A 71,072-nucleotide genomic window follows, 5' to 3' on the forward strand; every position below is an offset into this window, starting at 1 on the left:
AAAGGCTATCGAAGATAAGGTGAACTCGCTCCTCTCCGAACTCCCACTCTCTACACATGAGACATGGCTACTACCTCAAGCGGAAACACCATGTGCGATCATATACTCGGAGGAAGGCCACTGATCAGCTACATCCAATGGACAAGACGGCGAGGACACCGAGTACGAAGGACAAGAAGAAGAGCTATCGAAGAAGCTCCAGCCAGCGGACGTCCGCCCAGGACCGAACGTCCGGCGCCTGACGCTCCAGCCAGCGGACGTCCGACCAGGACCGGACGTCCGGTGCCTGAAGGCCTAGCCGACCCAAGCCCCACCCGACGAGAGCTATAGGGAGCGGACGTCCGGCCCCCTCCGAACGACCGGTAACACTGCCTAGCGAGCGGACGTCCGGCCCCCACCGAACGACCGACAGTTCCACTCCCGAGCCGATTCTGTGGAAGACCGAAGCGACCGGACGACCGACGACCGGACGACCGGCCACCACCGGACGTCCGGTACCCCGTCTTTAGAACGTAATTAGCGGAAGTCCGAGCCCTACTGGACGTCCGGACCTCCGCGAGCGACCAAACGACCAGTAGAGACCAGACGTCCGCTGCCTGTGTGTGCGCAGCTTCAAACCCGAGGCCCATGCACCCTTTCATTTCGCCCCCTTTTGCACTTAGACTATAAATAGACCTCCTCCTCCTAGTTAGGGTTAGCAAAGGATTAGCTCATATTTGTGTGAGAGCTTTGCTCATCCACTTGGTTACTTCTCCTCGGAGCTCACAACCTCTTCGGAGAAGATCCCCCAAGCGGATTCAAGACCCCATCACGGGAAGACCCTTCAAGACCTCCTCGCGGAGAAGACCTTTTGTATCGTCATTTGTTGACTTTGAATCATGTACATATGTGTGACCAAATATTGTTGGTTGAGTGATTTCTCTCGTGTTTCCCCTCATGATTTCTCCTCGTGTTCTTCGTAGGATCCCCTCCAATTGTGAAAGATCAGGCATCTAGGGTTCTATCCTACATCATCTTGGTATCATGAGCCACGTTGATAACGTATTTGGATCCCCTACCCCTTGTTTTCTAGCTTGATTTTGTTGTGTTCTCCCCCAATTTCAAAAATCCCCACCAAAAATAGCCCCAATTTTTTTTGTGATTTGTTGGTGTGATGAAGTTTTGTTAGATTTGATCCATGGATTTGTTTTGCCATGAGTGGATCTAGCTTTCCGCCATCATCTCCACCATTTCCATCCACAAAATCGTTCGGATTTGACCAAATTCGCCATCTCCACCACGAACGCGAGTTATTCATCCGGTGCCACCGGACGACCACTCACAGACCGTACGTCCGTTGTACCCTCACGAAACTGAAATTTTTTTCCCCAAAAAGTTTCAGCCACAGCCACCACTCCCGCATACGCACTTCAACTCCCATTCCACCACAGCATACGCACTCCGATATCACCACCGCTTTCCGCAAGCACCACCATCGTTTACACGCTACCACCTCCGACAATTTTGACCCGTTTTGGTCTTTCGGAATTTGAGTTGTGGTTCTCGTGTCCTATTGTGTTTCGGCTATATAGGTACTGTGCGACATCAACATCACCATCGCTCATCTTCGCCAAGGACTCATCATCGCCAACAACCGTCCTTGTTTACAAACGACTACCTTGACGGTAACCTCGACGACATCTTTGTCTACTCCTTGCCATTGCATTGATAACCACCATAGCCTTACTTTTGCGTTGCTTACCCACCGAGACTAGCCTTTGAGTATTGCCGGCAACATGACTTGTGCACATTAGTGATCATACTTCCCTGAACCAGGACGGTAGCGAAAGGTCTAGTTTGGGACAGTTACACAATTGAGTATGTTCTCATCCCAAAGGCTATGTTGAATGGGGCATCGCTATCCTAAATTATTGTTCATTTTGTTTCAAATGAGGAGAGAACACAGGCTATATACATGGGGCCATTTAATGCTCCCTTGGTGAATATGAAGTTTTGGAAAGATGTGTTATAGAGACCAATACTTTTCCTATTTCATCTGGTGAACACACCGTGATCCTGTTTGACATGTTTCCAGTGTCGGGCCTTCCTTTCTTGGAGATCCATCCGAAGAAATTTTTCCCACAATAGATGGTCTAGAACTTTCCAGGCTTATGTTCCCTGATTTCTTATCTGGCCTTTTAGAAGAATTCTTTCAGCTCAATCGCGAAAATGGAATTTAACTTTTAAAGTTTGGTCTGACCATTTACATAACAAACAAGAATGCACTTTGACTTTTATCTCTCTTCGAGAAAAACACATGTACGCGGCAGCCTTTATTACCATCTATCTTTGCTCGTACATGGTTGTTCATGGGGAATGAGGGTCTGCTAGTTGGCGATCTGATCTAAGTTGAACCAGATCGTCTCAAACACACCAATAGTGAAAACGTTGAATTCTTCACTTGCTACTTTTCTGCGCTTCGTGGTGCAGTAATAATATTTTCATGTGAAGCACAGATGAGTGGCTTCTTCCGTCACTTGCTACTTTTTTAAGATGTACAACACCTTGGATCATTAGTCTCCTCATCAAAATGCGATGGTAGTGAAAAGAAATTGGTTCGCTGAATTTTGAGGATTCTTCTGGCATTTTTGGCTGAGGAAGTTCTATGAGACTTAACTTCTTTAAGTGTGTGACAAGGTCACCAATTTCTTCTACCGGAAAAGAATACTCTCTATTTTAGTGCTCGCTGAGAGTTGTCTTCCTAGCAACTTGTGTACCTTTTTCTTGGTTTCTTGTGTAGTGGAGCCCGAGCTAAAAGTGAGAATCCATCGTTGTCGATTTCATGGCTTGTGCTGTCTTGGGATTCATTGGCAATTTCTGTCATCAATCACTTTTCTCTGCAAGCTTGTTGACTGTCATTTTTGTTCGATCGAGCAATAAGTTTTATATAGCTTTCTATACCTGTAGTCTTTGAAGCTAACCCCTCAAAGGTCATGAGTGGTAATCCTTGTAGTTGCACAGCCACCTCAGACCGCAGATTATTTGTGCACATACGCACTGCTTTCAGCTCGGTGATTGGTTGTGGGCAGTGTAGACTTAAGTTTCTCCATCTACTTATGAAATTTGATGCCTTCTCATTAAGTCCTTGCTCTGCTTGGGTTAGCTCAGCGATGCCTAGAGACATGTAGGTACTACAAAACTGTGCGGGAAAAGCATTTTGCATCTGCTCTCTTTTTTTAATGGAACTTAACTTACTATATCAAGTGAAAGCAGCAATAAACAATGTTTGCTCGAACTGCCTTAGGAGAAGCTCCCCACTATGAGCGGTATCCTGACAAGCCGCGAGGAAGTAGAGAGGTATCCTCACAATGGGGAACTTCTACTGAGACAGTTCGTGCAGACATTGTCCGGGCCGACTTTCACTTGGTATAGTAAGTTAACTCCAAGCTCCATCAAAACATGGGAGCAGATGCAAAATGTTTTTGTTGAGTCGTTCTATAGTACCTAGAACTGTAGGAATCACCGAGTTGACACAAACAGAGCAAGGATTTAAATAGAAGGCAACTTATTTCATAAAAAGATCGAAAAACCTAAGGCTGCACTACCCACGGTCAATCACCGAGCCAAAAGCAGTGCGTACATGCACAGATAATCTACGCTATGAGGTAGTTGTACAGATACAAGGAGTAGGACCCATCACCTTTCAGGAGTTATCTTTAATATCTATAAATATAGAGAACTATATGCGGCTCATTGCTCATCGAACAAAAACGACGGTGAAGCCTACAGACAGAAGTGGTCAACGAAAGAAATTGCCAGCAAATCCCAAGTCAGCACAAGCCATAGAAACGACAATGGTGAATTCTCACTTTCAGTCCAAGATAGCTGCGCCAGGGAACCAAGAAAAAATAGTAAACAAGTTGCTAGAGGCCAACTTTCAGAGACGTGTAAACATTTTTTTTTTAAAGGAGGTCATCCCCGGCCTCTGCATCGAAGAGATGCATGCGACCATTTTATTAAAACGATGAAACAAACAAAGTCTGGTCTGCAGAGTACAACTCACAAAAGGAGCAAATAAATAAAGAGTACAAAACTCAAAGCCGCATCCGGCTGGACGGAGATACACTAAGGACCTATCCTATGTAGCGACCGCCATCCAAACCGGTTAAAAAAAACCCGTGCTGCCATCTTCCATCGGTTGCACCCAGTAGCCAGCTGCTCCCTGGAGGCTGTAGGAGTGAGTAATGACCACGTACGGATCCATTACGTAGCCCTGAATATAACCTACAAGAAATTAATCATAGGTCTTCTGTTAAAAATCATAGCATTCCTGCAGTTTCATATAGCCCAAAGAAGTGCGCAGATTTCCCGTCCGAATATTAGACGCGATGTGAGTATTCACCCCATTGAGCCACGTTCCAAACAACGTTTCAATGCTGTTGGGAGGAATAATATTGAAGGCTATATGAACAGATCGCCAAAGTAACTTCACGAGAGGGCAATCAATAAATAAATGTTGTATTGTTTCATCATGAACACAAACACAACAACGCGAGCTACCTACCCATCTCCGCCTTAAAAAGTTATCTTTGGTAAGGATCACTTATTTGTGAACAAACCACATAAATATCTTAATACGTAAGGGAACCTTAACTCGCCAAATATGAAGCGACCGTGGGATTGGGCCAGAATTTATGAGATATAGGTACATCGACTTAACCGTGAACATTCCATTTCTCGTTAGCTTCCAGCTGAAAGAGTCTCCCTGATCGGTAAGGTGGACCTCCATTAACCTTCTGACTAAGTATAGCCAAGAGGTCCAACGATCCCCTACTAGAGACCTCCTGAACTGGATATTCAAAGGTATCGTCTGCATCACCGTTGCTATGTAGTCTTCCTTACGTTGAGCAATATGATATAGGGAAGGATACTGGAGAGCTAGCGGTGTATCACCTAACCACGTATCCTCCCAAAATCTTGTTATTCCATCCCCAACAATAAACTTCACCCTATGGATGAAGGTTCCTTTCACTCTCATGAGTCCCTTCCAAAATGGTGAGTCATTAGGTCTTACGGTAACTTGAGCTACAGTTTTGGAGTGCAAATACTTATTGCGAAGGATTTGTGCCCACATTCCTTCAGAATGCAGCGATAATCTATAAAGCCATTCACTCAACAAGCACTTATTTTTCACCTCGAGGTTCTCAATCCCAAGACCCCCCCCCCCCCTGGTCTTTTGGTCGACAAATAATATCCCATCTTGCCAGGCGATATTTTGTCTTCACCTCGTCGGACTGCCAAAAAAATCGAGATCGATAAAAGTCTAATCTCCTGCGTACCCCTTTGGGCACCTCGAAAAAAGAAAAGAGGAACATCAGCATACTCGTTAGTACCGAATTTAACAATACGAGCCTTCCTCCATAAGACATAAGCTTACCATCCTAGCAGTTGAGTTTCTTCTCGAATCGATCCTCGATACATTCCATTCCTCATTAGTCAATTTCCTATGGTGAATTGGAATACCAAGATAACTGAACGACAAAGATCCCAGTTCACAACCGAACAGGTTCTTGTAATTGTCTTGGTCTTCTTTGGCACAGCCAAAGCAAAACAATTCACTCTTGTTAAAATTGATCTTCAACATGGAGTATCCTTTTCCTGTAGAAGAAATTTGTGACCTATTTACAGGCTTAAAGGGGTTAAGTCTCATACGGCTTCTTAGGCCCAAAAGGCCAAAAGAAGTCCGAAAGTCCAATGAACCAATTTTTTGTCATTACCATTGCATTTTGGGCCATACACTCAAAGATTGCTTTGCCATAAAGGACATCATCCATAAAATAATTGATGACGGGACTATGGATGCGGATCTCCTCAAAAGCACGACGAAGGGAAGGAAAATGGTTATAGCAATTGTCGCTACCCTACAAGATGATCCAGGGTGTTGTACATCTTGAAATACAAGAGCAACTTATGATGATGCAGTACTGATTCCAAAATATGGAGAGGCTTACATTTCCTGCAACAATGCTGCATGGCCCAACTTATCATCTTCTCGAGGAGCCCAAGCTTGGGGGTAGCGGCTGTCAAAATGCAATGTACTATCCCTTATGACGGAAGAAGCCCCTCATTTGTGCTTCACACCAAAGTTATATCAGTGCCCCACGAAGCACATGAAATAGCAAGTGGAGAATTTAACGTTCTCATTATTGGTGTGTTAAGACGATGTTGATTCTCTCTACTTTTCTAAATAAGGACCATTAGAAGTCGGTTAGGTTCAACTTAATCATGTCGCCAACGATCTACCCAAGAGATCTGGTGATCAGCTATTCGTGGGATTAGGCTGGAGGTAACGAATCTACCGGATGACACGCTACTCCAACTCTTCTTCGGCCATGAGCAATGTGCGCCTAGTGGTAATCACGTGATCTATCTGCTAAACATGCTCCAGGGTGTTGGGCGTGGTTTTTTTATGCAACAGTTGCACTCCGCCTAGCCCAACAGTAACAAATCACATACAAACAACTTCTCAAAAATATGTGTGGTAGGAATTTAAAGTTTGTGTAATTAATCATAAAACATCATCAGATGCTTAATTGTAACTTAAGGATGCACAAAGATAGCCTGGAATCCCATTATTCTTCTTCTGTAGGCTTAAAAGACAAACGGTAAAAAATGTGAGATAAAACAACCAAACTCTTACAATAGCGCCATGACAACCTCTCAGTCAAACACCACCTACACTGGCGAACGACATTGTCTAATGCGTGGAGTCGACATCAGTGACAAAAGGCAGGCAAGTCGTGGGGTTGGCACAACGCAGAGCCTGGTGGCACGTGGTAAAGTGAAGCCGTAGATGTCGGCCATGTCGAGATCTGATGGCTTCATGCCATCAGGCAATACCCAGCTGAAACCATGGGCAAGCTGCGCGACGATGAGCTCAAGGAGTATAGGCCCAACGCCATTCCGGGACACGAGCGGCGGCCAGACCCAAACGGCAGGAATGCGAAGCACCCATGTTGGGCGTAATAAGCCGCGGCGTCGCTCCTGGCGCGGCTGGTGCATGTATGGGCGCGCACCGGACGTGTCGGGCGCGTCGGGTCCGCGATGTGTGCGTGCGTACGTGTGCGTGAGCCAGCGCGTGTGTGTGCGGGGCCACGCCGGGCTGTTAGCGAGCGATCAGGAGGGGTAGACCGCGTCGGGCGCGCTGGGAGGCCGTGGCGATCGCGTTCGGGCGCGGTGCGTGGACGCGGCCAGAGCGTGGAGGACGTGGGGGTGTGGGTGAGCGAGTGGGTGCAGGGCAAGGCCGTGCAGGCCGGTGCTCGCGGGTATAAAACCCTGGTTCCTCTCTGTAGCTAGTCGACATGATCGAGTTCGTGCTCGAGGTAGAGGGAAAAGCGTACGTGCGCTGGAAAAACCCCGTGTCCACCATTCTCTGAATCTTTTCTTCCTCCTCTCCGGTGACTAAGCCACGGCAACGGTGAGCAAGCAGAGTGAGAGGGAGAGGAGAGCTGCGGTGAGGGACTGGCGGTTGCAAACATTTGGCATCAGAGCCACGTGGAGGAGGGAGCTCGCCGGCGATGTCCATCATGCCATACGCCGGCGGATCGGGTGGTGCGGTGTCGCACCCAGCGCCCGTGCTCACGGGCGACAACTACACCACCTGGGCCATCAAGGTGGAGGCGGACCTCGATGCCGTAGGGCTGTGGGAAGCAGTGGTGCCGCCGGAGGACGCGGCGTCGGCGGTGATCGCCAAGAAGGACAAGCCGGCGAGGGCCTATCTGCTCAGAGCGCTCGCCGACGACCTTCTGTTGCAGGTAGCTGCGAAGAGGACAGCGGCGGAGATATGGGAGAGCTTGAAGGCTAGGTTTGTGGACGCGGATCGCGTGCGCGCGGCGTGGCTCGGTACGCTCCGGGGAGAATTCGAGCTCCTACGCATGGCGGAGTCCGAGTCTCTGGACGCGTTCGCAGGGAGGCTCGGTGGCATGGCGGCGCGCTACGCGGCGTTGGGCTCAACCCTGGAGGATGCAGCGCTCGTCAAGAAGTTGCTTGACTTGGTGCCGAACCGTCTGTACGCGGCGGTGGCCGGCATCGAGCAGTTCTGTGACGTCGGCTCGATGTTGTTCGAGGACGCGCTGGGGCGGCTGAAGGCGTTTGACGAACGGCTGCGGCGACGTGATCAGGCAGGCGGTGAGCGAGCTGATGGCGAGCTACTATACACAACGGCGCAATGGAGGGCGCGGGAGCGGCGTCACGGCGGAGCTCGAGACGACGACGACGGGGCGCGTAGCGAGGCGTCAGGCTTCGGCAGCCCCAGGAAGGGCAGGTGCTACAAGTGCGGCGAGCGGGGTCACTTCAAACATGACTGCCCGCAGTGGAAGAAGGCGCCGGCGCCGGAGCGTGCACTGCTGGTCGACGGCGACGTCGAGGACGGTGGGCTGCTCTGAGCCGCGGCTTAGGGCGCGAGTGTTGGGCGTAATAAGCCGCGGCGTCGCTCCGGCGCGGCTGGTGCGTGTATGGGCGCGCACCGGACGTGTCGGGCGCGTCGGGTCCGCGGTGTGTGTGTGCGTAGGTGTGCGTGTGTGTGTGTGTGTGTGCGAGCCAGCGCGTGTGTCCGCGGGGCCACGCCAGGCTGTTAGCGAGCGATCAGGAGGGGTAGACCGTGTCGGGCGCGCTGGGAGGCCGTGGCGGTCGCGTTCGGGCGCGGTGCGTGGACCCGGCCAGAGCGCGGAGGACGTGTGGGAGTGGGTGAGCGAGTGGGTGCAGGGCAAGGCCGTGCAGGCCGGTGCTCGCGGGTATAAAACCCTGGTTCCTCTTTGTAGCTTGTCGACATGATCGAGTTCGTGCTCGAGGTAAAGGGAAAAGCGTACGTGCGCTGGAAAAACCCCGTGTCCACTATTCTCTGAACTTCTCTGAATCAGAATTGTGTGTGCTCTGCCATGCAAAGCCGGCCTAGACCTCTTGACAAGTGTGTACTCTCTGCCCTGAAGAGATCCAGCCGGCATTGAGGTTTCACGTAGACTCTAGCGTTGCCGTCATAAGTTAGTTTTTTTTTCTAAACAAAGTAGATGTAGACGCTCGTATATAGGCGCATATATTTTTCAGGATTTTCGGCGATGCGCTTTCAGTGAGAGGAGATATTTCCGTTGACGACGAGGCATCTACGGTGACTTCGTAAATCTCAAAATGATAGACCGGCTTAGTCTCTCGAAGGTGCTCATAGGGATAAGATGTGCGTGTGTGCGTTTATAGGGTGAGTGTATATGCGTATGTATGAGCGTTTGCGTCTGTACTTTGGAATCCTAGATCGCCTTAGGAAAAAAAACCTTTTCAACTATCACAGCCCGACTCGTAATCAGGCCGGATCAAAAGCTATCTCCTCCCCAAATAAAACGGGCGTGCCCCTGGCTCAGCCCAACAACCACGGGAGGGGCGGCCGCCTCTCTTTGCGTTCGTCTCCCGTACGACGGCGGCGACCAGGGCACGGGCGCCGTGGTCACCTACTCGTCCCCTTTCACGCGCGCACGCCCGGCGGGAGAGCTCCCAAACCCAAGCTAGCAATGGTGGTGGCGGCGGCCGGCGACCCTGGCCGGGTCCGCAACACCTGCATCATGGCGCATGTGGACCACGGGAAGACCACGCTGGCCGACCACCTGGTGGCGTACGGCGGCGGCGGGCTCCTCAACCCGAGCATGGCCGGCAAGGCCCGCTTCATGGACCACCTGCGGGAGGAGCAGGAGCGTGCCATCACGATGAAGTCGGCCTCCGTCCTGCTCCGTCACCGCGACGGCACCCGCGTCCACCTCATCGACTCCCCCGGCCACGCCGACTTCTGCTCCGAGGTCTCCGCCGCCGCGCGGGTGGCCGACTCGGCGCTCATCGTCGTCGACGCCGTCGACGGCCTCGGCGTCCAGACGCACGCCGCGCTGCGCAAGGCCTTCGCCGAGCGCCTCCGCCCCTGCCTCGTCCTCAACAAGCTCGACCGCCTCATCACCGACCTCCGCCTCGATCCCGGGGAGGCCTACGAGCGCCTCCACCGCATCGTCGCAGGGGCTAACTCCGTGTACTCCACCCTGCGCTCCGGCTCCTACTTCTCCCTCCTCGACGGGCCCGCCCCCGCCCAGCAGGCCGACGACGGCGAGGACACCTTCGTGCCTCAGAAGGGCAATGTCGTCTTCGGCTGCGCCCGCGACGGCTGGGGCTTCCGGATCCAAGATTTCGCGGCGGTGATGGCCATGGGGCGCCCCGGCCAGGCCAGCAAGCTGGTCGGATGGCTATGGGGGGCCTACTACTGGGACAAGGAGAAGAAGAAGGCTATGCCCTTGGCCAACGGCATGAAGCAGCAGCCCATGTTTGTGGAATTTGTGCTTAAGCGGCTGTGGAAGGTATATGATCATGGTATGAAGGTGGACGGCGCAAGCTGGCTGCGCGATCATCTTGTCCAGACCTTCAATCTGAAGGTATCGGAGCGGGAGCTGCAGAGCAAGGACCGCCCCAAGGCCGTGCTGGAAGCCGTGATGAGGGCATGGCTGCCGCTCGCAGAGACCGTGATGACGATGATTGTGGAGTGCACGCCAGACCCCGTCGACGCCCAGAGATTCAGAGCGCTGGCACTTATGCCCGAGAGGGAGCTGCCGACATGGGTTTCGGCAGAGCATGCCGGCATCATCGCCGAGGCGGAGAAGGTGAGGAGGTGCGTGGTGGCCTGCAGCGCCAGCTCAAGCGCCCCTGTGGTGGTCTTCGTGTCCAAGATGTTTGTGGTGAAACACAAGGATCTGCCACCCACCCTCAACCACAGCCAGGAGGCCGCCGGTGAGCCGGAGGAGTGCTTCTTGGCATTTGCGCGGGTCTTCAGCGGTGTCTTGCACGCCGGGCAGAAGGTGTTTGTGTTGTCACCGATGTATGATCCGGTGAAAGGGGACACTACAGGCAAGCATCTGAAGGAGGTGGAGGTTCAGCAGCTGTATGAGATGCTAGGAGAGGGCCTCAGGCCGGTGGCCAGCGTAGGTACCGGGAATGTGGCAGCCATCAAGGGCCTTGGCGAGCATATAATGAAGACGGCCACACTGTCATCGACGAGGAACTGCTGGCCCTTTGCGAGCATGGCGTTCCAGGTCTCTCCGATACTGAAGGTCGCGGTCGAGCCCGCCAACGTGGCTGATCTGGCCGCGTTTCGCGAAGGGCTTAGCCTGCTCAACCGGGCAGACCCGCTTGTTGAGTATTCCATATCAGAAAAGGGTGAGCATGTCCTTGCTGCAGCTGGGAAGGTGCATTTGGAGCATTGTGTGAAGAATTTGCGGGAGAGGTTCGCGAAAGTCGAACTGAATGTCTCAGAGCCCTTGGTATCCTTCAAGGAGACCATCCAAGGGGAAGGTGTTGGTTTGATAGATAGCTTGAAGGATACACATGGATACGTTGAGAGGATTGCTCCAGATGGGAGATTTGCTGTGAGAGTCAAAGTTGTTAGGCTTCCAGATGCTCTGGTTAAGGTCCTTGAGGAAAATGAGGAATTGCTTTCTCGAACGATTAAGGGGCAAACAGCGAGAAGCGACGGAGCAATAGGTTCACAGTGTCCTCATGATGACGATGGACGTTCCATGGCAGTGCTCAGGCAAGATATGCTCAGTGCTGTAGAGAGCGAACTGGAAGCGCTCTCTCCGCGAGCGGATGAAGTTAAGCTCGAGTCGTATAGGAAGACACTGCTGGGATACTTGCACAAAATCTGGGCCCTAGGTCCTTCCCAGGTCGGTCCGAATCTCCTCCTCATGCCCGGTGTGAAATTAAGCAGCGGTTTGACAACCATCCAAAATGGAAGGGAAGGTATTCTGGTGCGCGGCAGGTGTCATGTCTCAAAGAAACTGGGGTTTGTGAGTGTGTCTGATGATGATGCAGAAATTAGCAATGGCATTATTGACGACAGTGAGCCATCCACGGATGTCCCTGATCCCGAGGCACTAAGGAACATCATCATCTCAGGATTTCAGGAGGTCACAAATGCAGGGCCCTTGTGTGATGAACCTATGTGGGGTCTGGCATTCATCGTCGAGCCCTACATATTCTCTGGCAGCCCAGATAGTGTCAACTGCTCTTATCAGCACAAGGCGGCAGTCAGGGAAGCGTGTCGGGCGGCCGTGCTTCAGAGCAAGCCCAGGCTTGTCGAACCCATGTACTTTTGTGAAGTGACCACTCCTATAGAGCGCCTAGGAAGCGTCTATTCTGTTCTTGGCGATTGTCGAGCAAAGGTGCAGGAAGCTGAGATGCAACTAGAAACCTTCTTGTACATGGTGCACGCGCATTTGCCGGTTGCCGAGAGCTCTGAATTCTCTGAAAAGCTTTGGAACGGAAGCTCAGGTGCGGCCACTGCTCGTCTCACTTTCAGTCACTGGGAAGCTATTCCTCAAGACCCCTTCTTTGTTCCAAAGACTAAGGAAGAGATTGAGGAATTCGGAGATGGTTCAAACATGGGTCCAAACTTGGCTAAGAAGCTCATCGATTCCGTGAGGCGAAGAAAGGGACTACATGTCGATGATAAAGTCGTCAAGCATGGCACGAAACAGCGGACTCGGGCTAAAAAAGTGTAGATACGTTCTTGGGATTTATATGAAACTGTACATTCTGTTTCGTCAAGCATGGTACGAAACAGCAGACTCGGGCTAAGAAAGTGTAGATACGTTCTTGGGATTTATTTGAAGCTGTACATTCTGTTCCACAGCTTGTCCTGGTAAACTGAGATATAAATCAATCTGTAGCTAGTGTGATTTTTGAAATTTTGAAATGCTGAGCAATTTTGGTAGTTATTTACAATAGTTGCTGATTTGGCTCTTGTAATACATGCTGAGGAATGGTTTATTATGTTGGTTTGTCAGGCTAGGAAGTTTCACAACATTCGGCTTTTAAAACCTTAACTTTATGGAAAATGGTAGAAAGGTATTCTCGTGTGTTGTTAAACCAAAAGTTAGTAGAACTCGCTTGATCATGATGTAGTAATTTGTGCACTACTGCTTTGTGAAAAACTGTAGGAATAAACATAGCCAGGAAATAAAATGACCATTATGGTAAAGAGGCTTGAGCATAGCATAGTTACGTCAGTTACCTATACATTGTCTAAATGCTCACTGTCCCGCTTTTTCTTGTATGTTTTGTGTCCTTCCTGTTATCCTCTAGGCATTGCAAGCCACATATATGTGGGATCTCCTGCAGGCAACCATATATGTGGGATCTCCTGCAAGTCTTCATTGGACACCTTGGCCTTGGCTCATATGAAGGGAACTGTTATCTCCTGTTCAAGATCCTGTCCTGGTAAGCTGAGACGTAACCAAATCTGTAGCTCATGTGACTTTAAAATTTTGATGTGCTATTTGAATTTTTGTGAAGATGGTTGTTTCGGGGCATATTAAGTGCAGGCCTCCAGAAGCTCCAGCGCATAGTGAACGGCTAAAGCATGCTGAACTGCTGATAATGTATGTTAAACGAGATGTATCGTGACAAGCCTAGCCGGGCCTTCCTTGTAACCGAAGATAGATAGACAGGGATAGAGATGTTTAGTTTATATTCTCTGTTATCTCTTGTAACTAGATATCCATCTCTTCTCTCCCAAGTCTGTAATCTCATCCATCTGTACGCTATCTCTGGGAGTCGCGCCCCTGACTATAAACACGCAGGCGTCGCCCATAGCGAGGGTACGACGTTTCCCACATGGTATCAGAGCCTAACTCTTCCCATCTAGCGATCTCCTCCTCCCACCACCGAACCTCCTGCCATGGCCTCCTCGAGCACAACTAACTCCACCCTCTCTGGCCAGATCACCGAACGCCTTACCAGAACCAACTATATCCTCTGGCGTACCCAGATCACACCGCAGCTTCGAGGGGCTGGTTTCTTCGGCTATGTGGACGGGAGCATGCCGGAGCCGGCCAAGGTCGTCGTCAGCAAGGACAAGGATGGCAAGGAGGAGACCATCCCCAACCCGATTCACTCGGTTTGGATCCGAGAGGATCAGCAGGTGCTTGGTTACCTTTTGAATAACCTCTCCAAAGAAGTGCTTGTGCAGGTGACTTCGATCGCCCACGCACACGAACTCTGGACAGCATTGGCGGGCATGTTCTCGTCCACATCGCTGTCTCGCGTCAACAACATCCGCGCGTCACTCACGAACGCACAGAAAGGACAGCAGTCGGTGGCTTCCTACTTCGCATACATGCGGGGTTTCGCCGACGAACTCCTGCAGCAGGCAAGCCCCTGCAGGATGATGAGTTGATCTCCTATATCCTTAATGGATTGGACATGGAGTACCAACCACTCGTCTCCGCCCTCGACGCCCGGATCGTCCCGGTCACCCTTGATGAGTTGTTCTCCATGATGAGCAATTTTGATCAAAGGGTGGCCCTCTTCCAAGGAGCAGACACAGGAGGCGGCTTCAAATCTTGTGCAAACGCCGCCACCCGCGGCCGTGGCGGGGGCTCACGCCATCGCGGTCCTCCCCGAAGCAGCAAGGGCAAGGGCGGCGGTGGAGGAAACAGCAGCGGCAGCAACGCTGCACGCGGCGGCGGCGGTCGGCCCTCCTTCACCAACAACAGGGGCCGGCGCAACGGCACCTCCTCCAACAGCAGGTCCCACCCCGACACAATCAGATGCCAAATTTGTGGAAAACTGGGGCACTCCGCCAAGGACTGCTGGTACCGGTTTGATGAAGATGAGGATGACTCCTCCCAAGATGAGAAGGTGGTCGGAGCTGCTGATGGCTCCTATGGCGTCGACACCAACTGGTACGTCGACAGCGGCGTCACCAATCACATCACCGGCGAGCTGGAGAAGGTGACCATGCGAGAAAAATACCGTGGCAAACATCACATCCACACTGCCAGTGGAGAAGGTATGAAAATTAGTCACATTGGTCATTCAGTTATTAAAACCCCCCATAGAAAAATCCATCTCCGAAGAATTTTGCATGTACCTAGCGCTTCTAAGAATCTTCTCTCCGTTCATCGCATCGCCATTGACAACCATGTCTTTCTTGAATTTCACCCCTTCTTCTTTTTGATCAAGGATCAGGCAATGAAGAAGGTGCTCTATCGAGGTAGATGCGTTCGCGGGCTTTATCCTTTGATTCCGGAGATTAGAAGATTGAATAAACAAGTTTCCAGTGCCACTAAAGTGTCTTCAACACGATGGCACGATCGATTAGGACATGTATCATTTTCTTTAGTTGAGAGATTACTTAAAAAAAATAAGCTCCCGTATGTTGGTGAGCGTGATGTTGACCATTTGTGATTCATGCCAAAAGGCTAAAAGTCATCAATTACCGTATCCAATTTCCACTAGTATTTCTACCAAGCCTTTGCAACTTATCTTTTCTGATGTATGGGGGCCTGCACCCTCTTCTGTTGGTAGACATACATATTACATGAGTTTCATTGATGACTATATCAAGTTCTCTTGGATCTATCTTCTCAAGAAACGATCCGATGTATTCCAAGTTTTTCTCAATTTTCAAGCTTTGGTTGAATGAAAATTTGATAGCAAAATCATTGCCCTCCAGTCTGACTGGGGAGGCGAATACGAAAAAACAAACTCTTTCTTTCAAAACTTGGAATATCTCATCATGTGTCCTGCCCTCATGCCCATCAACAGAATGGGTCTGCTGAGCGTAAACACAGGCACATTGTTGAAGTTGGCCTAGCACTCTTATCTGGCGCCTCCATGCCTCTCAAATTCTGGGATGAGGCTTTTCTTGCTGTAGTACACATAATCAATATGCTACCTAGTCGTGTCATAAACAATGAAACTCCCATGAAAAGACTTCTTCACACAAAACCAGACTACTCAACTCTTCGCGTTTTTGGGCGTGCATGTTGGCCCAACCTTCGCCCCTACAACAACCGCAAGCTTATGTTTCGCTCTAAGCAATGCGTTTTCATTGGATATAGTGCTCAACATAAAGGTGTCAAGTGCCTTGATATTCCTACTGGTCGTGTGTATATCTCTCGCGACGTTGTCTTCAATGAAACACAATTTCCATTCTCTAAGCTTCATCCAAACGCCGGTGCACTTCTTCGCCAAGAAATTCTCCTCTTATCACCAAGTCTCGTTGGTTTTGATCACGGGGGAAATAATTCTGATGATCAACTGTTTGCTAATTCTCATAACCGTGTGCATGAGTTTTGTGATGATGCAGCTGAAAATTGTGAAGAAAACGGTGAAGAAATCATCCCAAACGTGTCACATTTTATGTGTCCAGCGCTGGGAGACAAATCCTCCTCGGGATCGGCACTACAACAGCGCAACAGCGGATCCTCCTCGAGATCAGTGGAACGGCACGGCGACAGCGCATTGGAATCTGCGTCGCCCGTCAGGCGCGGCGCCAGCGAATCCACACGCGGCATGCGGCGTCCCTCCATTGGCCCCGACACGGTCTCCGGCCCGCTCCAATCGAGCGAAGACACGCGGGCCACCGAGACTCGCTGGGCCGCAAGCGGGCCCCGCCACTACGCGCGGCGCCAGCGGCCGAGGCCTCCTCCAAGTGGGCGGGGGACAGATGCGGATCCCAGCGCCGATCCTGTCTTGTCGCCAGGCGTGCGGCCTGGTGGCGCGCGATCCGGCGCGGATTCACCTGGGTCCAGGCCATCATTGCGCCATGATGGATCGCTGATGGACCCGCAACACGGCGCGGGATCCTCTACTCCACATGCAACGACGGTGGCGTCCTCTAGAGCAATTTCGGGAGCCGCAGAAGATCCCGCCAGTTCGCCGCTGGTGACACAGGCGTGCCAGCAGGATCTGCCTCGGGATCGCCTTCTGCACATGCGTCAGCAGGATCTTCTACAGCCATTATTCCTCCGTGTACACGTCTCCAAAAAGGGGTAACTAAGCCTATCAATTATAAACAAGTTGTTAAGTTTGGTTTAGCATGCTCCACAGGTAAACCTGGTACTGTTGATGAGGCACTCAGTGATCCACGATGGAAGAAGGCCATGGAAGAGGAGTACATGGCACTCCGGAAAAATAAAACATGGCATCTTGTTCCCCCACGGCGAGGTAAAAAGTTAATTGATTGCAAGTGGGTTTTCAGAATCAAAAGGAGATCTGATGGAACCATAGACCGCTACAAAGCCAGACTTGTTGCGAAGGGCTTTAAACAGCGATATGGCATTGACTACGAGGACACGTTTAGTCCCGTTGTTAAAGCCGCTACTATTCGTCTTGTATTATCTATTGCTGTTTTCAGGGGATGGAGCCTTAGACAGCTAGATGTACAGAACGCGTTCCTTCATGGTGTTCTGAAAGAGGAAGTATACATGAAACAACCTCCTGGGTTCGAAAGTAAAACCAAACCATCCTATGTGTGCAAGCTTGACAAAGCTCTATATGGACTGAAACAGGCTCCCAGGGCATGGTACTCACGACTCAGTCAGAAACTGCAAGCACTTGGTTTTGCTCCTTCAAAGTCTGACACATCCTTGTTTATTTATAATAAGTCAAATACCTCTATATTTGTTCTTATTTATGTGGATGATATAATTGTCACGAGTTCATGTGATGAAGCCGTGTCAGGATTATTAAAGGACCTGAGTGCTGAGTTTGCCCTTAAGGATCTGGGAGACCTACACTTCTTCTTGGGGATTGAAGTCAAGAAACATGGAGACAGTCTTCATCTCTCTCAAGAAAAATATGTTGCTGATCTGGTAAGGAGAGTTGGGTTGCAAGGATGTAAGCCTTCACCAACACCGCTATCTAGTACAAAAAAATTGTCACTTGCCGAAGGGATACCTTTGAGTCAGCAAGACAGTACCAGATACAAAAGCTTAGTGGGAGCACTTCAGTACTTGACATTAACAAGGCCTAACATTTCCTTTGCTGTTAACAAAGTTTGTCAGTTCCTTCATGCTCCTACCAACACTCATTGGACTGCTGCGAAACGCATAGTGAGATGTGTGAAAAATACTATGAATCTTGGTCTTACTTTCAGCAAGTCCTCCTCCACTCTTGTTAGTGCCTTTTCTGACTCTAACTGGGCAGGATGTCTAGATGACAGACGCTCTACTGGTGGTTCTGCGATATTCTTTGGGCCAAATCTGATATCCTGGTGTGCAAAGAAACAAGCCACTGTGTCAAGGTCAAGTACAGAAGCTGAGTATAAAGCACTAGCAAATGCCGCAGCAGAGATCATTTGGGTTCAGTCCATGTTGAGAGAGCTTGGTGTGAAGCACACGCAAGTCCCATGTCTATGGTGTGATAACCTTGGTGCCACCTATTTATCTGTTAACCCAATGTTTCATGCCAGGACAAAACACATTGAAATAGACTTTCACTTTGTCAGAGAAAGGGTAGCTAACAAGCAATTGGAAATCCGTTTTGTGCATTCACGAGATCAGGTTGCAGATGGTTTCACAAAGGCATTGCCTACAAGGAATCTTGAGGAATTCAAGCGTAATCTCAACTTGACCAAGTTGTGATTAAGGGAGGGTGTTAAACAAGATGTATCGTGACAAGCCTAGCCGGGCCTTCCTTGTAACCGAAGATAGATAGACAGGGATAGAGATGTTTAGTTTATATTCTCTGTTATCTCTTGTAACTAGATATCCATCTCTTCTCTCCCAAGTCTTTAATCTCAACCATCTGTACGCTATCTCTGGGAGTCGCGCCCCTGACTATAAACACGCAGGCGTCGCCCATAGCGAGGGTACGACGTTTCCCACAAAGAGAGGTCAGGATAGACCGAACTTGACATGGGAGGAGTCTGTAAAGAGAGATCCGAAGGACTGGAGTACCCCTGTTCAGGATCCTGTCCCGGTAAGTTGAGATGTAACCAAATCTGTGGCTAGTGTGATTTTAAACTTTTGAGTGTGCTGAGAAATTTTGATGGAGATGATTATTTTGGGGCATGTGGGCGTTGTGGGCATTTTGAGAGGGATTTCTAATAATTGCCTGATTCCTGCTCATCCATGTTTGGCTCTTCTATGACCTGTGCACTCATCTCAGAATGATGATTTAATGTGGGTATGTCAGGCTAGAAAGTTTCACAATATTCTGTTTCTTTTACCTTAACTTGGTAGAAAATGGTGTAAAGCTGCGCAGGATCCCCTATATGGCAAACAGACACATCCTGAACTCGTGTTCTTTGCAATGCCCTGGTGAAATTTTCTTATCAACCTACATGAGTCGTTAGCTGGATTTTGGCAGAGCTCACTGAATCATGATGTAGTAACCGGTGCACTTCTGCTTGGTGAAGAACTCTAGGGATTCACACAAGCAGGAAATAAAACAATCACTATGCTTAAGAGGCCTATTCTGAACATAGCATCTTTACGTCCGTTACCTACAGGCCACGCGTGTGTATCCCAATTGCCTGTGCTGCTAATTTCTACGATTTACAATTACAGATTGGATTGCCACAGCAGGTCTGTAGAAAGATAAAACAATCACTATGCTTAAGAGGCAGTATTTCATTCACTATGGGTGGAGTCATCAGCGTGGAAAGCTGTGATCGACTCTTCTAGTATAAACATTAGAGGTTAGTTAGCATTATATGATGATCGACGGACCAAAAATAAGTAGTGGGATCTTTATTCCGAACCGAACTCTTATTTCACATTGTAGGTCTTAATAAGAATCTATTTAAATAGTATGTACGTAGTTATTATGGTAGAAAAGTGCTGAAAGTTTCATAGCATTCTGCTTTTTTAACCTTGACTTGATGGAAAATGGTTGAAAGGTGTGTGAGTTGTTAATCAGAAGTTAGTAGAACTTGCTTAATCATGATGTAGTAATTTGTGCACTGCTGCTTGGTGACAAAGTGTAGGAATAAGCATAGCCAGGAAATAATATGACCACTATGCTAAAGAGACTTATTCTGAACATAGCGTCTCCACGTCAGTTACCTACAGTTTCTAAATGCTTATTGTTCCATTTTTTTCTTATATCTTTTGTGTGCTTTCTGTTAGCCCTTAGGCATCACAAGCCCATATATGTGGAGTTGCGTGTCTCCAGCAGTAGCATTTCATTGTGGTCTGGAGCAAGTTATGAAGGCTTTGATGTGCATGATCGATCTTGAACCATGTATGTTTGGCAGGCAAATGCAATCCTGGCGTCGACATGGTTCAGTCTCCGTGGGTGAAACTGCAAAATGGCTTGCAGGCAACCATAGATCAGACGGTCTTCATCGGAGACCTTGGCCTTGGCTCGTATGAACTGTTACATGCTCTTCTATGGGCATGCTCCACCTGCTAAGGTGTTCCTTCGGTTACTGTTCTGATCAGTATTATTACTTTTATTCTTAACTTGGAATTTATTCTAGATTTTCCCATTGTAACTTTTAAAAAGGAGAATCAGTATATTTGCATCTGTAAATACAGAACTAATTTGCGCAGTTAAGCGCGCACACACACACAGACACAAAAATTAGCAGAAAAATATGCTCAACTTTATTTCCATGGCTAGCCACCAAGCGCTCCTGCCAGAACTTCTTGCTAAAACTTTTCATGCCACAGTTAAAAAAAACTTTTCATGCCAAGTTGTATTTTTAGTCCCATTTATCATGAAAGGAATTGTGCTCGGAAGCTGAAGCATGCCAAAATTATATCTGATGTTGAATTTTACGGCTGTATTTTGATTTATGAAGGTGCCCTTAATCGACAAGGGTGTTTCTTTCATATGAACATGCAGTCGCTAATTGAGATCTTGCTTGCAGGAAAACAACCGATGATATGATTACCTTGGTGCATTAAGGACATGGATACCAACAAGTAATGGATATTCGAGAGGTCCTCCAGTAAATTAACCTGAAGTGGCAAGAACTACTTTCATTGTCCATGCACTACCGGAAAACGGTCCTACCCCGACCGCCAAACCTATGCCTACGGCTGCCATCGGCCTAGTTGGAGCTATGCCGACAGCCCAGTCCTGGCCGTCGGCCTATCCTGGCCGTCGGGTTACACAGAACTATGCCGACAGCAACCGTCAGCATAAATCAGCCGTCGGCATACCTGTGGGCCCGGCGACCCCGCCCGTGACTAGCGGCTAACGCCGTCAACCCTATGCCGACGGTCAGGACGGGAGGCCGTCGGCATATCTTCGCATGCCACGTCACCGATCCGCGGCGTAGGTATGCTGACGGCAGCCGTCGGCATAGGTGCCACGTCATCGATCCGCGGCACGGCGCCTCCCAAAACCCTGTCGTCTCTATGCTGTCGGCATAGCTATTTTTTTTTACCTATGCCGACGGTACCTCTACCACGTGGCATTCCGTGAATCGTCAGCGCTTTTGATGGCGCCGTCCGTTGCCATCAGACGAAAAACATTGTCGACGGCTAAACTATGCCGACGGCTGACGCCCAGCCGTCAGCAAAGGCCCCTATGCTGACGGCTATACTACGTCAACGGTCTGACAAGACTACGCTGACGTGATCTACGCCGACGGGTCTATGCCGACGGCAGCCATAGGCATAGATCTATGCCAACGGCAAAGGACCTATGCCGACGGCCCTGGGCCGTAGGCATAGACCGCGAGTCCAGTAGTGATGCGTTCATGGAGGTGAAATTCTGGTTAGATATTTGATCCCCATTGTCCACCCTCCCTTCATCTATCAAATTCAGGTAACATGAAGTGGCTGATTTCGCTTCCGATTTAATTAATATTGTCCTATCAGCGCCCTCACAACAAGCAGCAGTACATTGCTAATTTAGCTGATGCATCTCTTGTGTCTTGGATTTTGTGTTAGCAAATGCAAGCTTTTGATTCATTGTGTCCTAGGATCTGCGGCTATGTCTCTCCAAGTGTATTTTTTATAAGAAACAGTTTAGCATTTGAGTCCACTTCGGTTGTGATTTTTTCGTGCCAGATTTAATTTACCAAAACTTCTGAGAATTGACCAATTTTTATTTAAAACCTTTATTTACGTCAAATGTATCTCAATTCAAAAAATGTAACATGAAACTTCGACTAATTATCCATGTTTGTTAGTGATTTTCTAATAGGTTATTCTTCCAATATGATAGTTTGCAACTTTAGTTTTGGGCTTCCTCAACAAGTCAACTAAAATCATTCTGTGCTGTTTGATTCACATGTGACTTGCATTTAGTAAAATGTACTTTTGAAACAAAGTTTCTCCAAAAGGAAAAATAGGTTTCCTTGTGACCCAAAATCACGCTTAGTATTGTGCCCATGAGAAGTGTAGTATACAGAACAATATTATGCACGTATTAGGCTTTTGACATTTTATCAGGTGACAACCGGTTCTTCCTTTTTCGTGTGTCTAGGAATTTAGAAATATAAGGTCTACAGAAACCAACACTCTGTATTGCTTAACAGTGTCATACTCCTTCCGTCCGGAAATACTTGTCAAAATGAATAAAAGAGGATGTATCTAGATGTATTTTAGTTCTAGATACATCCCTTTTTATCCATTTTGATGACAAGTATTTTCGGACGGAGGAAGTATTCAAGTACTACATTCTCTGTTATGAAAATTTGCTAAGTCGTGTATGCACGCTGTCCAGATACAAATTGACACGGCAATTGAGTTCAAATTTTTTGCAGGTCTGATGTCGTCATTAAGTAGTTGACTTGCGCGGTCAAGATAGAGAGTCGTGCTACACAGGACATAGTCATATCGGCTGCGGAAGCTCACAACATTACCTACAGAGGTCCGAGCCCACCCCAGACATGCAAAGAGCTGTTAAATCACACATCCTTAACTTTACCAAGTTCCCTCAATCAATTGAGGGTCCGATTTTGAATTTTGTTGCCGGTTTCGACGGGTTCAAGCCGCTGGGTGGGCCGGTGTTCTTTAAGTGGACCCTATATATGTCAGGGTCAGATCGCGGACTGACCCCCCACACAAAAGTGAGCCCCCACATTCTCAGATCCAGTGTTGAAGTCGTTTACAATGTAGCCTCTGAAAGCAGTAGCGTCCCTGCAACTTGCTTGCTCTCGTCCCCAACGCCGATTGTTCATTCAGGCTGAACTACACAAATTGTTGTTGCATTCTGAGATGAATTATTGAGAAAGCTAAATCAGGACATGGTAGGAGCTAGGACCCTACCGGGTCTAGGGCGTAGGTTGTAGGGGAAGGAGGGGGCTGGACGTGGCGAAGCTCGCGGTCGCCGGCGGCCAGGCGCCGTCGTGCGCGAGAGGGAGAGGCGGCGGCGGCGCAAGAGGCGGCTAGGGTTAGGTCTCTTGGCTCCCTAAGGGAAGCCGAGCAAACCATGATTGCTTCTTTGCTTGATTAGATTGATACATCTCCTCTCCTTATATAGAGAGGTTTACTTGACTCCTAAGAAAACGATCCTAATAACGATAAGATAATTGGGCTAAGCCCCTAATAACAATAAGATAACTTGGGCCACAACCCACTGGGCTAAGCCCCTAATATGCCGGTCATAACACTTCTCCCCGCTTGCGCAAACAGCTCGTCCTCGAGCTGTAAGGTGGGGAAGCGCTTGCTGAACTCCTCGAGGTGATCAACCAGCGTCAAACACCTTCGCGACAGCTGGGGCGGCCAGGTCGGCGACAACGGCGTCCTCCGAAATGTAGTATGCAGCCTCTAGGTAGAAGAGTCGCGGGCAGACGTGGCCGGGCGTGTAGGGCTCGTCGCAGTTGAAGCACAACCCTTGGCGGCGACGCTTGAGTAGCTCGGTCAAGGTGAGCCGGCGGAACCGGCGCACCGCGGTTGCAGCAAGGGGTGCCGCGGAAGCCTAAGCAGGCCGACCCTGCGCGAGAACCTCCGGCCAGGGTAGCAGCCCGGCGGCCCGGGACGGTGATGCCTGCTGGATGGCCACCATGCGGCGCTCGAACGCGCGGGCGTAGTACATGGCCGTCTGGAGATCCTGGGGTCCCCGAAGCTCCACGTCCACGCGGATGTGATCCGAAAGTCCACCGACGAAGAGGTCGGCCCGCTGTTGCGCCGTCACGCCCGACGAGTGGCATGCCAGGGCCTGGAAACGGTCGGCGAAGTCCTGAACCGTGGAGGTGAAGGGAAGGCGGCCTAGCTCTGCCAGGCGGCTCCCGCGGATCGGTGGCCCAAAACAAAGGAGGCAGAGCTCGCGGAAAGGCTCCCAAGGGGGCATGCTGCCCTCGTCCTGCTCGAGGGCGTAGTACCACGTCTGTGCCGCACCGCGGAGGTGGTAGGAGGCGAGCCAGGTACGCTCCGAGGCGAGGGTGCGTTGCCCGCGAAAGAACTACTCGCACTGGTTGAGCCAGTTGAGGGGGTCCTCCGTGCCATCATAGGTGGCGAAGTCCAGTTTGGCAAACCGCGGTGGTGTCTGAGTCGGAGCGTCGTGGCCGACTGGCTCGGAGGTGCGAAGCAGCGAGGAGTGGGGCGCCCGGATAGCATGACCGCGGCCCGAGAAGTGCCCCGCGGAGCCAGATGGGTCGCCAAACTGAAGAGTGGGCGCTGACGGTTCTCCCGCCAACGTGTAGACGGGTGGCGGCGATGATCCGGTCAGCCAAGCCAGTATGGGGGGCGGCAACGATGGGAAGCGCACGTGCTGGATCGGGATGCCGGTCTGCGTGGGTGACCCGAGCCCCGTGCTGGGCGGTGGCGGGGCCGGCAACTGCGGCTGCACGGACCCGGGTGGTGTGGTCGGTGCAGCGAGGGTCGGGGCCGGCCACTGTGGCCAGGGAGGCACAGCAGCGGCCGTCGATGGGCCCGGCAGCTGGAGCTACGGCTGCCCGGACCCGGGAGGCGTCGGGGGCGCGGCGATCGCCGGGGCCGGCCACTGTGGCCAGTGGGGGCGGCGGCTGACCGGGCCAGTGGTGGTGTAGAGGCTCGATCGGCGCGGTGGGGGCCGCGTACTAGGGCAGCGCGGCCGGACTGGTCGCGGCGGCCGGCGGCTGCACGTAAGGCCCGGCGAGGTAGAGGTGGATGCCCTGGACGGCGATGACGAGGTCATTAAGGATGCCGGTGATCTCCGCCGGGGAGTAGACGGCGGCCTGCGGCGCGGGGAGGGGCGGCGACTGGCCGGTGGAGGCCCCCGCGGTGGAGTCGATCGGCGTGGTGGAAAGCGCTAGCGGCGCGGTGGAGAGGGGCGCTGTGGGAAGGGTGGCGGTGGTGGACAGCAGCGCGGTGGGCAGCGGCGGGGTGGGTGGTGGAGCAGACATGATTGGACCCAAGCTACCTGATACCAAATTGGTAGGAGCTGAGACCCTACCAGGTCTAGGACGTAGGTTGTAGGGGAAGGAGGGGGCTGGACGTGGCGAAGCTCGCGGTCATCGACGGCTGGACGTGGCGAAGCTCGCGGTCGTCGACGGCCAGGCGCCTTCGTGCACGAGAGGGAGAGGTGGCGGCGGCGCAAGAGGCGGCTAGGGTTAGGTCTCCTGGCTCCCTAAGGGAAGCCGATCAAACCATGATTGCTTCTTTGCTTGATTATATTGATACATCTCCTCTCCTTATATAGAGATGTTTACTTGGCTCCTAAGCAAACAATCCTAATAACGATAAGATAATTGGGTTAAGCCCCTAATAACAATAAGATAACTTGGGCCACAACCCACTGGGCTAAGCCCCTAATATGCCGGTCATAACATTTCTCCCCGCTTGCACAAACAGCTCGTCCTTGAGCTGTAAGGTGGGGAAGCGCTTGCTGAACTCCTCGAGGTGATCAACCAGCGTCAAACACCTTCGCGACAGCTGGGGCGGCCAGGTCGGCGACAACGGCGTCCTTCGAAATGTAGTATGCAGCCTCTAGGTAGCAGAGTTGCGGGCAGACGTGGCCGGGCGTGTAGGGCTCGTCGCAGTTGAAGCACAACCCTTGGCGGCGACGCTTGAGTAGCTCGGTTAAGGTGAGCCGGCGGAACCGGCGCGCCGCGGTTGCAGCAAGGGGTGTCGCGGAAGCCTGAGCAGGCCGACCCTGCGCGAGAACCTCCAGCCAGGGTAGCAACCCGGCGGCCCGGGACGGTGATGCCTGCTAGATGGCCACCATGCGGCGCTCGAACGCGCGGGCGTAGTACATGGCCATCTGGAGATCCTGGGGTCCCCGAAGCTCCACGTCCACGCGGATGTGATCCGAAAGTCCACCGACGAAGAGGTCGGCCCGCTGCTGCGCCGTCACGCCCGACGAGTGGCATGCCAGGGCCTGGAAACGGTCGGCGAAGTCCTGAACCGTGGAGGTGAAGGGAAGGCGGCCTAGCTCTGCCAGGCGGCTCCCGCGGATCGGTGGCCCAAAACAAAGGAGGCAGAGCTCGCGGAAGGGCTCCCGAGGGGGCATGCTGCCCTCGTCCTGCTCGAGGGCGTAGTACCACGTCTGTGCCGCGCCGCGGAGGTGGTAGGAGGCGAGCCAGGTACGTTCCGAGGCGAGGGTGCGTTGCCCGCGAAAGAACTGCTCGCACTGGTTGAGCCAGTTGAGGGGGTCCTCCGTGCCATCATAGGTGGCGAAGTCTAGTTTGGCAAACCGCGGTGGTGTCTGAGTCGGAGCGTCGTGGCCGACTGGCTCGGAGGTGCGAAGCAGCGAGGAGTGGGGCGCCCGGATAGCATGACCGCGGCCCGAGAAGTGCCCCGCGAAGCCAGATGGGTCGCCGAACTGAAGAGTGGGCACTGACGATTCTCCCGCCGACGTGTAGACGGGTGGCGGCGATGATCCGGTCAGCCAAGCCAGTATGGGGGGCGGCGACGATGGGAAGCGCACGTGCTGGATCGGGATGCCGGTCTGCGTGGGTGACCCGAGCCCCGTGCTGGGCGGTGGCGGGGCCGGCAGCTGCGGCTGCACGGACCCGGGTGGTGTGGTCGGTGCAGCGAGGGCCGGGGCCGGCCACTGTGGCCAGGGAGGCACAACAGCGGCCGTCGATGGGCCCGGCAGCTGGAGCTACGGCTGCCCGGACCCGGGAGGCATCGGGGGCGCGGCGATCGCCGGGGCCAGCCACTGTGGCCAGTGGGGGCGGCGGCTGACCGGGCCAGTGGTGGTGTAGAGGCTCGATCGGCGCGGTGGGGGCCGCGTACCAGGGCAGCGCGGCCGGACTGGTCGCGGCGGCCGACGGCTGCCCGTAAGGCCCGGCGAGGTAGAGGTGGATGCCCTTGACGGCGATGACAAGGTCATTAAGGATGCCGGTGATCTCCGTCGGGGAGTAGACGGCGGCCTGCGGCGCGGGGAGGGGCGGCGACTGGCCGGTGGAGGCCCCCGCGGTGGAGTCAATCGGCGTGGTGGAAAGCGCTAGCGGCGCGGTGGAGAGGGGCGCTGTGGGGAGGGCGGCGGTGGTGGACAGCAGCGCGGTGGGCAGCGACGGGGTGGGTGGTGGAGCAGACATGATTAGACCCAAGCTACCTGATACCAAATTGGTAGGAGCTGAGACCCTACCAGGTCTAGGACGTAGGTTGTAGGGGAAGGAGGGGGCTGGACGTGGCGAAGCTCGCGGTCATCGACGGCTGGACGTGGCGAAGCTCGCGGTTGTCGACGGCCAGGCGCCGTCGTGCACGAGAGGGAGAGGCGGCGGCGGCGCAAGAGGCGGCTAGGGTTAGGTCTCCTGGCTCCCTAAGGGAAGCCGAGCAAATAATGATTGCTTCTTTGCTTGATTAGATTGATACATCTTCTCTCCTTATATAGAGATGTTTACTTGGCTCCTAAGCAAACAATCCTAATAACGATAAGATAATTGGGCTAAGCCCCTAATAACAATGAGATAACTGGGCTACAACCCACTGGGCTAAGCCCCTAATATGCCGGTCATAACAGGACAGGAGTCAGAAGCAATCATCACTCGAGAGCTGACTGACAGCCTACTTGAGAATCTCCTGTGGATTGAATGGTAACGCACTTCTTACAACCCTGGCGAACCAACCTCGATAAAAGAAACCCCGATGAATTGCTGACTCTGTTGTTCATCTGTCAGAGTGAAGCTTGATGATGGGAGTGTAATGCATTTAATTACTGGAGTATTAAATTTATTCAGCTTATGTAAAAAATGAATACTTTGCAGGTGATGTAATATTTAGTTAATGTGTTAATCTGTATAGCTCATTTATGCATTATCGACTAGTATACTGTGAGAATTCAAATCATCGGAATGAAAATCATACTACCAGGCATACGCATCCAGCTCTGGTTCGCTCAATTAATCGGCACAGATTCGAGTGGAACAAACCTCAGCAGATATCAACTCTTATCTCACTGTCAACTGCATTTCCGATCTCAACACATTCGCCGGTTGAACCAGATTGGTCGACAAACAATTCATCAATGTTGCGCCATCACGGCCAGCTAGAGTTGCTTACCTTACCGTTGCAGCTTCATCTTCTTCGTCCAGAAACCTAGTGTCCTCGTCAAACATCACAGCTTCCTTCGTGTCTCTCGCATGATGATCTCACTTCACAGCTTCCCGCTGATGCACGTGACAAGCTGGCAATAGCTTAATAATAAGATAAATATCCAAAATATATAGCTGAAGCTGGCAGTACCACGCTTTCGTGTACATCACAGCATCATATGACCAGGTTCCTTACCTCTCACCTCCCAGTAAGCTGATCCCCTATGTCGAGGCCGCTACGCCTCTGAATTCGCACTGCTCAGTGCCTCGACCCTACCATGGAAACATTAAGCAGGTACTGCTGGTTAATACTAGAAGAAAATCACAAGATGTGCTTTGCCTCAGTATAGGATGCTCAAATAAAAAAAAAAACGTTCCCACAGAGCATATATGTACTAGTGCTGCAGTATAGATAGGAATGAAGGCGAAAATGAATAATTCGATGCATGGCCCTCAAAAAAAAATCCAAGCAAGTTTACGGAAGAACGGAACAGGCATCAGGTTCAACCTGTGTATTTTCAAGCCTGTATGACTTCAGAAGTGGCATGTGTTCATTAAATGAATACAACACTCGGAGTCTCAGATCACACCAAAAAACAAAGGACGTATGCAGGCTGGTAATAATAATCATGATGATGAAATTACCAAACTGAAAAGGATTATTAACACACAAGAATTAGGTAAGCTAGACCACTATATGGTTTCATGACACCAAATTATCACCTGAAAGCAGAAACAATAAATAAACACTTCTATAAACCAAAGATGTGTCATTCACTGAAACTAGTAGAAACAAGGTTGCAAACATTCTGTCATGAATTGCAAAGGAATAAATTTGGGACAAATTTTACTAAAGCAAGTTATAAGGCAGATAATTTTTTTACTAAAGCAAGTTATATTGCAGATAAATATAGTAGCTGCTGCTGTCTGCAGCTTAAATTACAAGACCAAACAACAAAACAGACAACGACAACCAACTAAGCATTACAGATCTAAACAAGAGCAATAGCACATAAAATAAACTACTGGCCAAACCCTTCAAGCCGCAAGTTCGGATTTGAAGCTTGAGCTTAGACACCACCTCCTCGCCCAGGTATAATTCTGACTAGACCACAAAACATTCCATCACTGAGCGAAGTAGATCCTTTCTTCAAGAAAATCGAAACTCGCCAGGCTAGAACAAAACATGCGACATAAAAGTTGGGCTTTGAACAGAAGACATGGCAATCTTCAAAATGGGGATCCACTACACTTTTTGCATCCTCTGGAGGGCACGTCAAAAGGATCAGTCATTGACAAATCATGGGTGTTCCTGTTGTCTGTGAAATAAACATTAGTTCCGCATTTCAGTTCAATTCGAGCATCTTGAGAAATCCTATCTTTGGTCCGCAGCAGCCGGTGTTGATTAGCAAACCAGTTGTACTGCCGGTGGTAAGGCAATGTGATTTTCATTTCCTTTAGCACTTTCGCATTCAAAACAAAGAACTTGGCGAAGTCAATACACAAAGGGATGGTGCCATCATAATTCTTCAACAGTACTTCTTTGAGATGCAGCTCAAGGCATTCAATCGGTTCCGGTGGGTCATACTCCTGGGGGTTAATATAACTCATCCTTGACTGGAACTGGAAATGGAGAGAACAAATAATACAAAAGAAGTTACCAACAGGTTAGCAATACGATAACTGGCTAGATAACACAGCAACTCAAATTCTGATTTTGACATCTAAAGCAAGCAACTATGTTAATGTACTCACAAAGACATACAGCCTCTCCAAGCAGGGGAAGGACTTGAGGAAGTTAACCACTGTATCCAAATTAAGGTAGTCAAGAACCAACACCCTCACGCTGTGCATTTTGGTTGTCAAGCCAACAGCAATCATATTCTGCAAAGGCATAAAAAACAAGTGCATTCATAAGAACAACAGTCTGCATATAGGAATGCTGAATGAGCAACGGATGAAGAAGCTGCTGCTACCTAGAAAACTGTGGTTCCAAGCTGAAGTTCTTTTATGCCTCTAGAGAGCGTGCCCAATATGTTTAGTTTTGGTGCCGAGATTACCCGTATGGTCCTTGGGCCAACCTGTGGATCAAGTGGTAGCAATCTCTCAAGGCACGGGGCATCCTCGATGACCAACTCTTGCAAAGGGACACTTTCTGTACACCAGTTAGTGCAAAAGCCTACACTCTTAAGAGTTTGGGAGCTGATGCAGAGGCGACGAAAGCCAGAATTTTTTTTTAGCTCAAGGCTTTCCAAGGCATAGCAGCCAGAGAGCATGCTCTGGAGAGCGTCCTCCGAGATGGCGACTCTATCCAGGGTGAGCTGCTTGAGGCACGGAAACTTGAGCGACAGCTTCACAATCAAGTCGGAGAAACTGCAGCCGCCAAATTTGGCCACACGGAGCGTGGGCGCGAAGCGGTAGACGGACGATGGCAGCAGGTAGAACGTATCCCTGACGTCAAACCAGTGCTTGGGGATGAGCTGAAACTCCCGTAGCTTGTCCAAGGCTTGGGAACTAAGCCAGCCTTTCATCTTGCCATGATAGTTGCTATTAGAGAGGCAGAGCGAGAAGCGGCGTGCGGGGCCAGGATGCACAGAGAGGATCTTTGAAATCAAGTCGTCCCTCTTTGAAATCAAGTTGACCAAACTGTTGTTGCTGCTGTTGAGTTCTTCGTCCACAACGAGGTTGAGAGGAGCTGAGCGCCAGAGCGGACGCCACCGGCGAGAGATGACCTGCGTGCGGGCACCTTCCTTGGTGGGGAGAAGAGAGAGGATACTGCAGAGTACGGCGTCCGGGAGGCGGCCGATGTGATCGACACTCCCCGCATCATCGACGTCTGTGCTCCCTTGTGGATCTTGGTCCACGTCGATGATCTGGAACTTACATTTGTTGGATGCTTGCAATGGCACCGCCGTCGCCTCAACTGCAGTCACCATCGCAGCCGCAGACTTACGCTTCTTGGAAGCTTGCGTCGCCACCGCCAAAGGCGCTGCATCCTCGGCATTTATTGGCCCCACCGCCTGCCCTGCAGTTGCCGCTGCAGGCGCTGCCTCCTTGGCATCCAACGCCGCATCCACAAACCTACGCTTCTGGGAAGCTTGCATTAGCATAGCTGCCGCCGCAGCGGTTGCCGCCTGGCCTGCAGTCTCCGCCACAGGCACTGCCTCATCGGCATTTATCGCCCCCATCGTCTGCCGTGCAGTCACCAGCACAGGCGCTGCCTCCTCGGCATCCAACTCCGCATCCGCAAACCTACTCTTCTGGGTCGCCGCCACAGGCGCTGCCACCTCGGCATTTATCGCCCCAGCCGCCTGCCCTGCAGTCGCAGCCCCAGGCGCTGCCTCCTCCGCCACATCCGCAAACCTACGCTTCTGGGAAGCTCGCATAGCTGCCGCCGCCGCAGTCGCCGCCTGGGCTGCAGTCGCCGCCACAGCCGCTGCCTCCTCGGCATCTAACGCCGCAGCAGAGGCCCTCACGGCTGCCTCCTTGGCGTTTAAAGCCGCAGCCGAAGCCGCCACAGCCGCCTCCTTTGCAGTCACCGCAGCCGCCGCCGCGTCCTTGGCAGCAGCCGCCGCTGCAACCGAAGCGGCCAAGGCCGCGTCCTTGGCAGCCGCCGCTGCAGCCGAGGCGGCGGCCGCCGCCGCCTCCATGGCTGGCGAGAGAGACGCGGGAGGGTTTGGTCTGGTTGGGGATTTCGGGAATGGGGAAAAATCGAGGGCCCTGGAATCGAGCGCCGGCCGGGAATGGAGAGGAGGAGGGGAGGGTCGACCGGGGCGCGGCGGTACTTGAGGGAAGGGTGGGGCGCCGGGGCGGCGGCGAAGGCCGGGAAGGGGAGGGGCGGCGGCGGCGACTCTGCTCGATGGTGAGGAAGAGGGTCTTTTTCTTTTTTAGGGAAGTGAGGAAGAGGGTTGCGTGAAGCCGTGAACGGACGAGGAGAAGGGGAAAAGAAGAAAAGGAAAGAAAGAAATAAAAAAAAAAGGACCACTCACTGATGAGTGGGTCCCACACGGCAGCAGAATTTTACGATTGCAGCTCTAGGAAAATTTTGATTTGATCAGTTTCGAAAGAAAAAAAAAAGATTAGTTTTGTAAAAGTATTTTCCATGGATGATTTGAGATACTTTGGCCAAGGATATGATTTGGCATGAATTTCTTTTGTATTATCATCTCGACCAATTAGCTTTTGCGTCTCCTCTCTTTGTCCCTCCTCCAAGAAAAGGTGGGTAGGGTTTCTGCCTCCCGTTGGCGGTGCCGCCGATCTCCCACGTCTACTATGGCCTTAGAGTCATGGGTGCGCGGTGGATCCCGGCCTTTGCCGGCGGGAGGGCTCCGTTTTTAGGTGCTTCTTCAAGTTTGTTTAGGGTTTGTGTCCTGCTCAAGAAGACGAGACGGCGGCGGCTTCTTGAAGATGGAATAAGGTTCTTCCCGCCTAGCCCCCGTCCCAATGATGTGTCTAGCATCGTTGGAGGGCGTGTGGAGGTGTGTCTCCGGCGGATCTTGCGAGATTTGATCGGTGTTTGTCTTTGGTGGATCCGCTCGGATCCGGTCTTTGTTCGTCTTTATTCATGTGTCTTCAGGTAGGATCCTTCCGATCTAAAATTCTCTTCCTCGGCGGCTGTTGCTGTTCTGATGCGTTGGTCCTTTGGGACCTTAGCACGACGACTTCCCGACTGTCTACTACAGCAGGTTGTGCCCGGCTCCGATGAGGGAGGGGCGATGACGGCAGCGCGCCTTCGGCTCGCTTCTGTGTTTGTAGTCGTCGCTAGGTGATCTATGAATCTGGATATAAATTTTATTATTTCTGATGTGTGTTGTACTGCCATGATTGAAGATGAATAGATAGACAGTTTCCCAAAAAAAACCAATAAAAGCAATAAATATTATAAGGGTTATAGAATTTATTTAATAGAGCTAATATAAATTTTACTATAATCATTCTCTTGCAATATATCTCTGTATTCTTTGCCACATGCTTCCCTTTGCATAAGTACGTAGGGGGAAACCTGAATATACGGGGGATTTAAAAAAATATACAAGGGAATTGTGTTCTTGTACTTTTTTTTCCACTGATTCAGTTTCAACGTGCTTTAAGTTTTAGGTACACAGGATTTCTCCGGATTCGTGTGTCATCTTTACATGCATATATATCATCCACACGAATTGGAATATGTGAATCAACTGTAATTAGATGGTTAGGAGAACAGTGATATTCCCAACCCATCATCAGTGGTCGCATTTTTCTGGATTTATTTCTACCCTTTCGGCGATGTGGGTTCAGGGGGAAGAAGATGGTTCCATCGACTACTACGAAAGTGTGTGTGACGATTTTGTCAATTTTAAGATGATGTGCCGGCTCATTTTCTCGAAGGTGCTCATAGAGGTAGGGCATGCTTGCGTTCATAGAGATGAGTGTGTGAGCATTTGTATGAGCGATATATTGTGTTAAAAAAAACAAGAATTAGAATATCTCAAGATTTACAAGGACAAAAATTGTACTGACACAACTAGATCTTAAAACACTAGTTCATTTCAATTATTAATCACAAATTATGTGTCGAACCCAGCATTCATTTTTAAACAGGTTACCCTCCAATATACAAGTTCCAAAGTGCAAGAACCTAGTATCCAGGTTTCAAAACGACCGTGATTAAACCGTGAAGTAATCTTATGAACATCAACAGAATCTTCACCACGACTAATGTAACTTTTTACACCTTATGAACATTAAGGCAGCCGCCGACTTCGATTTTCCTAAACTATCAAATGGGAGCAAATGAAATGGTTTAGTTGGAGATCAGCAAGCATTTCCACAGGAAAAGAATACCACAATGCCAAGTTTGAGAGCTTGGAAGGATTAGTATCATCAACAAATCATGGGAACTAGCAAATACTCCCTCCGTTCCTAAATATTTGACTTTTTAGGATTTCAAATGGACTACCACATACGAATGTATATAGACATATTTTAGAGTGTAGATTCACTCAGTTTGCTCCGTACGTAGTCACTTGTCAAAATCTCTAGAAAGACAAATATTTAGGAACGGAGGGGGTACAAATCAAAAAAATACTCGGGTTTTCATACTCAGTACGGCAGAGATTGGACAATGCAAAATATGGGAATTGGCAAATGGAGTACATACTCCCTCTGTCCGGAAATACTTGTCCTCAAAATGGTTGTATCTAGACTTATTTTAGTTATAGATACATCAATTTTATCCATTTCAAGGACAAGTATTTCCGGACGGAGGGAGTACCAGACATAGACATTTCACTCTTAACTTAGCCAATTCAATTCATCATCCACTGCCACACCTCTATCATACAAACATGATGCAAATTTCACAAGACTCAAAATAAGTACCCAGTAACGTCTTCTGCTCTAAGGTTAAGCTGCCGCTGCGGTCAATGAATTACATGAAAAAAGGCCACCATAATTCAAAGTTAAGCGGGTTTTGTCCGAGAGAACAGGTAAAGATCTTCCCGTTCTGCGTCAGCTTCTCCCTGTTGTTAGTTCCATTGCCTCCCTGCAAGGATCAGTTGATCAGACCATGGAAATGAAGAACTGGATTCTACCGAAGATGGCAAACACCCAAAACATGTAACTGCTGACAAATAACACTTCAGAAAATACAGTGAGACAGATTTTATCTCTTATTGTTATGGCGCTGCTAGAAGAAGGGCGCGAGAGGGCCGGCAGGGGGCCTTTTTGCCCACGGCCGGGTAAGAGGGAAGGGATTTCCTTCTTAATTCTTGCTTTATTAGATTGATACATCTCCTCTCTTTATATAGAGAGGTTTACTTGACTCCCAAGCAAGGCTTACTTGACCCCTAAGCAAGCGACCCTTATCTCTAATTAACCCTAAGACTAACGGGGCCCATTAGGCCCATTACGTACTCTAACACTACACCTCACCTGGACATGCAGCTTGTCCTCGAGCTGCAGCCTAACCAACTTATAACCATGACTCGATGCAACACAAACCTAACACCTAAAAACAAGCCTTTTACATCTCGGCTTGTGTTATTACTCTCAACCTAAAATAGACTGTGACGCTTTATTTTGGACGTGCACGTGTACAACCACCTGGATCCCATGGACACCACCTGGACAAAAAAAGTGCATGTGTATGGCTGTTGGTCTGCACTATACAGGGAAGAGTGGAGGGCTTGCGATGGAGAATGTCGAGGAGGGGTGCGCCCCCCAACCGCCGATGTCGTAGACTTTGAGGTCGCTGCCCACGGGAAAAACAGCATGCCCGCCGCCCGTGGGGGAAACCGCATGCCCAAGATCCCCGACGCAGCGGACGAGATCGAGGTCCTTTGCGCAGCGAAGGGCAACTTGGAGGAGCGGCAGCTGCAGACCACGCATCTCCCGCACACGCCGACGCGCTAGGAGGCCGCGCGCAACAGCCTGCAGCCTCACCGCCGCCGACACGTGGCGGGTAGCGATCCAAGACGGAAGCGGTGACGGCGGCGGCGGGGACTTGATCTGCTGGATGTGGACGCCCTGGGATGGCGGCGGCGCTGATGGGAACAAGGTTGTCGCAGTCCCGTCGTAGGGCATCCCATACTGGGCGGCGGAGCTGACCGGCGGTGGCTGCTGCGGTGTCGCGCCGGGCAGCGGCAGCGGAGCGCCGGGCGCGGCGGAGGCCGCCAGGAGCGGCGGCTGCCACTGCAGCCAGGGCTGGGTGGTGGTGGCGATGGATGGCAGCTGCAGCGGCCCGGCGAGCGCGGCGAAGGCTGCCTGGTGCGGCGGCTGCCATGGCAGCCACGGCGGCACGATGCCGGCGATGGGCGGCATAGCCGGGGGCGGCCCGTAGGACCCGGCCAAGAACAGATGGATCTCCTGGACCGTCTGGGTTAGGTCCCGCAGCACGCCAACCACCTCCTCCGGGGTGAGGACGGCGGGGGCGGGTGCGACGGAGGATCCCGGCGCGGGCAAGAGCAGGGTGACGGTCGTGGTGGTCGCCGGAGGCGACGAGGTGACCGGCAGCGGAAGAGACGGGCTTGGCGGCAGTGAAGACATGATCGAACCGAAGCTAGCTGATACCAAATGTTATGGCGCTGCTAGAAGGAGGGCGCGAGAGGGCCGGCCGGGGGCCTTTTTGCCCACGGCCGGGTAAGAGGGAAGGGATTTCCTTCTTAATTCTTGCTTTATTAGATTGATACATCTCCTCTCTTTATATAGAGAGGTTTACTTGACTCCCAAGCAAGGCTCACTTGACCCCTAAGCAAGCGACGTAAACATAAAAGGAGCAACGTAATTTTCAGCCTCAACTATTCTACCGCACCTTCATAAACATAAAAGCTGCGCCTAGCCGATAGTGTGCCTTTGCCCACTTCGGGCAAAGCGCTATGCATTCGTGTGCATCACCAAAAGCCCTTTCCCCATTACCCATGCGAAGCCAGCAAAGACTCCTGTTTGATAACAACTTTGCGTCAAAGTTATCCATCTTCAGAGCCTGCAGCACACAAAACAGTGATAAATTGTTGGTGTTGCCACATTCCCTTCCAGAAATGCTGCTGGGTTTAGACCAATAATTTGTCATTTGGTCAACAGGTACAAGGACGAAAGAATTAAACTGTTATAAAAGATCAACTCGCACCTGAAATTCCTCACAACGAAACAAACAGCGGAGTTTAATGTGTCGCCATTCTTATTTATTTATTTAAACTTAATTATCACCATTTTGGTTCACTGTTAAGTTAACACTCCATACATGCAACGAGATGCTCTCACTAGTGACTAGTCTTTCAACAGGTTCATGCAATAGCATTACAATCGAGGTAACTGTTAATTTTTAGACATTGCTAAGGTCAATTAATATTAATTATAAATCAACTAAAATTCTAATGGAGGAACATGTTTCATTACTGTGCGTCTGTACCTACAGTTTACACAGGAATAAAAGGCCCGGGAATATACCTGTGTGTAGAACACTGATGCATTCAGATAATCCTGCTTCTTAAATGCTTCATCCCCTTGTTGTTTCAGATCAGACGCCCTCGTGTTGACAAAATTGTCATCCTGGGCAAACATAATAACTTGTTCAGGTATACATTAAGAGGTCTAGTGTGTGTCAGGGAGAAACAGTGCTCTAGAAATGACGTCAAGGTTAAGTGAATGAACTTAAGAAACAGTTGCAGCTAACTTGTATATTCAGTGTGCAATGTTTACACTACATGTCCTGTTACATATATAGACTAGGATTACAAATTATTACAGGTACAGATATAACATGTACAATATACAGGTTAACAGTTTCAACCTCAAGAAAAAAAACAAGAGACGGCTTTCATCAATGAGAAATTTGAAAATACCAGCTGCCACTTGGTACAGACAGGAAATGAAGTAAGAGAGCTTTCTAAGAAAATTAATTGGTACACCTGTTAATGAATTAGCATGCAAGCAAAATAAGTTATCCAATAAAGCATCATTCACATCAGATGAGTTTTCTGGAACGGACTTAGACCGCAAAGCAGGCGCAACGAAAACACGGGCGCATTGACTAGTTCTTGATCTATGAAGTTTTAGCTAAACATCGATGCCAACATTGCTTAGAGAGTTAACATGGGACAAAATTGTTGTGAGTGTGAAAGAAAATTTGCTAGCGTGACATACCTCAAGCTGCTTGATTTCCATCTTCACATGACTAATGATTCCGTCAACGCTCCAATTTGTCACAGTTGAAATTGGCAAGGTGAAAGGAAAGAGCATCTCAACGTCTTCCCGCATACCATACTCAGCAGCCAACTCTATTGGCAATCTACCAAACTGTTGAGGAACAACGAAAGCTTTACAAAAATTAATATTCAACATTAAGAAATAAGCAAATGTTCATGCAAATTTACAAAGAGATAGCATAAAGGAGAAATGGTGAAACTGTAACAAGCTTATTAAGAAAAGTTTACTTAGCACAGCTTTTTATTTTTATACTACAGATAGCATCATGTAGGTCTACTTGCATCATAACTCCTACAGTTACGGTCGTTGCATATCAGTACAAGACAAGTTTATTGATTCACTAACCCATCAAATTACCAAAAAGATGGCACAAAGTGGGAAAGGCGAAACAGTAGCACGCTTATGTAAGAAAGGTAACTTAGCACAGCCTTTTGTTTTTATATTACATATAGCATCATGTATGTGTACTTACATAACTCGTATAGTTGTTGCATATCACTACAAAGCCAAGCAAGACACAAGAATATGTGACAAAATGAGCATCTGACCTGGTCAAGAACATTTGGATTTGCACCAGCTTCCAACAAGCACTTGATAGCTTCAGTTAAGCCCTTCTCTACAGCCGTTACCAAGGGATTATAACAAGGACCAGCACCACTCACATTAGCTCCACCCTATCAGATGCAAGTATGAAAAGCCAATCATTTGTTTAGTTGTTAATACAAAAATGACTAAATCAAACATCAGTTTATAGAAATCTAGATTCCTACTGCAGTACAAAAAGAGGATACAATACCTGAATCAATAGCTTCGCACAAGACACATTAGAATTGTGTAACGCCATGTCTAAAGGTCCAATAATACGAGTACCCTTGTTGGGCTGAAAAAAATTAAAGAGGTTCAATTTCATGCCAAAATATGACAGTTCCAAGAGAAAGATTGAATTTGCAAGGGAAAAAGAGCTGATTCGATACTTGTTTTCTGAGAGTGTAGCTTATAAAAGTTATATATCCCTTTGCTCCCATTGATTCCTCAGAATTGTTGTGTGGGTCACCGGTCCTAGCATGCCTCGTGTGGCTAACACATTAACAGCTATGAGCAGGGCCTATTTGGTTGATTTACAAAGGTTGCCAATATTTACTAATCATGCCTACGAAGTGCCATACTACGCCAAGCCAAAGGGAACCCTCCACGCATTTCTGAGCCGGTGACACATAGGACCACAGCTGTAGGAAAGGATTCTTGCCAGCGAACCAAACGTATAACCAACTAAGTCACACGTTCCTAACTTTTGGCATGCCATGGTTAGTCACCAAGGAATAATGGCCTCAAATACAGGTGGGAACAATTTGAGAAGTGGAACGTAGCAAAACTCTAGCAAAAGAGAGAAATGAAGTTGAAAGCCAACAGATAAATGAAGATTTGAACATTACATCTGCATTGTGCTGCAAAAGTATCTTCACAACAGTAGCATGTCCTTTCTGAGCAGCAAAAGAGAGTGGTGTCCCAATAATTGATTGTGCATCAATATCCACTCCTCTAGAGAGAAGATACTTTACTATTTCAGAGTGCCCTGAAAAAAGAAAAGAAAATGAAGGTCATAACACTATGAAGAGTATATGAACAAAAACGTTTTTGTGCAACAAAGTTTCAATTACTATTGGTGGGAAGCAACTTTTCTGGTTCGCATTTCCCTGACAGACACATGGAAGGAGTTGCAGTAAACAGATACCATAAGAAGCAGGTAATCATACTAAATGAACACCATTTGTGAGGAAAATAGTGTATGAAACAGATACCCGGGAAACTTGCATATCATCTAAGTAAGCAGGCATTTCTTGGGAAACTAGTTTCAATGGCTAAAACAAAATAACACAGGAAGTAGATATCCTGAGAGAAGCTCCACAGACTATAAGGATAAATAGTACAGTGCCAAAATAGATTGGTCGCAACACGATGCCACATGGACTTTTTACACCAATATGAGCAGAAAAATCAAACTAATATGACAACTATGTTTAGAGTTTCATAAATCTAATCGCTATTCAGAAGCCGATGGACATGAGAAGCAAATAATATTAGCCTTGTTTTAATATATCTACAGCAACAAGAAAATTGTTTATATTTCTCGCTAAAAAAAAGAAAATGTTTATATTATGTTGGCTGGGCTTGGTAAATAAATCAACTTATATTTATCGTGATAGCAGAGGGCAGGCCTGGCGCAGTGGTGAAGTCCTCCCCACTTGTGCCAAGAGGTCCTGGGTTCGAACCAGCCTCTCTGCATTGCACTTTGCAGGGGTAAGACTAGGTTCCTATAATCCCTCCCCAGACCCCACCTTGTGTGGGAGCTTCTATGCACTGGGTCTGTCCTTTTGTCCTTTTTATATTTATCGTGATAGCATTCCCTCCAGATTCAGCTAAAGGTTCTCTAACATAACATCTGATACTACATGCATGATCTGTATAGCACAAGACAATTCTCAAACATAGAAAGGTCCAGCAAAAAACAAGGGAGCAAGGCAACCTGAGCATGAAGCCAAGGCATAGTCTTGCGACAGAGGAAAGTAACAATGAAGGGAGGATCCTTGTGTTTATACCATGAGCTGCAGCTGAATGAAGAAGACTGATGTTTCCTGAACGTTGTTGATGCACATCGGCGCCATGATCAAGAAGGTACCTGACGGCAGGAAGGTTGCCATAGGTAACGGCATGCTCCACGGGTGAATAATCTGGCAATAAGATCCACACAAGCACATTGCAGACAGCCCGGTTATAACTGATGATGATCGAGTCACGAAACTACAGGTTTAGAACCAGACAGGCGTGAACTGAAAACGAACAAATTGCGTACCCTGGGAGGTGTCAGGCTTGTTGATGTCCATCTTGACCTCCTCGACGAGGTACTGGTACGCTGGCAGCCTGCCGCGGCCGCCGGCGGCGTGGAGCGCGTTCATGCCCATGTAGCTCGTGCTGGCCACCGTCACAGGGATCCCGTGCCCGTGCACGTCCAGCTCCTTTGCAATCTCTGAAGTTCACACAAAAGAAGGGTACAATCTTATTGTGGAATCATCGACCATGACAGAAAAGGGCCGATTTTAGCCCCAAATCGGGAAGAAATCGCCACTGATACTCCTTAAGAAGTGCCAATTTCAGCCACAGGTCGCAAGGAGAAAAATCCCCCGAGGAATCACGCCCCAGCGTGCGTGCGTTTCAGCCTAAATCGCAGACGAAATCGACAACCGGGAGCCGGTGTTCCGCTCCGCGGCCAGATCGGAAGCCTCATCTCACGGTGACAAAACCCTAAGCCGCCGAATATAGCGATGGACCGAACTGGCACAGGAGGTGAGGGGGGTGATTGGATGCAGAGGGCCTTACCCTTGATGCCGCGGACGTCGCCGCGGTGGGCGGCCTCGATGAACCTGGCCTCCGGCGGCCACCGGTCGCGGTCTGCACGAGCAGCAAATCCAAGGGTTGGAAGGCCGGCGGAGGGAGAGGTGTAGCAGATTCGAGTGGGTTGGGTTACGTACCTTCGCCGAGGAGGAGCTCGAATTGGCAAGGGAGCGGAAGGGCACGGGTCCCCATCCTCGTCCCTCTACTCGCCGGCGGCGGCGGCGGCGGTGGTGGCAGGGAAGAAGCTTCTGGAATGTGCCGGGGGTGAAAAGGGCGGGAAATGGGCGGGTGAGAGTGAGACCCAGTAGGAGGCCGACACCAAAAAGCCAAGGGCGTGTTGGATTGCCTGCATATGGCCTAGCGCCCCATCCTAACCCGCGCGGGAAAAACTTGGTCTGTTTGGTTGCCTTTGTTTATTGTGCGGCCCACATGGCATGGAACTTAAAGCACGTCCAGGCTAGACCCAGGGGAAACGCCCGAATCGGCGGTAGCTCGCGAGCCTGGTTCGGGCGAGGCAGGGGAGGGCGACACGCTTCTCTGCTCGTGCGACCAGGGAGATGGCGCGAGCTCGCCCGTGTCGCTGAAAAATCAGCGAGAGGATTTTGGCTCACCTCCCGCCGAGTCCACCCCTATTTAGCCCCCTCCCTCACCGCCCCAACTCCCGCCACCATTCTCCCTCCCTTCCAGCTCCCCGCCGACGCGCATCGGCACTGACGAGCAGGTAACTGAGGTAAGCGGCGCATCTTCACCGCCCGGCGGTCCACGGCGTCGGCGCTGCTTCACCGGTCGGCGGTGATCTTCTACGACCGCCCCCCTCGTCCTTGAGCTACAGCCATGTCCTCTGTGAGTTCAATCCCCCCTTTTCTCTGTTCTTTCTAGCTAGATCTGAGCTGCAGCTAGGGTTTGATCTAGATGCATGGTTGATTAGTGGTCTGATCTGTGATCTCATATGGTTGATTGCTATGTTGCGGTTGCAATTTGTGGTAGGGCTAGATGTTCAAGCATGTGGTAGGCTAGATTAGTAGTAGAGTTTGAAGTTGAACATTGTGCTTGTGTTAATTTGTGCTTAGATCTGTGATTTGTAGCTATTGATGGTCCATTTGTAGCATATTGTTTGTTGTAGATGTATGCTCGTGCTCATAGATTGTCCGGTATGCTTAGTATGATAGCGATGAACCATGTGCTTAGTATGATAGTGATGAAGCATGTGCTTGCTATGATAGTGATGAACCATGTACATGTATGCTCCTGCTTTCATGGATTGTCCGGTATGTTGTGTGCTATGCTTACTGTCAATGCGTGCTGCAATTGTAGGACATGACCACGCAGACGCAAGATCTTAGTCAGGCCCTTGTCCTGTCCGACAGCCAGTTTGCTCCATCGTTTGTCGAGGACTCGCAGCCTATGTCCGAGATGGCACCTGATTCAGAGGTGTCCGCGTCTGATTCCCTCTATGTTTCAGTAGGGCTCGTTGAGCCAACTCCTACTGCTGTTGCTGCTGCCGCTGCACTCAAGGTAGCAACAGCAAAGGCAAAGAAGGATGATAGGTCGAACAACATGAAGTGGCAGCCGTTCATGTCCACGTTCGTGCTGAACAAGATGTGTGAGCTCATCTCTAGTGGCGTTAGGACTGACAAGGGCTTCAAGGAGGTGCACTTGAACACCGTTGCGAAGCAGGTGTTCGAGTTCTGTGGGCAGGAGGTGTCTGCCACCCAGGTGTACATCCACCTGAGGAAATGGAGAGGTCCACTAGTGCAGAACCGGCCTTTAGTGCCGGTTCGTAACGGCCTTTAGTGCCGGTTCTCCAACCGGCACTAAAGAGTGGGGACTAAAGGTCCCCCCCTTAGTACCGGTTCGTCACGAACCGGCGCTAAATTGCAAACACGTGGCACGAGCCAGGCCCGGGTGCGCGTAGGGCTTTAGTACCGGTTGGTAACACCAACCGGTACTAAATGTTTTTTTTAAGTTTTTGCTTTAGTTTTGTGTTTTCAATTTAATTTAGTGATTGTTTTATATTATAATGAGTTGTTAAATCATTAGGTGAAAGTACCGCGGATTAGTTTCGACTGGAGGATCTAGCTAGCTGTAGCTATAGCTAAGTGATCAAGTATATATATGCCATATCGATATTATACTTGATCACCTAATTAGGTGATCAAGTATAATATATATGGATATGGCATATATATAGTTGATCACTTAGGTAGGATCCATCCAGCTGAAACTAATATGTGGTTTCTTTCATTAAATGATCTAATAACTCATCACATCATCATCATATTAATATAAAAACTCTTGCATCATCATCAACATACTCTAGCTAGCTAAAAATCATCGTAGTCGTCATTATCACTATTTAATCATCATAGTTGAGGGAGTCCTGGATTAGGGGGTGTCCGGATAGCCGAACTATCACCGTTGGCCGGACTCCTAGACTATGAAGATACAAGATTGAAGACTTCGTCCCGTGTCCGGATGGGACTTTCCTTGGCGTGGAAGGCAACCTTGGCAATACGGATATGTAGATCTCCTACCATTGTAACCGACTCTGTGTAACCCTAACCCTCTCCGGTGTCTATATAAACCGGAGGGTTTTAGTCCGTAGGACGAACAACAATCATACCATAGGCTAGCTTCTAGGGTTTAGCCTCTCTGATCTCGTGGTAGATCTACTCTTGTACTACCCATATCATCAATATTAATCAAGCAGGAGTAGGGTTTTACCTCCACCGAGAGGGCCCGAACCTGGGTAAAAACATCGTGTCCCTTGTCTCCTGTTACCATCCGCCTAGACGCACAGTTCGGGAACCCCTACCCGAGATCCGCCGATTTTGACACCGATATTGGTGCTTTCATTGAGAGTTCCTCTGTGTTGTCACCTTTAGGCCCGATGGCTCCTTCGATCATCAACAATGACGCGGTCCAGGGTGAGACTTTTCTCCCCGGACAGATCTTCGTATTCGGCGGCTTTGCACTGCGGGCCAATTCACTTGGCCATCTGGAGCAGATCGAAAGCTACACCCCTGGCCATCAGGTCAGATTTGGGAGTTTGAACTACACGGCTGACATCCGCGGAGACTTGATCTTCGACGGATTCGAGCCACAGCCAAGCGCGCCGCACTGTCTCGATGGGTATGATCTAGCTCTGCCGCCGAACAGTGCCCTGGAGGCCACACCAGTGTCCGCCCCGACCCTTAGCTCGGAGCCGACTTCGCCGATCGAGGACGAGTGGCTGGACACCGCCTCGGGGGCTACAATCTCTACGGCGATTGAGCCGAACACCATCCTGGTCCTCTGCAAAGCCCATGACTCCGAGGTTCCAGACTCCGAACCTCCCGCACCCCTGCCAATCAAATCCGATTGGGCGCCGGTTATGGAGTTCACTGCCGCGGACATCTTTCAGCACTTGCCCTTTGGCGACATCCTGAATTCACTAAAGTCTCTCTCTTTATCAGGAGAGCCTGTAGGGTAACGTAGCAGAAATTCGAAATTTTCCTACGAGTCACCAAGATCTATCTATGGAGAGACTAGCAACGAGGGGAAGGAGAGTGCATCTACATACCCTTGTAGATCGCTAAGCGGAAGCGTTCAAGAGAACGGGGTTGAAGGAGTCGTACTCGTCGTGATCCAAATCACCGGAGATCCTAGTGCCGAACGGACGGCACCTCCGCGTTCAACACACGTACAACGCGGTGACGTCTCCCATGCCTTGATCCAGCAAGGAGAGAGGGAGAGTGTCGGTGTCAAAACCGGCGGATCTCGGGTAGGGGGTCCCGAACTGTGCGTCTAGGCGGATGGTAACAGGAGACAAGGGACACGATGTTTTACCCAGGTTCGGGCCCTCTTGATGGAGGTAAAACCCTACGTCCTGCTTGATTGATATTGATATTGTGGATGTTTACAAGAGTGGATCTACCACGAGATCAAGGAGGCTAAACCCTAGAAGCTAGCCTATGGTATGATTGTAATGGTTGTTGTTGTGTCCTACGGACTAGAGCCATCCGGTTTATATAGACACCGGAGAGGGCAAGGGTTACATAGAGTCGGTTACAATGGTAGGAGATCTACATATCCGTATCGCCAAGCTTGCCTTCCACGCCAAGGAAAGTCCCATCCGGACACGGGACGAAGTCTTCAATCTTGTATCTTCATAGTCTTGGAGTCCGGTCGATGATGATAGTCCGGCCGATGATAGTTCGGCTGATGATGGTAGTCCGGCTATCCGGACACCCCCTAATCCAGGACTCCCTCAGTAGCCCCTGAACCAGGCTTCAATGACGATAAGTCCGGCGCGTATATTGCTTGGCATTGCAAGGCGGGTTCCTCCTCTGAAATGATAGAAGATTGTGAACACCAGGATAGTGTCCGGCTCTGCAAAATAAATTCCACATTCCACCGTAGAGAGAATAATATATACACAAGTTCAATCTGCTGACGTTTTTTGCGGCATGACGTCACGCCACTACCAAGCCATTACTTGAATCGTTTTTTACTCTACCACCTCAGCGCATTTAGCGAAGCGGTTTCCTTGGCACGTCTTGTCGAAGCAGAGATCGTGTTCCCCCTTAATCCGGGATTCTCATCAATACGGACGTGGGTAACCCAACCGCGCCATTGATGGTGACGCTTGGGGGATAAGCGAGTTTTACCAGGCCGGTGGGGGACGCGTAGACTTCGCCGCCCATATAAGGGATAAGGATTCACCTTTTCACCTACGCCTTCTTCCTCCTTTGCTTATCCATCTCCGCGCACTCGAGCTCCAGCGCCCAAGCCCGCACATCTCGTCTCAACCTTCCCCAGTCATGTCTGGAGCGGGAGGCAAGTGGATGACCTCCTCCGTTACGGAGGAGCACATCGAAAGACTGCGCAGCGCCGGCTACCTGTCCGGCGACATCGCGCACCGGCTGCCCGACGAGGGGCAGCTCATCCCCACCCCCAGGCCCCATGAGAGGGTCGTTTTTCTTCCCCACTTCCTCCGCGGACTGGGCTTTCCACTTCACCCCTTTGTCCGGGGGCTCATGTTCTACTACGGCCTGGATTTCCATGATCTGGCGCCGAACTTCATCCTCAACATCTCGGCGTTTATCGTCGTGTGCGAGGCCTTCCTCTGCATCCAGCCCCACTTCGGCTTGTGGCTCAAGACCTTCAATGTCAAGCCGAAGGTAGTGAAGGGCACTCAAGCGGAGTGCGGAGGCGCCATGTTGGGCAAGATGCCCAACGTCCTTTGGTTCGAAGGGGCCTTCGTGGAATCCGTCAAGGGGTGGCAATCGGGGTGGTTCTATATTACCGAGCCGTGCGACCCTAAGTGGGCGGCGGCCCCCGAGTTTAGATCTGGTATCCCCACGCAGCTCACCTCCTGGAAAGAGAAGGGCTTGCTGTGGGGTAGTTCGGAGGAGCTGACGGGACTCCAAGCCTGTATCCAGAAGCTGGTGAAGAAGCTCAGGCTGGTTAACGTGGTCCAAGTCATGCTCGTCCGCCGGATTCTCCCATGCCAAGAGCGGGCATTCAATCTGTGAGAGTTCAATCCGGACCAGCACCAGGCGCTGAGCGGGCTCTTCGACATGACGTACGAAGGCGCCTGGAGGGTGCTGTTTAAGGGTGCTGAAGCCCCCGCATCCGCGACCGAAGATCGCGGATTTCGCTCGCAGCGCCAAGCCAACGAGGTAAGTGATTCTACCCCTTTACGGGACACTTGCTTTTCATAGTTTGACTCTATGCGGCTTTTAATTTCCCCTTTTCCTTTGACGGGACTGGATGAGGAAGGCGGAGCAGATTATCTGCCCGGCTCCTGTGCCAGAAAACCCAGTAGACGCCCGTCTAGCGAGGCTGCTGGTTCCGGCACCGCACGTGGTGCCGGAGAAGAAGGCCAAGAAGGAGGCCACAGGTGCTCGAAAGAGTTCCCGTTTTCAGGTGTCCGACGACTCCGGGGCGGACTCCTCCCCCGAAAACGAGGAGGAGAAAGAGGACTCTCTCCCAGAGGAGGGAGAGAGGAAGAGGAAGGCTTCCCCAACAGGGGAGGCCGAAGGGTCCAAGAGGGGAAGGACTATTCCCCCGGACAGCTCCGCCAACATCAACGTTGGCGAGGAAGAATGGCCTTCAAGGGCCAGGCCTCCGGCGAGATCGTAAGTATCCGGATTCCTGAATGATTTATAATTTCTTTTTCTGAGTCACATGGTGTCATTCTGATGCCGCATGCTGCCTGTAGTCCGGCCAATGATGATCTCCCCGCTTCATCGAGCGGGTCGTTGGCTCCGTCGGATGTAGACTCCATCCCGACCGCCTCCACCCCTCGCGACACCGAGGACGCCGAGGTGGGATCCCAAGAAGGGACCCATCAGGGGGAGGCTCCGGAGGCGCCACAAGGCGGCCTCCCGGACTTTGCGCCGGACTCCACATCAGAACCCGCAGTGGTTCCGGAGTCCGGCCGGCGGCCCCTTCGCAAGAAGGGCAAGACCGTGACGCCGGCGGCTTCCGTCCAACCGGAGGCGTCGGACAATTCATTGGAGGCGCTCCAGAGCGCTTCCATCAAGGAAGAACACCGCACTATTATGAGTGCGGTGATTCAGAAGGTACAGCTCGCCAAGAGCGGGCTGACCGAAGCCTGCAGTAGCCTTCTATCAGGCTTTGAGGTAAGAAGTTAAAAATATGCAATGTAATACCGCATAGACAGTAGCCCCTGATGCTCGGTTCGGTGTTCGGAAAGAAAAGCCGGACTGAGGATCTGAAAAAAAGATATACGCAGGGTTGCTAAAAAATTATGTCAATATGGGTTGCAGGCTGTGCTGCTGACCTCTGCCGCACTGACTGCGGAGGTCGGTGCTTTGAAGCAGGAGCTCGAGCGGTCCGAGCAAGAGCTCGGCTGTGCCAAGAAGCAGCTCCAGGACAAAGAAGGTGAGTAACACCACTTTGAACTTGTACCTTACAGAAAAGGATTTAGGTTGCAACAAAAAATAACAAGGATAACATGGGTACTGCAGGGGCCACGAACGAGGTGGCGACCCTGAAGGAGGCCGTGTCTGCGGCCGAACGCAATGCGGCCGCGGAACGGGCAGAGCGAGAAAAGCAGGAGGCGCGGGTGGCGGTGGTTCGGCAAGAGCTCCAGGCTCTCATGGAAAAGCATGAGAGTTTGGAGCGTGACTCAAAGACTCGAGAGTCCGAGCTTGCCTCGGCTCTCGAAAGTGCCAAAGCTGCCAAGGCCGATGCCCATAAGTCCCTTCATGAGATTGAGTTGGTGAGGAAGATAGCGGCGGGTAAGGCATTTTTCATGCAAAGCAAGCATGTGAATGTAAATTACGTGTTACTTACCCGAATTCGGAGCTCTCCAGGGGCGTTTGCAGATCTGCCTCGCAGCGTGTCTGATGCCGCCGCATTCTACCGAGCCGAGGAGGGGAGCTCAACGGAGAAGGTCTTCTGGTCTCAGTATGCTGAGGCCGGCCATCCGGTGCCCCCTAGCGACCAGCTGAAGCAGCTGGTCGAGCTCCACAAGGTGGCCGAGCAGGCCATGAAGGGCCTCATAGTCCGGCTGTGGCCTGGAGAGGCCATGCCTGGGAGCTACTTCGGCCTCGTGCGGCGGTTGGTGGATGCGTGCCCCTGGGTGGAGGTTATCAAGCGCTCCGCCTGTATTGAAGGTGCTCGTCGGGCCCTTGCCCGCGCAAAGGTGCATTGGGGCAAGCTGGATGCGGAGAAGCTAATCACTGACGCGCCACCAGCGGGCAAGGAATATCGTACGCCCGAGATGTACTATAAGACTATCCTGAAGGGTGCCCGCAAGATTGCGGATGAGTGCCCCAGGGATGTAATTATTGAGTAAATTTGCAATGTGTTATCCTATGCGCTGAAAACTTTGTTCATATGCGCTAAGCAACGCTTGTTAATTTAAAATATTACCTTCTGTGCGGCCGTTTATTAAATCTGAGAGATGGCAAGTCGTCGGCTTCAGCCCCCATGCCACGAGTGCTGGGGTGTTCGGGATAAACTTGAGCACTCTTGTTCCCATTTTTGGGTCCATCTAGGGAGGCGCTCAACACAACGAACAAGGCAACCGACTTATAGTGCTTGAACACTCTCACTTAGCCATAGAATTCTATAATTTTAAATTTCGGCGAAGCCCCTAGTATTCGGAAGACCGAATTCGGGGCGCTATCCACGCCTTCGTCGGACATTATCCCGTACTTCGCTCGAAGCGGCATAGGTCTTTAGGGACCCGAAAAGACCTCTCGAACAGCGACCAGTCTCTCGCCTTATCATGACAGTCAGTTTTAGCTTTCTCCACTGAGGCGTTAACCCGGCTCAACCGGGGCGCAATCGCAGTGGTTCTCCCAGTGCTACCTTAGCCGATAGAACGGAACGTAAGGTGCCAAACATGGGAGCCGGGCAAACCCAACTATTGACCCAAGACATGATTCGGAGCCGATTCATATAATGCTATAAGTTCGGGGTGCCGCACTTGTGAAAGTGTGCGGACTTTATCACACCATAATGCGGGGAACATAAGCCCCTGGTGTATTTGGCCGTACCAAAATGTACGGATGCAACATGTCGTAAATGAACATATATATATAAAGGTAATGCAATTATGGGCAAAAAGTGCTGCATTTTTATTCGAGAAGATCTGCTATGAGTGCGGAATGATACAAATAGTGCGGAAAGCAAGGGATTGGACGAATTAAAGGCGTCTCCCTCCAGGGGTAGGCCGCGGAATGGTGTATTTAACAAATTTAATGCTCGTAATGGAGACCACCTGAGTGTTCGTCGCAGCCTTTGTCCCTCCCTGGCTGTTGCATCATGAGTTCGGCAGGTTCGCCGCCGGACAGAGTCCTGTATAAAAAAGAGAAATAAAAATAAAAAGAGCGACACACTTGGGAGCCCCTGGTGTGGTCGAACCGCACTCTGGGTCTGTTGTGGTTGTGCCTCTCCCCCTATGCCCATGGTATCTCCAGGGCGTAATTATGTACGCGGAGAGTTTGTCTTGCAATTGTGCGAGGGCTGGGGTTGAGGCCGCATTGCTACGCGTGCTCGGAACGTGCCAGGTGGTCTTGGTTGATGTTGCTCCGGGCGCGTTTGGCCGTGTCCGGTCGTTTAACGACCGGACTCGAAAATTGCCTTAAAAGGCTGCTCTGTACTTCTGCCGCGAGAGCCGCTGTATGTTCCTCCGTTCGGAGGGAGCGTTCCGTGTTTCCATTGACCGTGATGACTCCACGAGGGCCTGGCATCTTGAGCTTAAGGTATGCATAATGCGGCACCGCGTTGAACTTTGCGAACACGGTTCGTCCGAGCAGAGCGTGATAGCCACTGCGGAACGGGACTATGTCGAAGATTAACTCCTCGCTTCGGAAATTATCCGGGGATCCGAAGACCACTTCCAGTGTGACTGAGCCTGTACAATTGGCCTCGACACCTGGTATGACGCCTTTGAAGGTTGTCTTTGTAGGTTTAATCCTTGAAGGGTCTATGCCCATCTTGCGCACTGTATCCTGATAAAGCAGGTTCAGGCTACTGCCGCCGTCCATCAGGACTCTCGTGAGGTGAAATCCATCGACGATTGGGTCTAAAACCAATGCGGCGAATCCGCCATGGCGGATACTGGTCGGATGGTCTCTTCGATCGAAAGTGATCGGGCAAGAGGACCATGGGTTGAATTTTGGGGCGACTGGCTCCATCACGTATACGTCCCTTAGTGCATGCTTCTGCTCCCTCTTGGGTATATGCGTTGCGTATATCATGTTTACCGTCCGAACTTGAGGGGGGAATCCCTTTTGTCCTCTATTGTTCGGCGGCCGGGTCTCTTCCTCGTCATCGCTGTGTAGCCCCTTGTCATTGTTTTCGGCGATTAATTTGCCTGCCTGCTTGAATACCCAACAATCTCTGTTGGTGTGGTTAGCTGGCTTTTCGGGGGTTCCATGTATTTGACAGGAGCGGTCGAGTATTCGGTCCAAATTGGACGGGCCCAGAGTGGTTCTTTTGAATGGCTTCTTCCGTTGACCGGGCTTGGAGCCTCGGAATCCGGCGTTGACTGCCGTATCCTCATTGCTGTCGCCGTTAATGCGGCGTTTGTTTTTGTTTCGACGCGACCTGCCATTGCGGTCCTTGGTATCCGGACTGCCAGCATTTTTGCTGAGGTTGTTGCTGCGAGCTAGCCAGCTATCCTCTCCCGCGCAGAAGCGAGTCATGAGTGATGTGAGGGCTGCCATGGATTTCGGCTTTTCCTGTCCTAGGTGCCGGGCTAGCCACTCGTCGCGGATGTTATGTTTGAAGGCAGCGAGGGCCTCTGCATCCGGACAGTCGACGATTTGATTTTTCTTTGTTAAGAACCGTGTCCAGAATTGTCTGGCCGATTCGTCTGGCTGCTGGATTATGTGGCTTAGGTCATCTGCGTCCGGTGGTCGCACATATGTGCCCTGGAAGTTGTCGAGGAATGCGGCTTCCAGGTCCTCCCAGCACCCAATTGACTCTGCGGGCAGGCTGTTGAGCCAAGGCCGAGCCGGTCCTTTAAGCTTGAGCGGGAGACATTTGATGGCGTGAAGATCGTCGCCGCGGGCCGTATGGATATGAAGGAGATAATCCTCGATCCAAACCGTGGGGTCTGTTGTGCCATCGTAAGATTCGATGTTAACGGGTTTAAACCCTTCAGGGATCTGATGATCCATTACTTCGTCAGTGAAGCATAGTGGGTGTGCGGCGCCTTTGTATTGAGCAATATCACGACGTAGCTCAAAAGAGCGTTGTCTGCTGTGTTCGGCCCGGCAGGAGTAGTTGTATCCGGTGCGACGATATTCGTCGTGGGTCTTGGGGCGCCCACGAGATCCATAGATAGATCTGGATTGTCCTGCCTTGTGCCGCAAGTCCGGCGCGTTCCCCCGTGGCTTCATACTTTTTGAGTGGTGCCGTGGTACGGTTTTGGTGGAGGGCTTACATGCCTCTCTGTCTCGGCCACGAGGTGGTCGGTCTGCCGTATTGTGCGCTGGTGATGAAGGTTTGTATGCTTCCTCCTCTAGTCGGGGGAGCAACTTGCGTTTTGGGTAGCTTTTGGAGGGGCGTTCGAGTTCATACTATTCGGCCGCGAGGACCTCGGTCCATCTGTCGGCCAGCATGTCTTGATCAGCTTGAAGCTGTTGCTGCTTTTTCTTTAGACTATTTGCTGTGGCCATTAGCCTGCGTCTAAAACGCTCTTGATCGACGGGATCCTCAGGCACGACGAATTCGTCGTCGTCGAGGCTTGCCTCGTCTCCGGAGGGAGGTATGTAATTATCATCCTCGACCTCTTCATCTGCCGCTCTCTCGTGAGGGCTTGCTTCTGCATCCTCCTGTGCTGAATCTTGCTGGAGGGGGTTGTCTTCGGCACTTTCTGGGGTATTGTTATCTCCTGTGCCGGAATCTCCATTCTTGCTGTGGCGGGATTTAGAGCGGCGCTGCTGACGTTGGCGCTTGGGCTGTTTCTTTAAGGAATCTGCCTCCGCTACTTCTTCGCCGTCCCCATCTTTTGGGGTGTCCACCATGTATATGTCGTATGACGAGGTGGTCTTCCAGTGCCCTGTAGGTGCTGGTTCTTGATCGTCTCCGGCATCGTCGTCCATACCGTCGATGTCTTCGGAGTCGTAGTCTAGTACGTCGGTTAGATCGTCGACGGTGGCTACAAAGTGGGTGGTGGGTGGGCTCTGAATTTCTTCGTCGTCCGCGTCCCAACCATCCTGGCCGTAGTCCGGCCAGGGCTCTCCGGATAGCGAGAGATGCTTCAGCGAATTTAAGATGTCGCCGAAGGGTGAGTGCTGAAAGATGTCTGCAGCGGTGAATTCCATGATCGGCGCCCAATCGGATTCGACTGGCAGGGGCGCAGGAGGTTTGGAGTCCGGCACCTCGGAGTCATGAGCTTTATAAGGGACAAGGTCAGTGTTCGGCTCCATCACCGTAGAAGTTGCAGCTCCCGAGGCGGTGTCCAGCCACCCGTCCTCGATCTGCGCGATCGGCTCCGGACCATGGGTCGGAGCGGATTCGTGTGCGGCCTCCAAGGTACTGTCCAGCGACAGAGTTAGGTCGTGCCCATCGTGACAGTGCGACATGCTCGGCTGCGGCTCGGATCTGTCGAAGATCAAGTTTCCGCGGATATCGGCCGTGAAGTTTAGGCTTCCAAACCTGACCTGACGACCAGGGGCGTAGCTCTCGATCTGCTCCAGATGGCCAAGTGAGTTGACCCGCAGTGCGAAGCCGCCGAATACTAAGATCTGTCCGGGGAGAAAAGTCTTGCCCAGGATTGTGTCGTTGTTGATTGAAGAGGCCATCAAGCCTATCGGTGACGACACAGAGGAACTCTCAATGAAAGCACCAATGTCGGTGTCAAAACCGGCGGATCTCGGGTAGGGGGTCCCGAACTGTGCGTCTAGGCGGATGGTAACAGGAGACAAGGGACACGATGTTTTACCCAGGTTCGGGCCCTCTAGATGGAGGTAAAACCCTACGTCCTGCTTGATTGATATTGATATTGTGGGTATTACAAGAGTGGATCTACCACGAGATCAAGGAGACTAAACCCTAGAAGCTAGCCTATGGTATGATTGTAATGGTTGTTGTTGTGTCCTACGGACTAGAGCCATCCGGTTTATATAGACACCGGAGAGGGCTAGGGTTACATAGAGTCGGTTACAATGGTAGGAGATCTACATATCCATATCGCCAAGCTTGCCTTCCACGCCAAGGAAAGTCCCATTCGGACACGGGACGAAGTCTTCAATCTTGTATCTTCATAGTCTTGGAGTGCGGTCGATGATGATAGTCCGACCGATGATAGTTCGGCCGATGATGGTAGTCCGGCTATCCGGACACCCCCTAGTCCAGGACTCCCTCAGAGAGGTTGAGGAAGACTCCATCCAGCAGCACCACGACGGCGTGGTGGTGGTGGAGGAGCATGGCAATCCTGTAGGGCTTCGCCAAGCATCGCATGAGAGGAGGAGGACTTGGGAGAGGGGGAGGCTACGCCAGAACTTGGGGTAAAGCTCCCATGCGCCTCCCCACTATATATAGGGGTGGAGGGGGCTGGTTTCTTGCCCTCCAAGTCCATTGGGGCATTGGCAAAGGTGGGAGGAAAGAAATCCCATCATTTCCTTCCCCACCGATTGTTATTCCCCCTTTTTAGGGATCTTGATCTTATCCCTTCGGGATATGATCTTATTCCTTCTAAGGGGGGATCTTGGTGCGCCTTGACCAGGGATGTGGGGCAAGCCACGTTCATGTGGGTCCCCCCATGCAGGTGGGCCCCACTCCGGAACCTTCTAGAACCTTCCCGGTACAATACCAAAAAATCCTGAACATTTTCCGGCGGCCAAAATAGGACTTCCCATATATAAATATTTACCTCCGGACCATTCCGGAACTCCTCGTGACGTCCGGGATCTCATCCGGGACTCCGAACAACATTCGGTAACCACATACAAACTACCTTTATAACCATAGCGTCATCGAACCTTAAGTGTGTAGACCCTACGGGTTTGGGAACCATGCAGACATGACCTAGACGTTCTCCGGCCAATAACCAACTGCGGGATCTGGATACCCATGTTGGCTCCCACATGTTCCATGATGATCTCATCGGATGAACCACGATGTCAAGGACTCAATCAATCCCGTATACAATTCCCTTTGTCTAACGGTATTGTACTTGCCCAAGATTCGATCGTCGGTATACCGATACCTTGTTCAATCTCGTTACCGGCAAGTCTCTTTACTCGTTCCGTAACACATCATCCCGTGATCAACCCCTTGGTCACATTGTGCACATTATGATGATGTCCTACCGAGTGGGCCCAGAGATACCTCTCCGTCACACGGAGTGACAAATCCCAGTCTCGATTCGTGCCAACCCAATAGACACTTTCAGAGATACCTGTAGTGCACCTTTATAGCCACCCAGTTACGTTGTGACGTTTGGTGCACCGAAAGCATTCCTATGGTATCCGGGAGTTGCACAATCTCATGGTCTAAGGAAATGATACTTGACATTAGAAAAGCTTTAGCATACGAACTACGATCTTTGTGCTAGGCTTAGGATTGGGTCTTGTCCATCACATCATTCTCCTAATCATGTGATCCCGTTATCAATGACATACAATGTCCATGGTCAGGAAACTGTAACCATCTATTGATCAACGAGCTAGTCAACTAGAGGCTTACTAGGGACATGGTGTTGTCTATGTACCCACACATGTATCTGAGTTTCCTATCAATACAATTATAGCATGGATAATAAACGATTATCATGAACAAGGAAATATAATAATAATAACTAATTTATTATTGCCTCTAGGGCATATTTCCAACAGTCTCCCACTTGCACTAGAGTCAATAATCTAGTTCACATCGACATGTGATTAACACTGATAGGTCACATCACCATGTGACCAACATCCAAATTGTTCACTAGTGTCACTAAACTAGTTCACATCACCATGTGATTAAGACTCAATGAGTTCTGGGGTTTGATCATGTTTTGCTAGTGAGAGAGGTTTTAGTCAACGGGTCTGCAACATTCAGATCCGTATGTATTTCGCAATTCTCTATGTCATGTTGTAAATGCTGCTTCCACGCTCCACTTGGAGCTATTCCAAATGGTTGCTCCACTATACGTATCCGGTTTGCCACTCAGAGTCATTCGGATAGGTGTTAAAGCTTGCATCGACGTAACCCTTTTTGCCGAACTCTTTATCACCCCCATAATCAAGAAACATGTCCTTATTTACTCCAAGGACAATTTTGACCGCTGTCCAATGATCCATTCCTGGATCATTGTTGTACCCCTTGATTGACTCATGGCAAGGCACACTTCTGGTGCAGTACACAACATAGCATACTATAGAGCCTACGTCTAAAGCATAGGGGACGACCTTCGTCCTTTCTCTCTTTTCTGCCGTGGTCGAGCTTTATGTCTTAACTTCATACCTTACATCTCAGGCAAGAACTCCTTCTTGGACTGATCCATCTTGAACACCTTCAAGATCATGTCAAGGTATATGCTCATTTGAAAATCTATTAAGCGGTCTTTGATCTATCCTCATAGATCTTGATGCTCAATGTTCAAGCAGCTTAATCCAGGTTTTCTATTGAAAAACACTTTTCAAATAACCCTATATGCTTTCCAGAAATTCCACATCATTTTTGATCAACAATATGTCAACAACATATACTCATCGGAAATTCTATAGTGCTCCCACTCACTTCTTTGGAAATACAAGTTTTCATAAACTTTGCATAAACCAAAATCTTTGATCATCTTATCAAAGTGCATATTCCAACTCCGAGATGCTTACTCCAGTCCATGGAAGGATCACTGGAGCTAGCATACCTTTTAGCATCCTTAGGATCGACAAAACCTTTCTGATTGTATCACATACAACCTTTCCTTTACGAAAACTGGTAAGGAAACTCGTTTTGACATCCATCTGCCCGATTTCATAAATGCAGCTAATGCTAACATGATTCCGACGGACTTAAGCATCGCTACGGGTGAGAAAATCTCATCATAGTCAACTCCTTGAACTTGTGAAGAACTCTTCGCCACAAGTCGAGCTTCATGGACGGTGACATTACCGTCCATGTCCGTCTTCTTCTTAAAGATCCATTTATCTCAATGGCTTGCCGATCATCGCGCAAGTCCACCAAAGTTCATGCTTTGTTCTGATACATGGATCCTATCTCGGATTTCATGGCTTCTAACCATTTGTCGGAATATGGGCCCACCATCGCTTCTCCATTGTTCGTAGGTTCATTGTTGTCTAGCAACATGACCTTCAAGACAGGATTACTGTACCACTCTGAAGTAGTACGCATCCTTGTCACCCTACGAGGTACGGTAGTGACTTGATCCAAAACTTCATGATCACTATCATAAGCTTCTACTTCAATTGGTGTAGGTGTCACAGGTACAACTTCCTGTGCCCTGCTACACACTAGTTGAAGTGACGGTTCAATAACCTCATCAAGTCTCCACCATCCTCCCACTCAACTTTTCGAGACAAACTTTTCTCGAGAAAGGACCCGATTCAAGAAACAATCCCTATTGCTTTCGGATCTGAATTAGGAGGTATACCCAACTGTTTTGGGTGTCTTATGAAGATGCATTTTATCCGCTTCGGGTTCGAGCTTATCAACCTGAAACTTTTTCACATAAGCGTCGCAGCCCCAAACTTTCAAGAAACGACAACTTAGGTTTCTCCAAACCATAGTTCAAACGGTGTCATCTCAACGGAATTACGTGGTGCCCTATTAAAGTGAGTGCAGTTGTCTCTAATGCCTAACCCATGAACGATAGTGGTAATTCGATAAGAGACATCATGGTACGCACCATATCCAATAGGGTGCAACTATGATGTTCGGACAAACCATCACACTATGGTGTTCCAGGCGGTATTAATTGTGAAATAATTTCCACAATGTCTTAATTGTGTGCCAAAGCTCGTAACTCAGATACTCATCTCTATGATCATATCATAGACATTTTATCCTCTTGTGACGATGATCTTCAACTTCATTCTGAAATTACTTGAACCATTCAATAATTCAGACTTGTGTTTCATCAAGTAAATATACTCAGTATCTACTCAAATCATCCGTGAAGTAAGAAAATAACGATATCCACTGCGTGCCTCAGCACTCATTGGACTGCACACATCAAAATGTATTACTTCCAACAAGTTGCTTTCTTGTTCCATTTTGCTGAAAACGAGGCTTTCAGTCATCTTGCCCATGTGGTATGATTTGCATGTCTCAAGTGATTCAAAATCAAGTGAGTCCAAATGGTCCATTTGCATGGAGTTTCTTCATGCATATACACCAATAGACATGGTTCACATGTCTCAAACTTTTCCAAAAACGAGTGAGTCCAAAGATCCATCAACATGGAGCTTCTTCATGCGTTTCATACCAATATGACTTACATGGCAGTGCCACAAGTAGGTGGTACTATCATTACTATCTTATATCTTTTGGCATGAACATGTGTATCACTATGATCGAGATTCAATAAACCATTCATTTTAGGTGTAAGACCATTGAAGGTATTATTCAAATAAACAAAGTAACCACTATTCTGAATAACTGTATTGCGATAGACATAATCCAATTATGTTTATGCTCAACGCAAACACCAAATAACAATTATTTAGGTTTAACACCAATCTCGATGGTAGAGGGAGCGTGCGATGCTTGATCACATCAAGCTTGGAAAAACTTCCAACACATATCGCCAGATCACCTTTAGCTAGTCTCCGTTTACTCCACAACCTTTCATTTCGAGTTTCTAACACTTAGCAACCGAACCGGTATCTAATACCCTGGTGCTACTAGGAGTACTAGTAAAGTACACACTAACATAATGTATATCTAATATACTTCTATCGACCTTGCCAGACTTCTCATCTACCAAGTATCTAGGGTAATTCTGCTCCAGTGGTCGTTCCCCTTATTACAAAAGCACTTAGTCTCGGGTTTGGGTTCAACCTTGGGTTTCTTCACTAGAGCAGCAGCTGATTTGCCGTTTCATGAAGTATCCCTTCTTGCCCTTGCCCTCCTTGAAACTAGTGGTTTCACCAACCATCAACAATTGATGCTCCTTCTTGATTTCTACTTTCGCGGTGTCAAACATCGCGAATACCTCAAGGATCATCATATCTATCCCTGATAGGTTATAGTTCATCACGAAGCTCTAGCAGCTTGGTGGTAATGACTTTGGAGAAACATCACTATCTCATCTGGAAGATCAACTCCCACTCGATTCAAGTGATTGTTGCACTCAGACAATCTGAGCACAAGCTCAATGATTGAGCTTTTCTCCCTTAGTTTGCAGGCTAAGAAAATCGTCGGAGGTCTTATACCTCTTGACGTGGGCACGAGCCTGAAATCCCAATTTCATACCTCGAAACATCTCATATGTTCCGCGACGTTTCGGAAAACGTCTTTGGTGCCTCAACTCTAAACCGTTTAACTGAACTATCACGTAGTTATCAAAACGTGTATGTCCGATGTTCGCAACATCCACAAACGACGTTTGGGGTTCAACACACTGAGCGGTGCATTAAGGACATAAGCTTTCTACTGATCGCATAATCGCTACTGTCAACCTTCAACTATTTTTCTCTAGGAACATATCTAAAACAGTAGAACTATAGCGCGAGCTATGACATAATTTGCAAGAATCTTTAGACTATGTTCAGGATAATTAAGTTCATCTTATAAACTCCCACTCAGATAGACATCCCTCTAGTCATCTAAGTGATTACATGATCCGAGTCAACTAGGCCGTGTCCGATCATCATGTGAGACGGACTAGTCATCATCGGTGAACATCTTCATGTTGATCATATCTACTATGCGACTCATGCTCGACCTTTCGGTCTCTTGTGTTCCGAGGCCATGTCTGTACATGCTAGGCTCGTCAAGTCAACCTAAGTGTTTCGCGTGTGTAAATCTGGCTTACACCCGTTGTATGTGAACATAAGAATCTATCACACCCGATCATCATGTGGTGCTTTGAAACGACGAACTTTCGCAACGGTGCACAGTTAGGGGGAACACTTTCTTGAAATTTTAATGTGGGATCATCTTATTTACTACCGTCGTTCTAAGCAAATAAGATGCATAAACATGATAAACATCACATGCAATCAAATAGTGACATGATATGGCCAATATCATTTTGCTCCTTTTGATCTCCATCTTCGGGGTTCCATGATCATCATCGTCACCGGCATGACACCATGATCTCCATCATCATGATCTCCATCATCGTGTCTTCATGAAGTTGTCTCGCCAACTATTACTTCTACTACTATGGCTACCGGTTAGCAATAAAGTAAAGTAATTACATGGCGTTGTTTAATGACACGCAGGTCATACAATAAATAAAGACAACTCCTATGGCTCCTGCCGGTTGTCATACTCATCGACATGCAATTCGTGATTCCTATTACAAGAACATGATCAATCTCATACATCACATATCATTCATCACATTCTTCTTGGCCATATCACATCATATAGCATACCCTGCAAAAACAAGTTAGACGTCCTCTAATTGTTGTTTGCATGTTTTACGTGGCTGCTATGGGTTTCTAGCAAGAACGTTTCTTACCTACGCAAAACCACAACGTGATATGCCAATTGCTATTTACCCTTCATAAGAACCCTTTTCATCGAATCCGTTCCGACTAAAGTGGGAGAGACTGGCACCCGCTAGCCACCTTATGCACCGAGTGCATGTCAGTCGGTGGAACCTGTCTCACGTAAGTGTACGTGTAAGGTCGGTCCGGGCCGCTTCATCCCACAATACCATCGAAACAAGATTGGACTAGTAACGGTAAGCATATCGAACAAAATCAACGCCCACAACTACTTTGTGTTCTACTCGTGCAAAGAATCTACGCAATAGACCTAGCTCATGATGCCACTGTAGGGTAACGTAGCAGAAATTCAAAATTTTCCTACGAGTCACCAAGATCTATCTATGGAGAGACTAGCAACGAGGGGAAGGAGAGTGCATCTACATACCCTTGTAGATCGCTAAGCGGAAGCGTTCAAGAGAACGGGGTTGAAGGAGTCGTACTCGTCGTGATACAAATCATCGGAGATCCTAGTGCCGAACGGACGGCACCTCCGCGTTCAACACACGTACAACCCGGTGACGTTTCCCCTGCCTTGATCCAGCAAGGAGAGAGGGAGAGGTTGAGGAAGACTCCATCCAGCAGCAGCACGACGGCGTGGTGGTTGTGGAGGAGCATGGCAATCCTGCAGGGCTTCGCCAAGCATCGCAGGAGAGGAGGAGGACTTGGGAGAGGGGGAGGCTGCGCCAGAACTTGGGGTAAAGCTCCCATGCGCCTCCCCACTATATATAGGGGTGGAGGGGGCTGGTTTCTTGCCCTCCAAGTCCATTGGGGCGTTGGCAAAGGTGGGAGGAAAGAAATCCCATCATTTCCTTCCCCACCGATTGTTATTCCCCCTTTTTAGGGATCTTGATCTTATCCCTTCGGGATATGATCTTATTCCTTCTAAGGGGGGATCTTGGTGCGCCTTGACCAGGGGTGTGGGGCCTTGCCCCCACTACCCACGTTCATGTGGGTCCCCCCATGCAGGTGGGCCCCACTCCGGAACCTTCTAGAACCTTCCCGGTACAATACCAAAAAATCCCGAACATTTTCCGGTGGGCAAAATAGGACTTCCCATATATAAATCTTTACCTCCGGACCATTATGGAACTCCTCATGACGTCCGGGATCTCATCCGGGACTCCGAACAACATTCGGTAACCACATACAAACTTCCTTTATAACCCTAGCGTCATCGAACCTTAAGTGTGTAGACCCTACGGGTTCGGGAACCATGCAGACATGACCTAGACGTTCTCCGGCCAATAACCAATAGCGGGATCTGGATACCCATGTTGGCTTCCACATGTTCCATGATGATCTCATCGGATGAACCACGATATCAAGGACTCAATCAATCCCGTATACAATTCCCTTTGTCTAACGGTATTGTACTTGCCCAAGATTTGATCGTCGGTATACCGATACCTTGTTCAATCTCGTTACCGGCAAGTCTCTTTACTCGTTCCGTAACACATCATCCCGTGATCAACCCCTTAGTCACATTGTGCACATTATGATGATGTCCTACCGAGTGGGCCCATAGATACCTCTCTGTCACACGGAGTGACAAATCCCAGTCTCGATTCGTGCCAACCTAACAGACACTTTCGGAGATACCTGTAGTGCACCTTTATAGCCACCCAGTTACGTTGTGACGTTTGGTGCACCCAAAGCATTCCTATGGTATCCGGGAGTTGCACAATCTCATGGTCTAAGGAAATGATACTTGACATTAGAAAAGCTTTAGCATACGAACTACGATCTTTGTGCTAGGCTTAGGATTGGGTCTTGTCCATCACATCATTCTCCTAATGATGTGATCCCGTTATCAATGACATCCAATGTCCATGGTCAGGAAACCATAACCATCTATTGATCAACGAGCTAGTCAACTAGAGGCATGGTGTTGTCTATGTACCCACACATGTATCTGAGTTTCCTATCAATACAATTATAGCATGGATAATAAACGATTATCATGAACAAGGAAATATAATAATAATAACTAATTTATTATTGCCTCTAGGGCATATTTCCAACAGAGCCCTGGCCGGACTATGGTCAGGAAGGTTGGGATGCGGACGACGAAGAAATTCAACGCCCACCCACCACCCACTTCATAGCCACTGTCGAAAGTTTAAACGACGTGCTTAATTTCGATTCCGAAGACATCGACGGTATGGACGACGATGTAGGAGATAACCACGAACCAGCACCTACAGGGTACTGGACAGCCACCCCATCTCACGATGTATACATGGTGGATACACCTAAAGGAAGTGATAACGAGGAACAATGGGACGCTATGAAGGATAAATCCCTCGAAAAGCAATCAAGACAGCGACGAAAGCGCCACACAAAATCCCGCCTCGACAAAGACGGCGACCAGACAGACCCAGCCATAGAGCAGGTCGAACCGATGGACGACGAACACACCATTGTACAACCGTCCGAACAGGACAACTTGTATAAGCAGCCCGTCCCCGGCGAAGATAACAGTCTGGACGATCTCACACCGGACAAGTTTTTGGAGCAGAAGAACCTCCACAAAAGGCTCGTCGCCACTGCATGTAGCCTAAAAAAGCAGAAGCGGAAGCTCAAAACAGCGGAAGATGCACTCAGAATCAGATGGAGCAAAGTACTCAACAACGCAAACAAATACGGTGACAGTCGCCAAACAAAGAGCTACCCGAAGCGCAAACTACTGCTTGAATTTGATGAGGAGGCCTTAGAGCCCCCACAATCAAAGAACAAAGAGGCCGCCCGGTCGGATAGACGACCACACGACAAGCATAGAGCAGCAAGCAGCGCCGCACATAAACCGGCACACAATCCGCATAAGGATTGGCATCAAAAGCATGGCCCAGCTAGATCCATCTACGGGCCAAGAAAGCAAGCTCTTCTAAGCAATGCAACACTCCAAATATCCGGATACCACGGCACACCCAAATACAGGGGAGCCGCACACCCCCTATGTTTCACCGATGAGGTGCTGGATCACGAATTCCCAGCAGGATTTAAACCCGTAAACATAGAGGCATACGACGGAACAACAGACCCAGGAGTCTGGATAGAGGATTACATCCTCCACATACACATGGCTAGAGGAGATGATCTCCACGCCATAAAATATTTACCCCTCAAGCTCAAAGGGCCAGCACAGCACTGGCTTAAAAGCCTCCCTGAAAACACCATTGGAAGTTGGGAAGAGCTCGAGGATGCTTTTCGGGCAAATTTTCAAGGGACTTATGTCCGCCCTCTGGATGCAGACGATTTAAGTCACATAACCCAACAACCCGGAGAGTCAGCCCGCAAATTCTGGAACAGGTTCCTCACCAAAAAGAACCAAATAATCGACTGTCCGGATGCCAAAGCCTTAGCAGCTTTCAAACACAACGTCCGAGACAAATGGCTCGCCAGGCACCTTGGCCAGGAAAAGCCAAGAACAATGGCCGCACTAACAAGCCTCATGACTCGCTTTTGCGCGGAAGAGGATAGTTGGCTGGCAAGATGTAGTACCAGCGACCCAAGTACATCCGAAGTCAGAGATGGAAATGGGAAATCACGACGCAGCAAGGACCAGCGCCGGACAAGGGGAAACAGTCCGAAGAGCACGACAGTCAATGCCGGATTCAAAAGCTCTCGGCAAAATCATAAAAAACCGCCCATCAAGGATAACCGCCACGATCTATCCAACTCAAACAAAATCTTGGACAAAATATGCCAAATCCAAAGTACCCCCGGGAAGCCTGCAAATCATACCCATAGAGATTGTTGGGTCTTCAAGCAGTCCAGCAAACTCAATGCCGGACACAAGGGGCTCGACACACCAAGCGAAGACAATGACGAACCCCACAAGCAGAGCACCGGAAAACAAAAGAATTTCCCACAAGAAGTCAAAACAGTAAACTCACTTCAAGTGACAAAAGGGAAAATCAGAACGGCGCCCACAGAAATATGCACTGCATGGCCTATCCCAGCGGAGTCCCGACATTGGTTGTCAAAACCAATCACCTTTGACCATCAGGATTACTCCGGACATACCCGGAACGCAGGATGGACTGCCCTGATATTAGATTCTATAATCGACGGACTCCAATTCACAGAAGTCCTAATGGACGGCGGTAGTGATCTAAACTTGCTATATCAGGACACAATCAACAAAATGGAGATAGACCCAACCAAAATTCGCCACAACAACACCTCCTTCAAGGGTGTAATGCCAGGCCTATATGCCCATTGCACGGGCTCCCAACTGCTAGAAGTTGTGTTCGGCTCATCCGACAACTTCTGACGCGAAAAGTTAACCTTCCATATCGTCCCATTCAAAAGTAGTTATCAAGCACTATTGGGACATGAAGCTTTCACCCGCTTTAACGCAATACCGCATTATGCATCTCTTACACTTAAAATGCCTGGTCCACGCGGCATCATCTCATTAAAGGGAAATATCAAGTGTCACTCGAGCACGGAAGAACGTGAGACTGCTTGGACAGTCACACACTAATCCGGCTCCGCTCAACCAAGCACCTGAACAGGTCCTTCGGACCCCGGACATGGCTAGACGAGTCCGGCGTAATCATACGAAGACCTACTAACCGCACACCCCATACAAGGGGCTGCATGCACATACAACAAGAGATAATAAAGCTCAATTTTATTCGCTTTTCGAATCGTACTACTTTTATTTAAATATAAAGTACATTTTTCGCACGATCTTCCTTCAGCTAAGTTCTTCTCCTTTACAGATGAACACCGTGCTACACCCGCCCACGATACGACACAACGGAGACACAAGCGCAGACGTGCAGTAGGGACCTGTTGTAAGGATTCTTTTCAGATTAAGACCCTGCGTAAACCTTTTTTTACTGTCTCTTGTTGATACACATCCCCCGGTTTCTTGCTATAACCGAGGAGGAGGCTGGCATTTTGGCATCGGCCGCGTCAGTAATTTTTGCACGTACCTGGACACCAGGGGCTTAGGGCATTGTTCTGCCCGTTTTCATAAAGACCGAATACCTTAGGGAGTGTTCGGCGTCTCGAGTTAGGCCCTATATGCATCCGCTCCGAATCATATCTTTGGTCAAATGTTGGGTTTGCCCGGCTCCTGTGTTTTGCTGCCTTACGTTCCGTTTTATCGGCTAACATGGCACCAGGAGAACTACTGCGATTGTGCCCCGGTTCGGCCTGGCGAGCACCTCAGTAGAGAAAGCCGAAAACTGACTGACATGATATAGCGTGAGACTGGTCCACCACTCGATGACCCACAGGAATGTTTAGAATTCCTCCGCATTAACGAAGGACCGTTTCCCGGTAAGGCACATACGCGCCCCGAATTCGGGAGAGCGCAGTGCCCCTAGGGGCTATATAGTAGCCCCACCATCGAACTCCTATGGCTAAGTGAAAGTGATAAAGCATTATAGTCCGGTTGCCTAGTTTGCTACGCTATCACCTCCTTTACAGGACTAAGACGTTGGATAAAGTGTCAAAACACGCTTTTTTGCAAACACCCCCGCACTATGTGCGTGGGGGCTGAAGCCAAGGACTGCCATCTTTCAGGTTATATACACATATACATTAACGGCCGCATAGGAGGTACTTTACTACTTGAACGCACAAGTATAAAAAGCCATTATATTATATTAAAACATTGTTTCACAAATCATACATGTCATTTGAACATAATATCCTTCGAGCACTGCGTCTCTATTAAACGAGCGCCCTATAGGACTTCCTCAAAGTAGTGCTCGGCAGGTACTCGGCTTCTGTACGAATCCTGGGACGCAACGTCGGTGGCCTTCATCTCTGCCCAGTATGTCTTGACACGGGCGAGAGCCATCCGCGCACCCTCTATGCATGCTGACCGCTTCATTGCACTAATATGCGGCACCGCACGAAGGAACTGCTGCACCAAGCCAAAATAACTCTTCGGCTCGGGCCCCTTTGGCCACAAATGAGTCACGACAGACTTCATGGCAAGTCCGGACAACCTATTCAGCTCAGCCCATTCGGCCAAACGATCGGTCAATGGAAGCAGACGCTCTGGACTGTGGAACTGCGACCAAAACAACTCTTCCATTCCGTGATTCTTTTGGCCTCAGAAGTGTTCGGCCGCATCTGCGGCACTCGCCGCCAAATCCAGATAAGCATCCTCCACACCCCACAGCTGGCCCAACTGAGCATACTTGGGATCCGTGAATTTCCTCCACAACAGAAAAGGCTTTCCAGCCGCAATATCTTCGGCCTGACGTAGCTCCTCTTTGATAGCTCTCATTGCAGAGCGAGCATCTTTGGCCTCAGCAGCGGCCTTTTTCAGGTCCTCTTGTTCCGCTTGACCTTCTTTTTCAAGAAGCTTGCAACGGTCGGTAGCATTCTTCAACTTTACGACCATCTCGGCCATTTCTTTCTTGCTTCGGCAGTGAGCAGCCTATTCGGCTTTCAGCTCTTCGGCCGCTTTTAAAGCAGTCGCATCACTTTTTCGGGCTTGCTCCTTGGTTCGGGCGAGTTCCGCCCGAAGGTTCTCCATAGCAGCGGCACCATCTGCGTCAAGCATACAAGTTGTAAGGCACAAACATTAAGCTACCTTACCGGGTGTCCGTAGAGAAGCTGCATACCTTGTGACTCGTCAAGTCGCTTATTGACAAGCGCGATGTCAGAATCCACCACGTCAAGTTGCCGCTTTAGTTCGGCAAATTCATCAGTCCGGCTAGCCACCGGACGCCTCGCCACCTACATAGGAAAGAGCACATATTATACCTGGGATTATGATCCTCAGCGCGCTGTCATTTTTTACAATGCACCGAGTCTCAGGGGCTACTATCTATACAGGGCGCATTCTACATGCCAAAGTATTAGAAGGTACATCATTTTGCATACCTCAAAACCCGTCAGTAAACTTATGACAGCTTCATGCAATCCGCTTTCAGTGGATGAAATCCTTTCAATCACCATACCCATTAGCGCACGGTGATCTTCCGAGATAGACGCTCGCCCGAGCAGATCTTTCAGCTCCTCCGATCGTACACCAGTCGGTGCCGGACACATTGCTTGTGATCCGAAGAACAGTTGGTACATCTCCACGGGCGTTACGCCCATAAAATGTTGGAGAGCTCGTGGTCCCTCCGGATTGAACTCCCACAGGTGGAGGGGGCGACGTTTGCAGGGCAGGGTGCGACAAATCAGCAAGACCTGTGCTACTACGACCAGATTGATCTCCCTCTCTAGGAGGTCTCGAATGCGACCCTGCAACAAGGGCACGTCCTTGGACGGCCCCCAGTCGAGCCCTTTGTTGACCCATGACGCCAACCGTTGTGGAGGACCCGAGCGAAAGGCAGGTGGCGCCACCCATCTGGTGCCCCTGGGGGCGGTGATATAAAACCACTCTTGTTGCCATAGTCTGAGCTCCTCTTGAAAAGAGCCCTCGGGCCATGGAGTGTCAACATTCTTGCTTATAACATCCCCTCCGCACTCTGCCAGCTTCCCCCTGATCATCTTCGGTTCCACTTTGAAGGTTTTGAGCCAAAACCCGAAGTGAGGGGTAATGCGGAGGAAGGCTTCACATACGACAATAAACGATGAGATGTGGAGGATGGACTCTGGATCCAAGTCATGAAATTCCAGCCCATGATAAAACATGAGCCCCCTCATGAAGGGGTCCATCGAGAAGCCTAACCCCCGAAGGAAGTGAGACATGAATACCACGCTCTCGCCAGGCTTGGGAGTGGGAACAGCCTGCCCTTGGGCAGGCAGCCTGTGCGAAATTTTGCCGGTCAGATACCGGGCGTCTCTCAGCTTTAGCATGTCTTCCTTCGTGACGGAGGAAGGCATCCACCGGCCTTGAAGGTCGGAGCCGGACATCCTCGGAGGTCCGAAGCGCCTGAATCTAGAGCTTTGAGTGTTGGAACTCGAGGCGAGGGGCGGATTCGATTGAGATTGAAAGAAAGGAGCGGGCCTTGGTCTCGTTATAAAGAGGTTGAATACCAAGAGCCCTCCCCGTGAGCGTTCGGGACTCGCCCTCGATAGAGGAGGCGCGCCAACAGGCACGACTGGGTTACCCACGCCCGTATTAATGAGAATCCCGGAATAAGGGGACACGATCTCTGCTTTGACAAGACGTGCCAAAGAAACCGCCTCGCTAAACACGCTGAGGTGGGACAGTAAAAATAAATCCAATGAAGGCTTGGCCGTGATGTGACGTCACGCCACAAAGTACGTCAGCAGATTGAATTTGTGTAAGGATTATTCTCTCCACGGTGGTATGTGGAACTTATTTTGCAGAGCCGGACACTATCTTTGTGTTCAAAATCTTCTATGAAGTATTTGGAGGAGGAACCCGCCTTGCAATGCCGAAGACAATATGCGCGCCAGACTCATCGTCATTGAAGCCTGGTTCAGGGGCTACCGAGGGAGTCCTGGATTAGGGGGTGTCCGGATAGCCGAACTATCACCGTTGGCCGGACTCCTAGACTATGAAGATACAAGATTGAAGACTTCGTCCCGTGTCCGGATGGGACTTTCCTTGGCGTGGAAGGCAAGCTTGGCGATACGGATATGTAGATCTCCTACCATTGTAACTGACTCTGTGTAACCCTAACCCTCTCCGGTGTCTATATAAACCGGAGGGTTTTAGTCCGTAGGACGAACAACAATCATACCATAGGCTAGCTTCTAGGGTTTAGCCTCTCTGATCTCGTGGTAGATCTACTCTTGTACTACCCATATCATCAATATTAATCAAGCAGGAGTAGGGTTTTACCTCCACCGAGAGGGCCCGAACCTAGGTAAAAACATCGTGTCCCTTGTCTCCTGTTACCATCCGCCTAGATGCACAGTTCGGGAACCGCTACCCGAGATCCGCCGGTTTTGACACCGACAATAGTCATTACCGCTATCTAATCACCACCAACAGTAGCTTAAAGAAGAAACATTCACTTGTACTAGAAGCAAAAATATCATCGAGTTCAACATGATTGTCATGATATTATAAGCGTTCATATATAACACCACAAAAGCAAATGACTCTGTGAGATTAAGTTTAGAACGAAGAACACGGACATGAAAGGACAAGTACTAAGAGCAGCATGAACTAGCTAAACCACTCCTGCTAGCTACTCTCTCTCTCTCTAGTAAAATAGCATAGAACATGTATAGCTCTCCTGATTCATCATACTGGAGCATGCAGATGAACCTGTCTCCTAATCGTGGCTGCGCTTCTCATTGCTGCCCCCTAGTACTTATCTGCGATCGTTAACAATTTTCCTCCAATCTTTCACTATTAAGCATTCATCGCTTCTAGAAATCCTGAATGCATTCATGTGCAATGCAGGATATCTTGGCCATAAGCTAACAATTGACATGCGACCTTTAGTCTCGATCCCCTGAGGCACAACTGTCATCAGGAGTCCCTGTTGAAGAACATCGTATAGTACTTAATTAATATACTTAGAAATGAAAGTTTAGCAAAAAAATTATGTATGCAAAAGATGCACTGAGGACAAATAGTAAAAATCTTACCATCATTCCTAAATAGATGTGACCGTAGTTCAATACCATCACTATTGGTCGCACGTTTTGAGTACTAACATTTCTAAGTGCAGGAAGAAAATTTGTCTTGACAGTATGAAGATCCTCAAGCCATGAAACATAATGACTTATCTCCTTGCAGTTTAGTTCAGCTCTGGGACAGTAGTAGGTCCTGTCTACCAAGCGCTGGACATATTTGCTTGAATGGAGATAAGCTGTCAATAGAAATTAGTTGTCAATTATTTTTGAATAAACAATATCAAAGACAAAAATATAGTTGAGAAGAACTCACATAATGGTAGAAGTGGAGGCTTCTGCACATCGACCCATATGTCTCTATTACCTTCAATATCATCTTCCGGACGAATATCAAAGGTGATAACCATACCAAGCTCAAATGCATAAGTCTTGCATAGTGCTTGCCAACTTTTGCATTCAAAATAGGTGTACGTGTGTGCATTGTATACTTTGATGTTGAAAGTATAACCATGCTCAGTTTTCAGGTAAACTCTCTTTACCTCCATAGTTTCCATATCATTGAAACCTATCTTATCCAAGACAAAAATTCTTGCATGACAGGGGATGCGCTAGTAGAATAGTGAAAATTAAAAATTATATGCAAATGAAGCATATATATATATATATATATATATATATATATATATATATATATAAGTCATGCTTTATTACGAAAATAGACACTTGTCGTTGTGACTTACTGTATCGAATTCGAAGGTCTCATCCAGCTTGATGCTGAATCGCCTATCATCAACAAGGAAATTTCTGTCGCACTGGCCGCGCTAGTCTTCACAGTATTCGCACATAATGAATTTTTTTCACCGTCAGACGACATTTCCTATGTTCATATTGGCGAAACATTAAACACTTACTAATTCAACTAATTCAACTAATTCAACCACTACAAGAAAGCTGTTCATGCATGACGGATTTCTGGTGACGTTCTCGAAAACTGTCATGCATGGACTGCTACAGCCCCACATGCCCGCTCAAGCCCGCTCAAGCCCGACTAACAGTCCCGCATATAAAATGCTAACCCTAAACCTGCTCGGCCACTCCTCCCTCCCTTCCCCCTGCGCAGCCAGCCCCCAATCTCTCTCCCATGCAACTCCTTGCGACTCCACGCC

General features: G+C 49.7%; 4 protein-coding genes and 1 pseudogene across 5 annotated transcripts; 3 read left to right on the forward strand and 2 right to left on the reverse strand.

Annotated features, from left to right (window-relative positions):
- The first annotated feature begins 7,913 nt into the window (after window positions 1-7,913).
- On the forward strand, window positions 7,914-8,423 carry LOC123086287 (uncharacterized). The gene has a single exon (XM_044508026.1). It carries the CDS (start codon window positions 7,914-7,916, stop codon window positions 8,421-8,423), a length of 510 nt encoding a protein of 169 aa, XP_044363961.1.
- A 981-nt stretch (window positions 8,424-9,404) lies between these two features.
- On the forward strand, window positions 9,405-12,747 carry LOC123086290 (elongation factor-like GTPase 1). The gene has a single exon (XM_044508039.1). The coding sequence runs from the start codon at window positions 9,537-9,539 to the stop codon at window positions 12,555-12,557; it is 3,021 nt and encodes a 1,006-aa protein (XP_044363974.1). The 5' UTR covers window positions 9,405-9,536; the 3' UTR covers window positions 12,558-12,747.
- Window positions 12,748-14,211: 1,464 nt separating this feature from the next.
- LOC123151540 (uncharacterized) lies at window positions 14,212-14,266 on the forward strand (annotated as a pseudogene).
- A 14,804-nt stretch (window positions 14,267-29,070) lies between these two features.
- Window positions 29,071-32,114, reverse strand: LOC123106221 (uncharacterized). The gene is made up of 3 exons (XM_044528449.1): window positions 30,184-32,114; window positions 29,963-30,091; window positions 29,071-29,830 (listed from the first exon to the last, which is right to left on the reverse strand). Exon 1 carries the CDS (start codon window positions 31,855-31,857, stop codon window positions 30,184-30,186), a length of 1,674 nt encoding a protein of 557 aa, XP_044384384.1. The 5' UTR covers window positions 31,858-32,114; the 3' UTR covers window positions 29,071-29,830; window positions 29,963-30,091.
- A 2,411-nt stretch (window positions 32,115-34,525) lies between these two features.
- Window positions 34,526-41,572, reverse strand: LOC123086298 (poly [ADP-ribose] polymerase tankyrase). Of its 2 annotated transcripts, XM_044508051.1 has the most exons (11): window positions 41,419-41,572; window positions 41,267-41,338; window positions 40,743-40,916; window positions 40,489-40,620; window positions 39,325-39,464; window positions 38,688-38,771; window positions 38,440-38,565; window positions 37,829-37,981; window positions 37,133-37,234; window positions 36,498-36,668; window positions 34,526-34,730 (listed from the first exon to the last, which is right to left on the reverse strand). In XM_044508051.1, the coding sequence occupies exons 1-11, from the start codon at window positions 41,471-41,473 to the stop codon at window positions 34,617-34,619; spliced, it is 1,323 nt and encodes a 440-aa protein (XP_044363986.1). In that variant the 5' UTR covers window positions 41,474-41,572; the 3' UTR covers window positions 34,526-34,616. The 2 variants fall into 2 exon arrangements, with proteins under 2 accessions (XP_044363986.1, XP_044363993.1); XM_044508058.1 differs by lacking the exon at window positions 36,498-36,668 and having other exon boundaries at window positions 34,607-34,730.
- Between the last annotated feature and the right edge of the window lie 29,500 nt (window positions 41,573-71,072).

Source organism: Triticum aestivum, chromosome 1B, assembly GCF_018294505.1.
Source record: "Triticum aestivum cultivar Chinese Spring chromosome 1B, IWGSC CS RefSeq v2.1, whole genome shotgun sequence".
Lineage (NCBI taxonomy): Eukaryota > Viridiplantae > Streptophyta > Magnoliopsida > Poales > Poaceae > Triticum > Triticum aestivum.

What these genes read in the sequence shown, in the direction of transcription:
- LOC123086287 (XM_044508026.1), top strand. Translation starts at nt 7,914, where the DNA reads ATGGCGGAGTCCGAGTCTCTGGACGCGTTCGCAGGGAGGCTCGGTGGC.
- LOC123086290 (XM_044508039.1), top strand. Translation starts at nt 9,537, where the DNA reads ATGGTGGTGGCGGCGGCCGGCGACCCTGGCCGGGTCCGCAACACCTGC.
- LOC123106221 (XM_044528449.1), bottom strand. Translation starts at nt 31,857, where the DNA reads ATGGAGGCGGCGGCGGCCGCCGCCTCGGCTGCAGCGGCGGCTGCCAAG.
- LOC123086298 (XM_044508051.1), bottom strand. Translation starts at nt 41,473, where the DNA reads ATGGGGACCCGTGCCCTTCCGCTCCCTTGCCAATTCGAGCTCCTCCTC. An exon ending in CGAGCTCCTCCTCGGCGAAG is followed by an intron (nt 41,339 to 41,418) that starts GTACGTAACCCA and finishes CTGCTCGTGCAG; the next exon opens with ACCGCGACCGGTGGCCGCCG. An exon ending in TCATTCAGCTGCAGCTCATG is followed by an intron (nt 39,465 to 40,488) that starts GTATAAACACAA and finishes TTCTTTTTTCAG; the next exon opens with GGCACTCTGAAATAGTAAAG.